Genomic DNA, 68,288 nt, shown 5'->3' on the forward strand with positions numbered 1-68,288 from the left:
ATACCCAACTTGAGTCAACAACCGACTCAGACCATTACAGATAGAATGCTATAAATAAAACTTAGCCAACCAAAAAGATGCCTCTGCGGTGATATAAACTTATACTAGAACAGGGAGTCGGTTATGCTAAAAGCAACGACTAAGTTAATAAGAACGAACCAAACTGCCAAACAAACACACAAGTATAGGGAAAACCCAATACAGAAACTGCATTCCAGGAGGATCGTCGCCAAAGGCAGCGCGTGGGGCACACGCGCCACCTCAAAAAGACCCCCAACAACGACCGTTCACCAAAAGCCTCTAATCTTCACCATACACGACAAAAACAACGGTTCATGGTTATCACGTGCAAAACAAAATAGAAACCACCCAAGCGCGTGATGACCACGCGCCGACCACAGGGACTAAGCACAACCGTAGAAAGCGGCTGCAGCACCAGAAAGTGACTGCAAACAAGCCTAGAGGGTGCTTGTCCAACAGAAAACGATAAAAAATCGCAGATCTGACCTCCAAAAAAACTAGCGTTTGAAAACTCGGCCAAGATCTATGCCGTCGGCATGCACGGGACGACCAATCCCCTTCGGCACCTTCTCCAATGAGTTTACCTGCCAAAACAAAACTTAAAAACAAGAAAAAAAAAAAAAAAAAAAAAAAAAGAAAAAAGAAAAAAGAAAAAAAGAAAAAAAAAGTAAAAAAACTAAACCTCCATAGTCCAAGAGGACTAGGAGGACCAAATCCACCAACGGATCTAGTCCGTGGGGATTGGAGAAAGTAAGGGGAGTGGGAGAAAGGAATCGGGAAAACAGAGGGAGAAAGGGAGGAGGAGGGGGAAAGGAATCGGGGAAGGGGGAGGGGGGCTAGGGTTCGGTGAGGGGTTTTCTACCTTCACACCAGCCCTGATGTAGGTTTTAAATTAATTTTGATATCACATGAAGTCATTTGTATTTTAAGCCAACCACAAAGGCAAATGATGCAATTTTTTATATATATAATATATAGTAATATTGGTTAACTTCCTTTGTGCGCGTCACGAATGCCGACCATTGCGGGCATCTATTTAATAGTCTTCTCGTATTCAATATTCAAAAAATAGTCTTCTCAAGCGCTGAACAGCGCGTGGGTGTTAAACTCCTCAACGTTCTTTTTTCTTTCTTTCTTTTTTTTCTTTTTTTTTTCTTTTTTTTTTTTTTTAAAAAAAAAAAGAATCTTTTGATGTATTCCTCTAAATCCACGAGAAGCATCGATGATCTCCGGACAAATGGTAGGTAAAGCCGAATGTCGAATCCAGCCGAGTTTAGGGTCATGCTGGAAATGTGTTTCGGCAAAGTCGTTATTCTGGAACGTGAGGAATACGTTAAGAGAGAGAGAGAGAGAGGGTTCAACCAACAACAACTAGGTTAGAGCTTTGAAACTCTTGACCTGCTTGTGTTAGGGAAAAAAAAAGTTCTCTTTTAGGCGTTAACAAGAACTGGGGCATTGATCATGCGGAAACCCAACATGGGAATCGTGGAAAGGTCTGTGTTTTGGGTGTTTCCATGTTGCCCTTGGCCAAGTGTTTTTGTTCTCTTCTTACAGGCGTGCACCTAGCCAATTGATTCCGTTTGATTCTTTCCCTATTTATCCATATACGCCTCAACCCATCCATGAGATTGAAATCCCTAAAGTCTGCCCTCTTCTCTGATTCTGAGGTACATCTTTTTTTTTTTTCTTTTTTTTTTTTTTGTATTTTTTTTTTTTAGGAATTATTTGATGTGGTTCTTAAATGGGTATGTTGAATTTCATACTTTTGGCTTGCTGCTTCTATTATTTCGATATTAAGAATCATGGTTGACCATGATGATGAACATTTCTTTATTTTTTGGTGAGGAGATGTTGCAGACTTGCAGTGTTTGGTGCTTTTCCATTTATAATTATGCCTACTCAACTCAACTAAGCCCTGCCTTAATCCCAATCGAATTTTTGTTAGTTGTGGATCCTCATCTATGGATTTTGCAAGTTCAAGTTTCATCAGTTTTATTGAGCGATGACTGTTCTTCTATTTTTTGGTCGTAGACTCTAGACTGGGCTGGATGTTGGATCTTTTGAATTGTCAAGTGGCCCCTGTTTTAAGTTTTCATAGTATTGGCAAAGCAATCTGTACTGTAAAATAGTGCTGAAGAAACATCAATTTTGAGGTTAAATGAATAGTTGAGAAAAGTCATCTGCTAGGTTGCTTTGAGTAATCACTCTAGATTTTTGCGTCAAAATTTAATGTTTCTTGCTTTTTACTCTCATTTACTGGCTGCCACTCGGGCTTTGATAGGGACTGCAGCAATCAGCCTTAGACTCAAAAGATTAGGATCCCCTACAATTTTTTGGAAATTGTAGATTCTCGAATGATGGTATTTAGGCCGTTTCTTTACATCGACATGCTTGAAAGATGCCATCTATTAAAATTGTGGCATGTTATCAAGGCAGCCAGAAAGAAATTTCTCCCAAAAATGCTTATTTTTCCCTTTTGCAAAGACGCTTCTTTTTCAAAAATACAGTTTTTTGCTCAAAACTATTTTAATTTTTTTTAAGTGTTTTGATGAAATCCAGGCTGAAATTGATGTTATCAGGCTTTACTAATTGCACATCTGGTCATTTATTTGAAACTGCCTAACATCTAGGAGACCCCTCTTTTAAGTTTTGTGAAAAAAGTACTTGTTGATCTCTGGTGGTCCTTTTCCAGTCATATAGTTGGTAGCATTAAGTATGGACTGACAACTTATTTTTGAAGCCAATTAATCATATTATTGAGTCTATCTGTTTTGTACTTGCTATATTTCTTTCACTAAATGAACCCATGAGTTTGTTGAAGCAGATGGAGCAAGAGGAAGCACCCATGTTGAGAACAAGTCCCCAGCTGGAGATTGAGATTCCAGTAGTCCCTGAAAAAATTGATGTTCATCCCATGCCATCGAAGTTATCTTGCAAATCTCTTTGTGCTTTCTCCAAACAAGAAAACAGTACTTTGGAGTCAGAACAACGATCAAAGTCGGCAATAAAACTGTGGGGACTAATAATTTTCTATGCACTAGTCATGGTAGTAGAGATTGTTGGTGGTATTAAAGCGAACAGCCTTGCAGTTATCACAGATGCAGCCCACTTACTCTCTGATGTTGCGGGGTTCTCTATCTCTCTTTTCACAGTATGGGCTTCTGGTTGGGAGGCAACATCTCACCAGTCTTTTGGATACAACCGTCTCGAGGTTTTGGGCGCCCTTCTATCCGTGCAGCTCATATGGCTAATCTCTGGATTCTTAATTTACGAAGCCATCGACAGAATTCTTCACGAACACGCAAAGGTGAATGGGAAACTCATGTTTGCGGTTGCAGCATTCGGATTTATTATTAACTGCCTGATGGTTGCATGGCTTGGTCACGACCACCACCACCACCGCCACCACAAGCATCATGCCTGTGGACATGTGGATCATGATCATGAAAGAGAGGAGGTATGTGCAACAACTGAAGAGAAGAGTAATTTGGTGTCATATTCTCCAGAAAAGGCGAAAAAATTGAACATAAATGTTCGAGGGGCTTACTTGCATGTGATGACTGATTTGATTCAGTCTGTAGGGGTGATGATCGCCGGAGCCATCATATGGGCAAAACCAGATTGGTTAGTGGTTGATCTGATTTGCACTCTTATATTTGCTGTTCTTGCTTTAAGCACTACTCTGCCCATGCTTAGAGATATATATGGCATACTGATGGAGAGGACTCCAAGTGAGATTGATATTGATGAACTGGAAAACAGCCTCAAGTTCATAAAAGGAGTTCAGGATATTCATGACCTTCATGTTTGGGCCATAACAGTAGGGAAAATTGTATTATCTTGCCATGTTACAGCTGAACCTCTAGTTTGCTCTCGTGATTTAATTTCCAAGATCAGAGATTTTTGTGAAAAAACATACGGAATACATCATGTAACTATACAAATTGAGTAGTATATTACCATTTTATCTTTCTTTTTGTCCATTTTTCTTTTAGGGGAGTTGATAAAGGAGTGGAATCAAAAGAAAATGATGAATTAAAAAGTAGTGGATACTGGATGGAGATACTTATCTTTACTTTGTTTGAATGTTAAGCATAAAGAGAAAATTGTAAGGAAAAACTGATGATTTGATTATTGAAAGGAAAGTGGAATTATTGTTCTTTAGTCTAATTCCCACTTGATTCTACCCAATTTGGGTGGAGCGCAGAAAAAGGAATTCCACGCTTTCCTTTCGTTTAAAAACAACTTTCAAACAAGATAATGATGAGTCCTCACCATTCCTTTTATTTACATTCCTCCCTAGATGCCTCCATCCAAATGCCCTGGCCCCTCACCCCACCAGAAGTATAAAGAGAAAAAGAAAAACTTTAGCAAGATTTTTTTTTTTTTTTAATTTATTTATTTTTTATTTTCCAAGTAGTCGACATGTGATTAAAAGCGTACCAGATACACATGAAAGTATATAAAATAAAATGAGTAATGTTACATGAAACTCCATGTCTTCTTTGTGTCCTCCTAAAACTAATGTGGTTTTTATAATTATTATTGGATTTTAAAATTACTCAATAAAATACCTAATTATAAGGAAAAAAAAAAATCATGACAACTAATCACGAAAAGATGAACAAAAGTGGATGTTCAAAGATATATATTATTGAAAAATAAAAACTGATTAATCTCTTTGGCTTAGGAAAAAAAAAAGACTTATTAATTGTTTTCCTTCATAGATGCCACAAAAGACACGAAGACATAAATCTAATCTGCACCGTGAAATGGCTCGGGAATTCCACATTAATTGCTAGGTATTTGGACCCAAGCGTGCATTGTGCAATGCTGCCACCAAACAGATTTTAAGAAATGGGCATGCAGCAGGAAAGGTTAAAAAGAAAATGCAAGAGCGATGGCGTAGATAAGCATTTGAAGGGTATGTCAAAAAATTAACAAGCTTTTATTACAAGTTCGGAAGTAACTCAACACGCAAACTCCAAAGGAAAGACTAAACTTACAAAGCCTGTTCTACCCCTCTATTTCTCCCACTCAAGATGCCAAGAGAGATCAGATCAACCCAACATCCCGATTTTCAGCGAGTTTCAATTTTTAAGGCGTCGTTAAAGAATAGAGCAAAGGAAAGGAAATCAGACCCTCCAAAAGAACTAACGGTTCTGTTGCTTTCAACGTTCACAATTCTTATCACAATTCAATGAAGTAAAAATATACTCTACATATCTCTCTCTCACCCAAAAAGAAGAAAAAAGGGAAATTTATAGGAAATGAAACTGGTCTGTCTGACTGCAAATCTTTTCCTGCCATAAAAATGTCACCTCAAGTAGAACAGCAACCTTTCTTCACATTCCCTGATGCGTCAGAAACATTAATAGTGGTTCCTTGACCAGGAACAGTTGTACTGGCGGCTGCTTCCTGAGCTGCTAATGCTTTTTTGCTTATGATTTGGTAGATCTCTGTCAAAATGGTCTGGAATGCCTTTTCAATGTTTGTTGCTTCTAAAGCTGATGTCTCAAGAAATGAGAGGCCTTCCCTCTCAGCCAAGGCCTGACCATCTTCCTCTGAAACAGCTCTAAGATGGTTCAAATCAGACTTATTTCCCACCATCATGATGACAATATTAGAATCTGCATGGTCTCTCAATTCCCGGAGCCACCTCTGGACATTGTCAAAAGTTTGCCTCTTGGTTATGTCAAAGACGAGCAGCGCCCCAACAGCTCCTCTATAGTAAGCACTAGTGATAGCACGGTAGCGCTCCTGACCTGCCGTATCCCAGATCTGTGCCTTGACCGTCTTTCCCTCCACCTATATCTCAAAATATTGACCATCAGTATAAGTGTTAAGTTGAAAACCAACTGTTCATAAAAGTGCCTCATGGCGTCAAACAAAAATATTGATATAACTACGTGATATACAAGAAAGAACAAATTTAAAAGTATATTTGAAACCCGTGGAATTTCTCCACCAGATGTATACACCATTTATTTTATATCACAAAAACCATAAAGCAACATGTCAATTATACCCAGACTACCAGAGTTTTCAACTGAGAGGATGATGTTATATGGCATTCAAATTAAAATAAGAATTTTGTATTCAATTTTTGAAGTTGCCACCAAGGGTGGACATAAGATTTGGATACACAACCAGAAATCAACCAATGTTAGTCGGTTTCAACATTCCGGGGGTCAGTGACATTCCATAAGTTGAAAAACCAGTAGCACCAGTCAGCCGTCAATATTCAGGATCAATGGTGGCACAACTGCACCAAATCCATCTACACGCAAATCCACCACACAACTGCAACCAACGCCAACGCCATCGCCCTCTAAACCTCCATCTCCAACGCCAGGAACCAACACAAACACCAACCCCTCCATCAACAATCGAAAACACTAATCTCAATCACCAATTGGCTGAAATTGGAGAAGTGAGAAAGATTTCGGAATACATAAAAGGTTTTTCAATCATGAGCCACATCCCTAACCAACCAATAGTCTCTATATCAGAATACATGAAAAGTGGAGAACAGATTGTTAACATAACTTAAAGCACTCAGTAGGCACTTTTCTCAAAGGAAAAATCTTTTGAATACAAAAATCAATATCAACATAGAAAAGTCCTTTTTTATTCAGCACAGTATGACAAAAAGAAAACTAAGACTTTATAAGTCAATTCTTTTTTATAAAAGCATGAATGAAATAAAATTGCAGTCTTTGGTATATTTCAACATGTACACGGTTTTCATACCATGTTGGTGCTAAGTAGTGAAATTTTCTAACTCATTATACAAAAAACTAAAACACAGATATGTATATTTGGTGGTCTTTACAAATACTTCAACAATATAAACAAGTACGTGATTCAAAACAGAAGCTCAAAATGTCAAACAGAGCTTAGTGCTTATAACCAACATGATCTCATATATTTCACAAACAATAGATACATCTCTCAATTCACCAAACCCCTCTTTCTGGAATTCCACAAGCCACTATCTAATTATGAGATCGAGATCTCTCCTTCCTCATGGATTATGCATATTTTTCCATAGAAGATCCCATCCACAGCAACTGCCATCAAAACGTACTCGTAGAAACAATGTTTCCAATGAACAGACTCACACCCCTCGAATTGCTAATCAAATTCCTATCTCTTGAAAAATCAATTTCTGAATCTTCCTATGAACAATTACTACTAAAATCCAATTTCCTATTATAAAACAACAATCATATCTGCATCATGAGAGAAAATATGACATAAAACACATTTGAACGCTAGAAACACAGATCGAACCGAGCAATAGCACAAATATTGACCGAGAATAAAAAAGCTCGACGATGAAGCAAAAGAGGCGCTTGCCTGGAGAGTTCTGGTGGCGAACTCGACGCCGATGGTGGACTTGGACTCCAAGCAGAACTCGTTGCGCGTGAACCTGGAAAGAATGTTGGACTTGCCGACACCTGAGTCTCCGATCAGCACGATCTTGAAGAGATAGTCGTACTCGTGGTCCACTCTATGCGCCATCTCCTCCTCCCCTATCTCTCAGACCCTATTTCACATCCACATACATCCATACACATACATACATGCATACACACATAGATAACGTACATACACAGGCTCAATTGCACAGAGATCTGGCGAGTCTTACCCGAAGATAGATAGATCCGAGAAGAGATTGAGAATTGAGATCCAAGAGTTTGCGCCACTCTCCGATTGAGCTTCTGAATTAGGAAACGAACGTTTTTCTTTTTCTTTTTTAAAAATTTCGGTAATGATGGTAAAAGGAACCGGAGTAACCGATACTCGAGAGCTTCCGAAACGCCCATTTATTCGTGTATATATAGATTTAGATTTTTTCTTTTTTCTTTTTTTTAAAACTATTTTTTGTAGATACAATTCTTTTTCTTAATTCAACTCTATTCTTAAGCACTCATGTGGGGCTTAACAAATTTGCTTTCATTTTAACTAAACAAATTACAATTTTTTATTTTTTTTTTTATATTGAGTTCTCTATTTTTGCTATTAATTTTTTCAATTCTATTTAAATATTTATTGTCTATAATTTTTTTTTATTCTTTACTAAAAATAGAGAAAATGTTAGAACTTGAAAAATGCTTTTATTATTATTACATTTGGTGAGTGAACAAAACGACCCTTTAGCACCGTAGCAACTCACTAAATATTTATTCAAAATACTGAGTTGGATATTACACGTTTTGCTCCCATTTTGGCATCCTGACTAGCCGGATGAGAAATTGAGAATGCTTTTAGAAGCAATTCCATTATTTATTTTTAATGGGGTACGTGTGGACCGACGAGACTACTCGAATTTTATAAAAATTGACAAACTAAAAGGAGACCGTGAGGTTTACCTGTTCTTGACAACCTAAAATAAAAGACTTACTTGTTCGAGATAGGCCCTAAGCCACAACACTTCCGCTCAAGCTGAACGGATTTTTATAAAATTCGAACAATTTAAAAATAGAAATCCCACAACCCTTTACCTGTTTTGGACAACCTAAGATGAAAGACCTACTTGCTCGATATAGGCCCTAAGTCGCAACCCTTTCTCTCAAGTTGAATAAATTTTTATAAAATTCGAACAGCTTAATAATAGAAATTTTAATCCATAAAGAAGGTGTGGCAGGGGGAAACGGCGTCGTATGTGTTTGGGGGGGGGGGACTGTCGAATCTGTGAGATGGCGTTGGCATTGACAGTGGCAGGCTGACGGGGTATGCAGTGGACGTTGTGTTGGGTCGTGTTATTTTATTTTGTGATGTTAGTGTTCCCACGAATCCACGCTCTTATTATATTCTGCTTTTTTGCTTTGTTTGTATGCTTTTGGCAGTTGGATCTCCCCTCAAAGTCAAACACGCCCACCATTATGTTCTTCCTTTGAATTTAATCCTTTGTTTTTACACTAAAGTATCGGTAGAAATGTGCATCATCTTTGTGGATAATTTCTCTTTTTTAATTATGAGGAATTGGCCAACCTTTTTATTCTTAGGTTTTTTGTCTCTTGTTTCCGGTTGTTGCACATGATTGGATGATGATATAGGATTATAGGTTCATGTATGTAATCAAGCCCATGTGAAGTATACATATTATTTTCAATAATATTAGTAACAATATAATGATTACTTATAATAATAATAATAATAATAATAATAAAAACAATATAATGATTGAAAATCTTGAATATCTTTTTATAAGTTTAATAGGACGGGTGGGGACTCAACAAATCCCTCAGTACAATCATAAGTTCATAACTTGCAAGAAATAAAACACTCGAATAGTCTAATATAATAGACAACTTTCGCCACGTGTAAGGTGATTCATTTTTTTGTCAAAGTTAACGAACAATGCTTACAAATGGGGCAAATTAAAAATGTCAAGTAATTTTGGAGGATTTGTTTTCATTTTTTTTTTAGAGTTTGGAGTGACTGCAAATCGTGTGTTAGTTCGAGTGAATAAATATTATTTCTTCTTATATTCAATTTCAAGTTATGAATTGTATTTACTTAAAAAGAATAAAAAAGGGTTATGAATTGCGTAAAATTTACTTAAGTGTCAATATAATTAAGGGTGAAAATGCGGTTACAGTTAGTGATTATTGTCACTACGTAATCATAACCGATTCATGCGGTTATTCTATTTTTATGACTGTAATTGCTCTGTCTTAGGCAGTTAGTAATTATTTAAAATTATAATCGTACCGCATAACCGCTTTAAATTTGAGCCTATTTTTTGGTGTTAGACCTTCATTACATCTCTTTTTGAGCCTTTTTTTTTTTTTTTTTTTTTAAAAGCAAATGTATTGTATCTTTTAGTCGTTTATATATATATATATAGGAGAAATGATCCCTACACTCATTTCTTACAACATCCCCACAATAAGCTGACGTGGCTGGTAATATTTTATTATTTTTTTTGTTTTGTTTTCATTTTTTTTTGTAAAAAATTAATAAAATATTACCAACTACGTCAGCTTGTTGTGGGGCTGTTGTGAGAAATGAGTGTAGGGATCATTTCTCATATATATAGAGAGAGAGAAATGATCCCTACACTTATTTCTCACTCATTTCTCACAACAGCCTCACAACAAGCTGGACTGGTAATATTTTATTATTTTTTTACAAAAAGAAAAGAAAATAAAACAAAAAAAATAATAAAATATTATCAGCCACGTTAACTTGTTGTTGAGCTGTTGTGAGAAATGAGTGTAGGGATCATTTTTCATATATATATAGTAGGTAGTTAGCGGTTAGTAACCGCCTCTGCCTATTTCTAAAATTTTTAACCGCTCTGTTCAAAGCGGTTAACATTTTCTCTAACCATTTACAAAAGTTGTTAAGTGGTTAACAGTGAATAGGCAGTTATTAAGCGCCCACTTTTTCAACCCTAAATACAACAATGCATAGCATAATCCAACAGCTCAAAATGTAATTGATCCTCCACCTTCAACATCCCTCCCTCCAAGTTCCCCAAGATTGATAATGGATAGATCCGTCCCGGAATAGAACGCCCCGTTTACCAAACAGACGATTTGGAGCGTGAACACGCGCGAGGCGAAGGAAGTACAAGTCCGCATTGTTTGTTCGCTGCCCATACGGCAATCTCCTCAGATCACATCATAAACACGTTATTTAAAAGCGAAGAAAGAAAAAAGGCAACGGAATTTGCTTTGCCTTTTGTCATTCGCATCAGTTCAACGCGCACAGAGCACGCACGCAGAGAGAGAGAGAGAGGCTGAAGTGCTTGGCTTTCTCGCATCGGCGAAAGGATGAAGAAGGAGGACATGGTGAAGCTGATCAGCTCCGAGGGCTTCGAGTTTGTGATCGACAAAGAAGCCGCCATGGTTTCCCAGACCATCTACAACATGCTCACCTCCCCAGGTCTCTCACCGCATACAATTAGGGTTTCTTTCCAGTCCGTTTCGCTTAAGTATAACAATTCATTGTCATGCATTACATGCTAAAGTAAAGTTTAATTTTTTTTAAAAAAAAATCCGTATTTTCCTGACGAAATTTTTGTGATTGATGGAGGGGATTTGTTCAAATTAGTTTAATTGATTAATTTGTGATAGGGAGCTTTGCGGAAACGCAGCATGGAGAGGTGACTTTCCCTGAGATCAGCACAACCATTTTAGAGAAGATCTGCAAGTATTTCTATTGGCATCTTCAATTTGCCAGGTTCTGATTTTTCCTGATTTTATTTATTTATTTCTCTGCCTCTTCCGACAATTAGTTTTGTGTTTATTTTGTGGCATTTTTTGGTGAACATATTTTTGTGCTCATGGATTTCTGTATCATCAATAGGCGTGGATGCTATTCTCATATGTATCTACACATTGGCCATACACATTGTCTTCTTTGTATTAATTGCTCCAAGAAAATGTGGTGTTTTATTCGGATGTCATTGAGGTTTGAAATTCACTAAATCCTTAATATTGGAAGGGTTGGCGAAAACAATATATCCTTCTGATATTGTATATGTTTTCCAATATTTTCCGTGGCAACTGTTGTTGAATTATTTTGTTAGTCTGATATTTTCTGTTAATTTTCTCATATTTTCAAAGATACTGGCTGATATAACCAATATTTTGTCCATGTATTTATTTATTTTTTCATATTCATTTTATTCCTTATACTGTTTTACTTGTCCCATATATTCTGGACGATACTTTAAGACATCGATTTTACTTCTAACTATCAATACTGGGATATAACAAGATCTAGTGATACATCGGTGATGTTTCAAAGTATGAATGTCTTTGTGGTATAACCCAAGTATTAGAAAGCGGGTTTTGTATGTCGATAGTTGCAGTGTCGGGTCTGTGTGTACCTTTTTAAATCTCATGGAAAATTGTACTTTTATGGAGCTGTTTTTTTATGCTTGTGTCATATGAAAAGAGGCAGAAAGAACTTTGATCACTTATGCCTACATTTTCAAGTTGAAATTATCTATATGATTTGACCCTTATAGCAAGGCAAGCATCAGCTGCAGACTTGAGTAACATTACATATTTGTTCTGTTCTTCAATTCATAGCTTTTGGGGAATACTGATGCAACCTGTTGAGGTAGAGCTCTGTCATTATCCTATAAGGTTCAGTTATCACGTAAGGGTTAGGATAAATTTTGAGGAAGATTGAAATCCCTTGACATCCCCTCCCACCCTTTTCTTGAAATATTTGGGTTCACTCTGTCCAACACTCCATTTGTGTTTATCTACAATTTTTTTTAATTATCTACAGTTTGGAGACATAGCTTCGTTTTGCTTTTTACTGTGTTTAACTGTTTGACCTACACAATTCCCTCTTTAGGCTCTTCGTTTGTTGTTTTTCTCTTTAAAATAAATAACTAATACTGACCACTACTATGGGATTTGCCTAACTGTCTGAACATGGGAGAAACTTTCTTGGCTTGGAAGGAACTGAATGAAGAGGGTTCTATTAGGTTGATTTAGAAGTTTTATCAAAAAAAGAAAAAGAAAAATTAGTTTGTGGAACTCCTCATTCTTTTGAATGGAAGTGGTATGTTACCTCTTAACGACATTTGCTGTTATCTGTTTTGGGTGCCAAAACTCACGCTATTGGGTTGACCTTTTACCAAATTGATTTTTGCTTTCTGTCTTTAGAAATTTGTTTGGGAGACAACGGTTTCTCATAGTAGCCCATATTGTGTATCGAATATCCACCCTAACCATGGTGTATCCATTATTTATATTGGAGTATCCAAGATATTTCAGATATGCTTTGAAAGTCATAATTTTCATGTTTTAGATTGTTGGTTCTATTATGAATATATATCAGATACGTATTCAATACAGATATAATGTAGGACAGGTTATGTATGAGTTGAGCATATGGCTGCTTCTCCTAGTAATGCTTCCGACATTTGCATGCAGGTTTAGGCAAACCAGTGTCAGGTTTAGGCAAACATATGGCTGGCATTGTCAAACTATATCACAAAGAATTTAACTGCACCAATATCTATAAATTTCTGTTTCACATATTCATGAAAGCTAGAATTGGCTCTATATTGTTTGTTGGAATTGATCCAGAGCCTTGATCCGAAATCCTTTTGCCCCCACCTGTATCACATTATATTGATGTGAAAATGTTGCCCCCTTTCAGTGGAAAGGAGACTGAGTTCCACATTGAACCTGAATTGACTCTGGAGCTGATGATGGCTGCCAATTATCTTCATACTTGAATTATCACTTCTTTGCCTTTTTTGTGGCAAGTCCTGCTCAACATCGTAAGTGTTTTTTATTCCATTTTTTAGTAAAATGAATTTGTATTTTGATTTTCTTTTCTAGCGGTTATATTAAGTCTGCTACAAATTTGTTGTAACCTAACCAACTTTTGTTTGGAACCTTCATCCAGTGATGATGTAATAAGGAAGCTCAAGGACGACATTGTTGCCCAAGAAGGTTTAAAAACTATATGAATTTCGTGTATGTAGCTGAACTCACTCTGCAGTCTGCACTGCAATGTAGTATATTATAAGATTCAAGTTACATTTGATTGTTACACTTAGAAACAGTTGTAGAAAAATTCAGTCAAGTGCTAATTGGATGATGTAAAGTTGCTCACGTAGACTAACTAATTAGAATGGCATGTCTTAATAAGCAAGACATGATTTAATGATATGGTTTTTGTTAAGTAGTTCTTGATAGCTGGTCTATTTTTGATAATTGTCTAGGATACTGTTGGTCTTCAAGGTTGAATACTACAAAATTGACTATTTGAGTCATCAATTTGAACTATATCTATGCCACAAATATAAATATAAGATACTTTCTTATAATTTTGTGATTTTACGCATATTAATATTCAATGTTATGAGTAATTTATGGTTAAAAGAGGTATATGGACAAGTACGTCTCCACGGATTAAAAAGGTGTGAATTAACTTCTCCGTATTTAGGGTTGGCTCAAGGATTGTGTTAAATCGCTTATTTTGAAAGTTTAAGTCGATAAGAAATGGCAAAATTTAATTATTTAATTAATAGTTATTCGAAAAGTTTTAAGATATTTGAATAATACTTTGAGAGGAAATTGTTGAATGGCAAGTTTTTGAGAGCAGGCAGTGATACATTTAGCTATTTTGTCAACTTATATAGAAGGAGCAACAACTTATTTAAGTTGATACTTTCTTGTTGCATATAATTGAATAAGTTGAGCGGGGTACATTTTCTTTCTGGACTGTTTAGGATGGTTGCCGTTTGGCCACATTTTCGGGGCAATATATTTTCTTTCAGTAGGAAAAAATGTAAAATAGCACTTCTTATATTAGAGCATCTCTAACAATAATAATGTTTAAAGTTGGCTATTGAAAAAGTATAACTCTCTACTTTAGTTACTTACATTTAATTTTATTTTTTTTTTTAATTATATTTTTGCCAACACTTAATCAAAGAGAAAATATTAAATTTTTACACATTCTTTGAGCTACACCGTAAGAGTGTTGTACTAGTTCAATATTCTAGCTAGCAAAATTACACAGATTATGAAAGCAAAAAAACAAAAAACAAAGCAATTGAACATTTTTATTCTTTTTATTCTTTTTTTAAAAAGAAGCAACAAAAAAACAATGCAAAAAGAAAAACAAAGCAACTAAAAACAGCAGTATATTATATAGTTACACGACCCATTGCAATGAAAAGTGAGATTAGAGTGGGATACGGGTGAACCGGGTTTTTATTTAAAAACTCATACCCGGATTCAAGTTGAATAAAACCCATGGGTTACTTGAATAAAGTTTGAATAGTTTGAATAAACTCATCATATATTTTTTTTAATTATTTTTTACCATACCAATCATTATACACAACTTTTCATACAATCCAATCATTTCTAATTATTTTATACTATTATAAAACACTTTTTTAAAACCCATCATATATTTTTTTTTATTATTTTTTACCATACTAATCATTATACACAACTTTTCATACAATCCAATCATTTCCAATCAATCTTCCAAATTCAATACCCAAACACATATTCCAAAGAATCTAAATTATATTCAACATTCAAACACATTTTCATTACCTTGAAATCGGTGATCAGATTCTGAATATTATTCATATTCGAAATATTCGATACCCAAACGCACCATTATTGTTTTAGTTAATGTTCTTCTCAGTATTTTAGTAGTTATGGAATGAGCAGTATTCACTAAACACTGTTCATTCTATAACGAAATAGCCAATTTGCTTTATCTGCGGGATTGAAACAAAATCTTGATAATAGTAAAATTTGACTATTTTAAAACATTTGATTAACCTGCCAACCGAAGATGCTCTAAAACATGCTTCTCGTGGATGCTTTAATTAAAGTCGTTCTCAAGTGTATGCAGACTTCCTTGTTATAGCAGGGGCTGTTCATCTGCTTCCTCTAATGACATGCAGGCTAATTGGAATGATCTTGCACGCTGTGTATTGTAGCAAAAGGCCATCTCTGGACCCCTAATCCATATAGTTATCTTTGTAACACGTCATTATTAATTGGACAGTAAGTTGACGAAGGGAGTCGAGATTTGTTTGAAACCATATGCAAACCTAAGTAGTTAATTGTTGAAAATGAAAGGGTTAAATACCCTTCTGCCATGCAAATCCGTGATATTTTCCTTTTTGACCTTTTTGTTCGCTTAAAGATCCACAAATCCTCTCTCTCGACCCTCTCCAGAGAACACCCCCAGGAAGGCTTGCTTGCCGGGGGAGGGAGGCTACCTTCCTCCCCCCGGCCCCTTTTGTGCCCCTTAGTCATCTTGGACTAAGGTGTCTTTTGTTCCCTCCCTGAGTTTTTTCTCAGTGGAAGTTGATTTCTCCCAGCCTCTATGCTGTGGAGCTTTGTTCCCCCCGGCTAGTCCGGTGGTGGCTGCTTTCCCCTAGCCTCTAGAGGCTATGGTGGCTTGTTGTTTGTGTTGGTTTTTTCTTCCTTTCTTTTGTCTGGCAGTAAAGCTAAAAGCATGGTGCCCAGCGCGGGGATATGGTGGCGTTTCGTGTCTCCTAGCGGTGGTTTTGGCCTGTTTCTTCAAGGGTTACTTCGATTTTTTGGAGCCAGATCTACTCCACCCCGCTGTTTTTCTCAAGACACGCGCCGCTCAGCCTTGTCCTCCGTCGCCGTCCGTTCCTGCTGCCGGAAGCACGTGTCACGTCGTTCGTCGGTGACCGGCGCGTGGCCTGTACACTCCAAAGAGGCCTTTGCTCTTTAGTGCGCGTGAAGGCCACGTTCCACCATTTTCTGGCCGTGCTCGTTGGGGATGGGGGCTACGGTGGCGGATCTATGGCTGGGTGCAGCTGGTGATGGCGCGTGTTTCCCACGCGCCGCCGTCTCCGGCGGATTCCGTCTCTGTCTCCTCTGCCGGTTGCTGTGTTTGTTGGTCTTTTCTGCACTGTGTTGTTGTGTATCCTCTTGTTGCTATGTACAATCTGGCTGTGTATTACTCAGAGTTTATTAGAATTTTTGATGGCTAGATGCTAGATCGGCCCTCTTTTATATGAGTGTGAGCGTTAATGTAAGGGAGGCTTAAATGTAATTCTAGTAGGGTTTGATGATTCTGCATAGGCAGCTGTTTTTTAAGTCAGATCCTTCTGACTTAGAGTGTAAAGGGGTCTTGTCCCTTTATTTCTCATGATGTATGTTCTTTGCCCTTGGGGCGTTTCAGCAATATATGATAGCAAATGCTATCTTGTTCAAAAAAAAAAAAAATACCCTTTTGCCCCATGTGGTTTAAATCTTTTATTTTTTGCCTCATTAGTTTTGTTTTTTTTCATAAGTGGCATATGTTGTAACGATCCACCCCCAATGACACAATATTGTCTACTTTTGACTCTCCAAACCAGACTTCTCAGGAGGTCACCCATCCTGGGATTGCTCTCGCAGAAGCACGCTTAACTACGAAGTTCTGATAGGTTCATGATCATCACGACTTTAAAACGCATTGTGTCATAAATGGTGCATTTATACATATAAACACATCTCCATTCCCAGGCGATATGGGACGTCACAATCACCCCCTCTTTGGACCCAGCGTCCTCGCTAGCGTTCCTCATTGGGCTTGTGCACGCTCCCACCATCTTAGGCTGGGCAATGGCTCTGATACCATTTGTAACGACCCACCCCCAATGACACAATATTGTCCGCTTTTGGCTCCCAAAACCAGACTTCCCAGGAGGTCACCCATCCTGGGATTGTTCTCGCAGAAGCACGCTTAATTGTGGAGTTCTGATAGGTTCATGACAATCACGGCTTTAAAACGCGTTGCGTCATAAATTGTGTATTTATACATATAAACACATCTTCATTCCCAGGCGATGTGGGACGTCACATATGTGCTATGGGAAAATGCGGAGATAGTACTTCCGTTCATTTTTTTGGTCCAAAACTTATAGATTTCTACGTCAACGACACGTGGTACCATTAAAATTGCGACATGTGACTGTCATATATTTTTTTTGAGAATTTTTTTTTTTTTAAAAAAAAAAAGAAAAGAAAAGAAAAGTAGGGGTGGCTCAGGGCGCCGGCTGAATCACCCCCAAGGGTCAAAGTGAAAAAATAATAGTAATAATAATAATAATAATAAAAGAAGACATTTTGAACCTTAAGGGGGCCGAATCACCCCAAAAACTGGCCTTAGAGGTGGCTAACCACTTTGGCCAAAATAGGAGTGGCTGACCACTCCCATGTGGCCCAAAGGCTCTACATTTTTTTTTTTTTTTTTTTTTTTTTTTTTTTTTTAATTTAAAAAAATGCCTCAAAATAAATAAATAAAATAGCAGCCACGTGTCGCAATTTTAATGGTGTTACGTGTTGCTGACGTGGAAATCCGTCAATTTTGGACGGAAAAATGGACGTAGATACTATCTCCGTCTTTTCCCATAGCACAGATACCACTTATGAAAAAAAGCAAAACTGAGGGAGCAAAAAATAAAGGTTGTAAACTGCAGGGTGTGTAAGGTATTTAACCCAAAATGAAAACTTAAATATTAAATTGAAATTGCATAACAACTTAGGGATTAAATATAATTTTTCCTTTTTAAAAAACATATTTCACTAAATACTTAACTACTTTTAACAATTGCATTTTCATGAACTACATTTTTAAGATCATTATTTATTTATTTATTTTTACTATAAGTTTTGAAACTGTCAAAACAAACTATACAGTGATACTAAGTTGTCATGCCATGCATCTTTTTGGTTTGTTAAAACTGTATTTTTTATACGTTATATTGTTTTGGTTTTGATCTATGTAAATTATATGTCGTTGTTTTGTAAGGTTTGTTTCGATTACAGTTTCAAAACGTGAAATTTAAAAAATAGTAATTTTTCAAATGTTCGATTCGTAAATACGATTTTCATAACATAACTAAATGTTTAGTAAAATCACGATTTAATATTTACAATTGCAATTTAACATTTAAAATTATACATTTTAAAAATGCATCTTTTACTTGCAATTTAAAAACAAAAAATTTTCTACAATTTCATACCACAAATTTTTAAAGATGCATTTCTAAACGATATACATTTCAATTTTATTTGAAATCACACTTTTCGGCGTTTGCTATAGAAATTGAAAATTTTGGTTGGTTGGTTGATTTTTTTTTTTTTTTTGGTAAAAAAAAAAATGATGTAAACTTTGCGTATTCGTTGGGTACATGACTCTGTATCTCACACTCCCATTCCTCTCATTGATCAACTCGGTCACAGTGGTAACTCCAATGGCAACCCGTGCATTTTCAAGACTAAGAAACCCAATTTTCGCTGCGACAGTGCTTCGGAACCTAACCAGAGCACCCATTAGAGAGCCCACATTTCCTGTAAACCCCAAAGTTCCAGCATTAGGAGCCGATTATTGCACTCCCTTTAGGCTATACCATGATGGGAGGCCCAGAGGACCCCTCTGGAGAGGCAAGAAGTTGATTGGGAAGGAAGCGCTTTTTGTGATACTGGGATTGAAGAGGTTCAAGGATGACGAAGAGAAGCTTGAGAAGTTCATCAAGTCCCACGTGCTGAGGCTTTTGAAGATGGAGATGATTGCTGTTCTCGGCGAGCTTGAGCGCCAGGAAGAGGTTTCTTTGGCTGTCAAGGTCTTGATTATTAGTTTGAATTGTGCTGTCTATTTCACATTATCATTTGGGTTGCTATTAAATTCTACTTTTGGGTTCTTGATGTCACCTTTTTTAACTCTCTCCCCCTCTCTACTGAAATGGTCATTTTGTTGCACTGATATGTTAAAGCGATCTTCTTGATGGGGAATTTACTTCATACAATGCGAAAAAGAGTAGTTTTGTAGAATAGCTCTTTAAGAAGAGCAGTAGAGTGAGTATGCCCTGCAAGTGTTCGATAAAATGCTTTTAAGGAAATGTCAGCTCTTGGAAACTTCTAATATGCTTTGATTTGATAATGTTTGAGGATTATTTGACTTTCCTGTTAAATGGAAGCTTCGTTGATAAAAGCAATCCACTAAAATTATCAACTTAGCTCAAGCGTGTGGTTGCAGGGCATCCTTATGCTCTTTTAGTTGGCATTTCTATCATTGAAATACTGTCCAATGCACCCCCATTTTTTTTTTCCTGTTTTTTAAAGAATCATATTTTTAGTTCCATTTTTCTATTCTTTTAATATGTAACTTTTGTTGGGTTACTGTTTAGTTTTTACTAGTTTCTGAATGAGGGTATTAAATAAATTATTATTAATTGAGAATCAGGTAGTTTGCGTTCACATTTTGGGTTTAGTATGCCTCTCACTCTCTCAGTGAGGCCTTCATGTGAAATGATATCTTTTATTGTTCCTTTGCTTAACTCTCACTTGCCTGCCATCCTCATTCCTCAATATGAAACCATATCTGCAATTCTAATATGGCTTTATTTTGTTCATAGTTATGTTTCTTCATAATCAAGAAAAAAATGTTTGCTTAGACTATTATCTTTGATTGTAATCTCTGTCATCTTATGCTTGATTCCATTTAATTGTAATCTCGTGATTAGATTTTTGTGTGGTTGTTTATATATTGTAACAACAACTATACACTTGGGCTCACTAGCAATTCAATACATTTTCAGATATTTAGGGTTATACAGAAGCAAGACTGGTACAAGCCCGATGTCTTTCTGTATAAGGACCTGATTATTGCATTAGCGAGATGTAAAAAGATGGATGATGCAATGCTGTTGTGGGAAGACATGAGAAAGGAGGATTTATTCCCTGATTCTCAAACATATGCTGAAGTTATCAGGGGCTTCTTGAGGCATGGATCTCCTGCAGATGCAATGAACATATTTGAAGACATGAAGAAGTCTCCAGATCCACCGGAGGAGTTGCCATTCAGGATTTTGTTGAAGGGACTTCTGCCACACCCCCTTTTAAGAAACAGAGTCAAGCAAGATTTTGAAGAGCTCTTTCCCGAGCGGCATGTGTATGATCCTCCAGAAGAGATATTTGGCATGCGCTGAGGTTACCATTCAGTGCTTTTGTTTTCTTAGTCCTTTTTATTTATATTTTGTTGTGATAACCCATTCCTTTACTTGTATTATTCTGACACTGACAATGTCTTTTGTGAGAATATAGATTAGCATATTGAGATAAAATGGTGTTAGAATCCTTTAGAAAAAACGTTTGTGTCAGGAAAGCACTATCCTGACTAGGTTATCGAAAGAATATATTAAAGATTTAAGACATATAAACAGTTTAATGATGTCAGGAAATGAGGAAATAATGTAAAGCCAAAGATAGGGTGAAAGTTGTATCCTCCATTTATGTTATTAGGAACAATTATATGACCAAATCTGTTACTATTTGAAGACAGTGCGTTATTACATGGTTGGATCTTGTTTCCCGATACAAAGTAGACCTATAATTAACATCATGAGAAATGAGATTAATTTGCTCCTTCAAATGATGAAATATTTGAAACTGCATGGAAGAAAATATGCCTGACTGCCAATAAGAATGAGCTCAACATCTTAGAGTAAGGCAGTGCCTTGTTTTGTTTATTTGTCTGTTTTTTCCTTTTTTGGGTTCAGGGTGTTTAAGTTGGAAGTCTAACTGCTTCAAACTTCTATCTCATGGTGTGCCAACGTTGGTTTAGACCTGATGCAACTTTTTGTTGGCCTTTGAATGCATCACACTTGTCAGCTTGATTTGGTAGATAGTAGCATCATTAAATGAAGCCAGAGCTTTCCTATTCCAGTTACTGTGTGTATGCTTCAGTGTTTTTGTATGTTCCATATTCTGTTGTTTCATTACTGAGAGCTGAGCTTCAGCAGTCTTGCATGTATGTTATTGACCAGAGCTTGGATTATCAGATTGAGTTGGCTTCATTTAGTTTGCTGTATTGATTTCTTTGTTTCTAAGGACATTACCAAAATAGATTTGAATATAATTTAGTTGCTTTCTTCTTCCTAAGGATTTCATTTGGTTTCGGGACGTAAAATTAACCCTCATATTATTGAAGAACATGGTCATATCTCAACCAGTTAATGGTGAGACTTTGGCAGGCCATAAGCACTATTTCTGAAGAAAAGAAGAAAAGGGAAGCAAGAGATGAGTTCTCTTTGGAGTTGAATTGTGAGCGATGAAACATTGCTATCTTTTAAAGTTCGGATATCTGGAAAAAAGAGAAATTGAAAAGCAAACATAAACTGTGATGTATTACAAGAGCTCTTTTGTTTCTATGATTAAAGAGCTAATTCACATCTCGCCAGGGTATTTTTTTATTTTATTTTTCGTTTAGTACATTCAACCTATACTACCTTCTTCTTCTTAATCTTATAGGCGTGAGTCATGGGGTAAATTTGTGTGTATACATTCCATAGATGTGCATGTCTGATGAACCCAACCCCACTCCTTTGGAGGCCTGCAAATAGGGGTGGCTACTCCTTGTTAGCAAGTAAATTTCATCATTAGTGAGTGTTTTTCTAATAAGAGTACAAAGAAGAACTAAGCAAGGAGTCATTTCCGCTGTCAAGCCAAATTGACAAGTACAAAGGCGGGAGGAGATGGAAACGGTTCCTACAAAGGATCGGAAGGGGCCCATTTTATCACATTGTGGACATGAAAGTTAGTACTTCTATAAACTTTTTGAACTCTCCATAACACGAGAAGATGAAGGTGAGGACGAAGAGATGAGAATGCATAAAGTTGTTATTGTAATATTAAAATGACGTCACAACACGTCTTCTAGCTCATTATTATTATTATTATTATTTTTTCTCTTTTTAGTAACACGTTTTGGACGTCCTTTTTTTTTTTGTTTTTTTTGGGAGGGGGAAGGGGTTAATTTACCGCAAAGGAGTTTGTTATAGTGACCTTTAAGGTTTCCAAATGAAAAATAAAATATACAAGTTATCTCACTTTACTTCAATTAATTATTCTGATGATCTTTCATTCTTTCTAGATTCCCAATAGAAAATAATATACGAAGAAAAGTTATCTAAAAATTTCTTATCCCAATAATTACGTCACACAACGTCTTAATCTTTTTGGACTCTTTTAGCCTAACTCTATGATTCTTTGCTACAAAATTGTGTACAATGGGTAGCCTAACTCTATGATTCTTACTCTTTAGTCTTTTGTAAACCTCTCATCTTTGGTATGAGCTAGATTATAATTCAAAAAAATTTATCATTAGGTTAATTACTAACATTCTTATCAAATTTTAAATTATTCCTCAAAATTTTTTTTTATCTGTATATGTTTATAGTATTGGTGTGTATATATATATATATATATATTTGTTTCATGATAACGTCACACGAAGTGGGCGTGCCGGAGTGGTTATCGGGCATGACTAGAAATCATGTGGGCTTTGCCCGCGCAGGTTCGAATCCTGCCGCCCACGTTTTATTCTTGTTAAAGCTTTTTGTCTATGACTTTGGCACGGGATTTCACACCTTTTTTTTGTCAAAAAAAAAAATTCCTTCTCCCTTCCTTAGTTCCTTTTCTATGCCACATTTTGTCAGATATGGGATTTCACACCTTTTTTTTTTTTTGATAATCCTTCTCCCTTCCTTAGTTTCTTTTCAATGCCACATTTTGTCAGATATGGGTTTCCAATAATTTGTTATTCAACTTATTCGGATGGTTAGTAATTTAAGAAACAAATGTGATAAAAATTTTATGGGTCCACCTGTCCAAATAGAAAAAATGAACTGCCAAAAACTTGTTCAGACAGATATATCCGATAGGAATTTTTTCACATTTATTACTCAAATTGCCAGCAATTTAAACATTAAAATTACTAAAAAAATCTTTCTTCTCCTCCAAACCCAAATAATATATTCTAAAACTGCCTTATTGGCTACAAGAAAAGTTGAACCGTACCAATGAATTATGCTTGCACATGGTGAAAGTGTGAAACTTCCTGTTTATGTTATAGGTTCCAAAGTGTGCCCTACTAGTATGACCCCCAAAAAGACAAAGGAAAAGAGTGCAAATTGAGCAATTCTAATTACCCCACAACCATATAATAGTATTGTGGTAGCTAGTAACCCCCAAGCAAGGCTGGAATTAGGACTTCTTATTTGCTCTTTCAGATTTTATGTGCTTTTTTTTAACTGAATTATCATGCCAAAAGTCATGGCTCTAGAGCTTTCTATTTCTTGTGCCAAGTGCAACTTAATTTTTTTTTATTATTATTTTTTTTTTAAAAAAAACTTGCATTTCTTATTCCTACACGATTCTTCCATATGATTAAGATGGTGATTAGATAGGCACAGATCCAAAATAACATGAAGTTTTAGAAGATACTGTAAAAGAAGATTAGCATTAATAATGGTTTCGCATATATCTCACACTCGTGGGTCAAGTGGCCAAGTTGTGAGTCCGATGATTAAACCCTGAACAAAGGAGATAGGGATCCACCATGTGAGGCAGACCGAAAATTTTTCTTCCTTATTTTTTTTTTGCGAGGCTAAGGGTGTGTTTGTGATTGTGATTTTGTAGATAAAAAAAGTGTGATTTTAAATCAAATCGTAGAAGATGAACCGTTTAAAAATTGTGATTTGAAAACGTAGAAAACTGTTTTTTCAAATCACAGGCAATGAATGTTTTTTTTGAAAAAGTAAAATTTTAAAGCCTAAACTACGTTTTAAAAAATATTTTTTTAAATCATATATTTTAAAATTACTATTTTAAAATTGTAATTTTTTAAATCGCAAACTCAATTAGACCTCAGAGTTGAAATTAAGAAAGTATTTTATTATGGGATTATATGTCTCACTAAAGAGGTGGAGTATATATTCTCAGAAAGTAATAATGATGACGTGATCCACACAAAATTAAAAAAAGAAAAAAAAAAGGAATTGCGAAGGATAAAAGACAAAGATACGAGGTACAAGTGACCAAGAACAGGTCGGAAATTCCATTCTACTGTTCTACATGACACTGCAACAGTTTCTCCAGGATAAATCCGCCAAATGTCGTATCACAAAAAAAAAAAAAAAAATGTTATTAAATACATCCCATTGATTTATTTTTTATTTTATTTTATTTTTTTAATTTTTTAAGGGACCATTGATGGCTTTCTTTTCTGATATAATGGGATGCTAAGAACACCAGCAGGCAGCAGTAGTAGTTTTTCTTTTAAATTTTGCTTAAGAAAATGATGAATTTTTTAGGAAGTTGCTTAGGAGTTGCTTTAGTAATTTGTTAATAATAAAAACCTAACAAAATGTTCTTTGAAAATTCATCGGTTAAATTGGGGTTTCTTTCGCTCTTTCGAAGAAACTTCCTTAATAGCAGCCTCCCCATCAACTTTAGTCCAGATTCTCATTTAATTGGCCACGTTTTGTGCTTTTTGATCGTTAAGTAGATAAAGTTTTACTCCCCAAAACAAATTTAAAGAAATTTAATTATTAAATTAATATTTATCTAAAATACATATAATTTTAATAGAATAAACTTAGTATTATATATATTTTAAAATGTTTATATGAATGACGTAGTCTAATAACATATATCAATTTAAAATCATAATCATACAGAAGTGACAATGCAAATGGACAGCGTGTGGGAATATGAATATATCTAGTCAACTGTACGATCGGCTACCCCAATCAACCTCTAAATTAATGATTAAAAACTTAATCAAAGCAATAATTGTACTAAGTGTACTCTTTTACTAAGATGGAATTTCACTCCAATCCAAGAATAGCCACCTCAGAGATTTAGATCCTCCAGAATATGTTACATAAATAAATGGGTACATGCATGACGAGTTGATCGATCTTATCCGGATTTCATAAATTGTACTTTTCTCGTTTTAAATCCGATGAATTAACATATACTAATTTCACTCATATGAATAAAGTTCATCGCAGATCATAATTGATTTAATAATTAATTAAAGTACAGTAAAAATTAAAGTACTTCGAATCATTTTTTTTTTTTTTTTCAAATTTGAAATATATGATTTGTCAACGTATAAGCAATATATATACATAAAATCTAACAGAGACAGAATCTGATCCTATTCATGCATGTCTGTCTTTCCTCTTGGTCGTAAATCACGTGGGTATCTCAGATTTCCTAGTACCAGAAGGCTGACATACAGAGTATGTGGTTCGTAGACTCGTAGTTATGGACTTCGTAGAATCTACTTTGATATTTGAGAATAGGGTCAACTATTTGGGACGGTAAAGACGATCATGATTGATGGCATATCCGAATGAGGTTGAGTGGAAAAGACAACCTTATCTTGTTATCTTCTGGTGGGATCAGAAACATTTGAGATTTCTTTCACTTTCTCGCCCTCTCGAAAGCATTGGAAGCCAATATCCGAGAAAATCACTCCGGGAAAGACCCATTGGCCAGGAGAAGAAAATGGGGTCGGAGAATATGGACATGAAGTTCTGTGATTCCTAGAGATCGAGCATAGAGAGAGGTTGCATCCTTCCAAAAAAAAAAAAAAAGAAAACAAAAAAGAAGAGATAGGTTGCAATTATCCGCTGGGGACACATGGCGATAAATTCGAAGCCCACTTGGGACCGTCTATGGACCCCGCGTGGCACTTATCCGTTATTTTTCGAGGAAAATAAGATGATGATATGATATTATATTGTATAGAGGAGAAAGTGGGAATGGGAGTGGTAGAGTGTTTAGGGAAATAGTAAATACAATGGAAATTTCCTAACTTTGGTGGAATGAGTCCGAAAATCTTGTAAAATACTGTTAGAGGAAGCCGCCTTTTTCTTTTTGGCGATGATGGCACATGGGTGGCACAGTTCAGTGCCGTCTTCTGTAGGGCTGTCACTATAAATATGATGGTTTGTGAAGCAATTTTGGTTCACCTCACCTCACCTACTGCAGATCTTCTCTACTGGGGCTTTCTTTTTCTGCTAGTCTTGTCCTTGTCTTTCAACTGGGTCTTTCTTTGTTTCGATTTCTTGTTTTTGGAGTCGGTTTTGTTTGTTGGGTTGAAAAAGAAGGAAAGATATATATAATGGAGGGTAAGAAGAAGGGGTGTTCACCTTCCTCATTCACTGCTGATCTTTTTGGTGCCAAGGAGTCGTCACCATCATCGTCGGTGGGATCTTTTGCGTCCATTTTTCCGCCTCCATCAGCGGTATAATCCTACTGTTTTCAATTTCATGTATTTGGTTTCTTTTTTCCTTTTGTTTATTATGATAGATTTTGCTTATTGCGAATTATTCGTACTTTGTTTTAATATTGAAAGTTCTATCTATGTTGCTGTAATTGTTAAACTTATGTTTTAATTTAAGCGCAGTATTGGAGAAAGCCAGGGAAGATTTTAATTTTTGTCTGATTTGGAAATTCTTTTCAGAATTCAAGTGAGGAGTTGTTGTTATTATTGCTTTGATTACTTTTGTGGGCTTTTATTACATGGTTACAAATCTTGAATTAATTTGTTTGTTTGTGCTTCTGAACTTGTGGAGTAGATCCCATTTCCTGCCCAAACATCCCCTGCTTGTTCATGTTTTGAATGTTTGGTTGAGGAACTTTCGACAAAACCAAAAGACTTGAGAAAAATTACTTAAGATTTGGCTTAAAAAATATGAGGATTTTTTCTCTCATGCATGTATGCAGTTCATGCATTTTATTCTTTTTATTCTTTGGCTCTTTACTATACTTATTGTTTGTTTTTAAATTCAAGAGACTCAAGTTAAGTGTGTAAATGGCAAAAATAGGATTTCTGCAGTCTCAGATGGAGTAGAGGAGTTGAGTGTACAATTCCAGAGCTTTCTTCGTGGGAAGATATCAGCTCTTCCAGGGGATTTATGTGCGCCATTAATGATGCCTAAACTCTTCTTTTTGTGATTTCAGGTGGTTGGGAAGAACTCCCCGAGCACTGAGGTAACAGGATCTTGGCAAAAACAAAATCCAGAAATTCAAACATGGAACATGAAACAAGGGACTCCAGGTTCATGATCAAGGCTCTTTTAGTTCCTTTTGCTGTTCCTCCATGCTTCTTTCGCCACATCAAGAATAAGGCTTATTTATTTCCTTTTGCTGTTCCTCCATGCTTCTTTCGCCACATCAAGAATATGGCTCATTTAGCTCCTTTTGCTGTTCCTCCATACTTCTTTCGCCACATCGAGAACATATATATTGGACCTTATTTCAGAGGAAAAAAATTTCTTCCACAATACCTATTTTGCTTAAGTGCATGCCATTTATGCCCAATTCATATTCAGAAGAGCTAAAATTATTTGAACCTTCATTTACTAAGTGACATTAAGGATGCATTTTCACATTCTGTGAACTTCTAGTTATAGGTTATGCTTCCCTGAAATCTCCAGAATTATCGTCTGCTTGTAACAAAGTTATGAGTAGTACCTTTAATGCAAAAACTTTGTTTGGAGAATATTGCCTCAAAACTTTGCATTTTTCTCAAACTATATAGCTGTCAGTAGCGGGGGTGCGTGCAGTAGCATTCCCAACAAGGACAGGAGTTCAATTTTCCAAGAAGATAGAGTGGAACCATGTCATCTAAGTTCATCTCTTTATTATGGTGGGCAAGACATCTATTCCCAGTCCCCAAGTACCCAAACCTCTGGATACCCTCTAGTGAGTCTTGATCAGTTGATAATTGATATACTATTATTGTCCGTCTGATTAGTTGATGATCATATGATATGTGAGACTGATTGTGAGTCATGTCTTTGTGATGAGCTAGTTCAAGGAACATGGGGCAGAAGATGAAAATGGAAACAGTGCGTCTCGAGGAAATTGGTGGCAAGGTAATGATGCTGTGGATAAAGAGTTTGGTTGCAAATTAAAGAAGATTCTATGCAAATATATGCTAACTGATTGTCATTTCTGTAGGTTCACTTTATTACTAGGGCCTTGCCTTCCCGGGCATAAGAATTCTCCATCTGTTTTCAAGGTACGGCAAAATTTGTATAGAGTAGGAGGTAAATTGATCCTTCTTACTGTATCAAACATCTCCATAAATTTAGAAAGAGTGGAAAGTGTTTTTTGGTTCTGTTTGTTAATGCGTTTTGGGAAATGTTTTTTGTTTTTAGTTTAAAAATGTGTTTTGATGTGACATATAGGTAAAAACTGTTCGTGTTTTTGTGAGTGTTTTTTGTTTCAGCTGTTCGTTAATATTTTTGTTTTGAAAAGAGAAAACTAAAGACAAAAATCTAGTACTTGTGGGGAGTGGGTTAGAAAAGATGGATGCCCGTTTTATATATGCTTGCTTTATGTGGCTTCTTTTGAAGGAAAGCGGAAAAAATATGAGAAAAGTGGCTTGGAAAATAGTGGGGGAGGCAACTTTACTCTTTTTTTTTTTTGTTTAAGAAAAAAATACCAGTCACGTTAAATTCTCATTTTCTACTAGCTTAAGTTTTTGAGATAATATATGTTTTAACATGGTATCAAAATAAAGATACTGAATTTGAACCTTGTATATTTAATTTATCTCTTATTTTAATTATATATTTCATGTGTCTTCTTACTTATCGACTTGTATTTCCTGCAGGAGTTTGTGGAGCCTGGTGATATGCAGGCAGATATGCAGTATAATTAAGTAGCGAATGTAGTTAAAAAAGAAAAAAAAAAAAAAAAAAAAAGAGTGGTCAATGTAGTTGAACAATGTTTATGTGCTCTTTTTAAGCTGTAATTACGATAAAAGATGGAGAAAAGGGCCTTGAGTTGTTTCCACATGTGCCAATATAAATGCTTGAAGTTTCACCCATGGATTTTTATGCAATTATGCCTAATATCCAGTGGCTGATATCTTTCAATTTGCGTTCTATAGAGGCATATTTTAACCTGTAATTTCCAAATAAAGTGATGAAAATTTGAAATGACACAGAAAATAAACAAAAATAACCAAGCTTACCTCCACAATAACGATCCATGGTGTACCTAACAAGGTTGAATGTTTAGGGATGGCCACAGCTTCCTTCCTCTTTCATCTTCCTCTACCATAGTAGCCTCCTATCCGCTAGGAAACTAATGGCAGAAGAGGCTTAGACGGACTTACTAAGATGGGAGATCCGTTGGCGCTCCCTCAAGCCGGGGATCCAAGACTCGATCTTTTGACTACCCGGCCTCCTAAGCTTTTACCACTAGACCACCACCATTTGTGGTGTGTTGTGTTCCCTTTTTAATTGAGTGGAGAGTGGTATTGACAATAATTGTTACTTTTGTTCCCACCATTAGATATGCAGAGGAATAGCCTCTCATATGCAGCAGCCATCTTGGTGGCAGTGAACAACTCCAAACCTCTCTGGAAAGCAACCTGACCTTTGTTCTCCAGAACTCCTCTGCCATCAAGCCAAGCTCTGTAAAGAGCCTCTTTTAATGAAGATACTGTTGGTGAAAAAGTGTAGCCTATTTCTGTGCCAACCAGCACAGACCCTGTAATGCTGGCAAGCTTTGTAGCCATTACAGGCTTACCAGAAAGCATGGCTTCCAACAGAGTATGATCCAACCCCTGAGCTCGAAGAGTTGGGTTTACGAAAATATCAATAGCATTATAAAACCTTGCCAGTTGAGCTTGTTCCAGCGGCCCCAGAACCAGAACATTTACCCCAAGATCTCTGTATCTAACGGCCCAAGGACCGTCGCCGGCGACCAGAACAGCGCTGGTTTCCCGAAATGTTTCATTTTCCTTAAACATTTCCCTCAGAGCTTCAAACATTAGCGGATGTCCTTTGTCCTTTACCAACCTCCCTGCCGTTCCCAGAACCAGTAACTTAGAAGCCGGAATGCCAAACTTCTGCTTAAATTCATTTCCCTTTGTAACATCTGGCTTGAAAATCTCCTCATCTACACCATTAAGAATAATATGAACTCTTTCTTCTGGGATCATGTAGATTCTTTTCAAGACGTCTCCAGCATGATCACTTGTAGCAACATGGTGGGCATACCTGAAGAAATTCATAATGTAATAAAAAATTAAATATTAAAGAGGATTAAAGAGAGAAATTAGAAATTCATAAGGTATTGTCTAACAATACCTTTTTATTACTATTCTCACAATACCTTGGGAAGAAATTCACCTCTTCCACAACCTTCATAGCTCTTTCAGCCAATGCGTGTGCCTGTTGTTCTTTAGGAGGTCGCAGAATTTCTTGAATGATGTCAGAATGAATGGTTTCATATGCAATCCCATGCCAAGAAACAGCCAAGTTTGTCAGATACCGCGATCGTGTATGCCGGAGCGCAACACTCTCAGTGTGGATAACATCAAAAGGCCTTCTGGACGAATTTTGAGTCTGAAATTGCTTCCATACAGAAGCTTGGTCCAGATATCCCGCAGCTGTTGGTTTTGAGAGGTGAAAATATAAATTCCCCATTGGGTATATCGGGAAGGAGGAGTTTGAGGAAAATGTGGTGAAAATGTGAAGCTCGTGGCCTCTTTTAGCCAGGGCAAGGTGTAGAGTCAAGGCATGCCGTTCAAGCCCTCCTGCATGAGATCTGTCAGGCCATTTCTTGACAAAGAGTGCAATCTTAAGCAGTTTTGGAGGCGGTTCAGAGGAAAAGGAAAGACGATTCCATGCAGAAGGGAATGTAAGAAGGTTAATAGGTTGATTCGGTTTCTGCTTTTGCTCAGTTACTTGGTAACGGGAATAGCATGGCACTGAGTCTGAGCAGTGACACCAATATAGGAATGAGATGATTGAGAAGGCAGAGAGGATGAAGATGATGAAGCAGAGAAAACGGAAACTCAAAATAGTGTTATGATTATTTGCCATGGAAGGCAACTCTACCAATTTCTTCCTTGAAGAACCCAGTTAAAGAAATGGAAGAGAAATTCAGTTTCAGATATCAAAAATAGATCTTGGACAAAATTGCAATAGTTTATGTAAGATGAAGTTGCACTAACTTTTTATATTGTGTTTTTTTTCCTCTGTTTCTGGTCCGAAAGGCATTTGCACGTGGTTTCTGCTAGTATAGGCTAAGCCCATCCTGGAATGAAGGCCTCTACCAGTTGACTTAACTTCTTCATAGAAGATGATGAACTTTGGTTGAAAAGCAACATCGTTGACCCGATTGACTAATTCTGCCTGCCCCAGTTATCTCCCTCCTTCAGAATATAGTAAGAAAACAAATCTTGTTGTTTGTGTGTATAATTGTTTGGTCTTATTTATCGTAATCATGGTCTTTTGCACAACAACTACATTTTGATTGTATTAGCTTGCCTGATAATAGGGTGAAAATGTTCCTTACAGGTCATGAGTACATTATCAGATTTTTGTATCATCTGATAAAGAAATGATAAGTGCAAAAAGAAATCCTATAAACTTTAAAGTAATTCTAAATATTAGCCTCCCATTTTACTCTCATTTTATTGGACTGATGTAACAGTGTCTATAAGTTCTTAAATTTTTTCCTTTTTAAATAAAGGCTGATCCGAGATCTAATGAACATTGTCACATCGGTCTAATAAGATTGGAGTGAGATGAGAGTTAAGTACATAGCATTACTTTGAATTCTAATACAATTGCAAGCAATTGAAACTTTTCTCATGTCCATTGGCCGGCCTCTTGGAGATTTTGCACAATATGGTGATGGCGTGTTTAAGGGATGATCACACACCAAAACAAGTGTGGTTATCTCTATACTTATTAGATAACTTCCATGAAAGTTAAAAGGAGAAAGGGTGCTACTCTTCATGAAGATCGAGTTGCTTGTGGTCTATAATAGACGGGGTTAGAAGCAGGGCCGGTTCGACATATTTTGGGGCCTTAAGCGAGAAGTTTAAGTTGCATTTTATTTAAAATTAAATGTAAATTAAATATTATTTAATTTAAAATTACATTTTTATTTAAAATTCATTCTTCTCGCTTTTTGGGATGCAAAATTACTTATTAAGTTTTTATATTCAAGTTTTTTTAACATTTCATTTTCAATTGATAATAAGGCTAATCCATTTAATCTTTCTTGTGACATTGTTGATCTTAGGTAGGATTTTATTAATTTTAATTTTGAAAAACTTCTTTCTGCAGAAGCAACTGCAATTGGTATTGTTAATAAAATTCAATAAGCGATACTTGCATTAAGAAAATAATCAAGTCTTTTTATATAATTTAATATGTCAATTGGAACACTTTCTTCTATTTGTAAATTTCTATTAAAACTTTTAGTTTTGAAAATAAATTTAAGCCATCAATATCATAATAGATATCATGTTTTAGAAAACCTTCGAGATTAAGACTTTTTTTTTTTTGTTGCAAAAACTATCATGGTCTAGTGATTTTAATTTCTTAAAATTAAATAAAAAACCAAAAATATTTTCATATATCTAACATTGTTCAAACCTACTCTGAATTGAAGAAATAGCTTGATCTATTATATAAGAAATAATTAATTCTAAAAGATTTTTCAGCAGATTGTGTTGTTTTGTCATTGACAATTTAGGGTTGGCAATTTTTGACACGACCTACAAACCCAACATAAACACGACATGAAAATACAGGGTTTAGGTTTGGGTAATCGGGTCAACCCGATTATGACCCATTTATAATCGCGTCTAGAGGGTCAACCGGCGAGTAACCTGCCAGACACGGTTATATATATATATATATATATAAAAGAAAAAGAAACTTCAAGAAACTGTAGAAACCTAGCTGAGCCTTTTCTGGTTATATTTCTTTGTGTATAACCAGAAACTTCGACAATTTGAAAATATAACCAGAAACTTCACGCAGCAACGACCGTTGAAGTTCAGCTCTTGAAGTCGAAGGTGAGCTCCACCACGCAACCCTCCAAAATGGCATCGTCCCCAACGGCTTGTTCACCGTTCACGCCATCTGAGGTTCAGCGCTGTCTTTTCGAGTTTTCAGTTTGCGAACTTGGGAGCCCTAGATTTGGTGCTTGACTGCTTGTTGGCTGTGAACACGATTTTCCGTGCAATCTGGATTTGGAAACCATAGGGATCACCGGATTGGATTGCTTCTCTCGTTGGATTGTGTTGTTTGCTTGTTTGGTTTTCTCCTGTGACTACAATGCGAATTGGGGTTTTGCCGTTCTGGGGTGGGTACGGAGATTAGGGTTCAGACAAAGAGTCAAAGACGATCCTTCATCCTTCATCCTTCTTCTTCTTTGGACGATTGTCATGATTCGGGAGTCTTGGACGAAGCTTCTTGGCTTTTGCCTTCTTCAGTTCTTCTTCTTCACAACGGGTTACTCAGGTTGTGTTCGGGTAACTCGGTTGATATACGGGTCGTGTTCGGGTTTAAGAATTCGACTTGATTAATAATTGGGTCGGGTTCGTGTTGGACCCGATTATGTAATCAGGTTGACACAAACCCGACCCATGAACCCGAATTGCCAAGCCTATGACAATCTCATCAAATTGTTTCTTTCAACGAATTATACGTTTTTCATGAAATACATGTTATATTTCCATTTTAGTTGCAATCTCTTTAGATGAAATCATAGCAGATGTAAATCTATTTTCTCTGTAATTTTTAAAATAAGAAATAAGACTTCTTAATTGATCTATAGCAACATCAATATGCATGTCTTTTGATTGTAAATTTTTACTAACAGTATTAACGGCAAATAATATATTATACCAAATAGTCATGCTTAATAAGAATTCAAGAATTTGGATAGTAAGTTATATATCATACCAAATATTCAAGGACTTTTGGTAACTAACATTTTTTTTTTAATCACTGATCAGATATGGAATGATTTTAAGGACTTAAATGGTAAGTTATAGGGAAAGAATGAAAATGGAAAAGAAGAGAGAAATTCAAATTTGAATAACATCGACTTGGATAGAAAAATTGCTATAAAAAAAAAATGAAAACTTATAGGGTAGGATTTGAAATATTGAAAACTTAATTAGAGACTTTCCATCTTCTTGCCTTTTAGCATTTATTTATTTATATATTTTATATTGATTCTTCATCCTTGAACGTTGGAGCCGGTTGGACTTAAGGAACGTTGGACACTTGGACTTAATAATTAAGTCTTATTTTTTGAACCAGACTTTCCATCTTCTTACTTCTTAGCATTTTTTTTTTTTTTTTTTTTTTCATTCTATATTTTTCTTTCGAACTTGATTATTATTATTAATTTTTTTTTTTTAATGAGACTTTCCATCTTCTTACTTCTTAGTATTTATTTTATTCGATATTGATTCTTGAACGTTGGACTTAAGGTGTAATTAATTTTTTGAATGTTAGCCGGACTTACAGTTGATCTTAATTAAGTCTTATTTTTTTAACGTTGGTAATTAATTAAGGCCTTCAATTTATTTATTTTTTGTTTTGAAAATAAATCTTCATTGATATTTCGTAATTGGGGGCCTTCTTAAATCGGGGCCCCTGCATTATAATAATGCCTTTATTAATTTTATTTTTACCATATTTTGGAGTCTTATTAAAGTGTATTGATAATAATTAAGGCCTTCTTTTTCTTAATTTTTATTAATATTTTTCTTATTGGGGGCCTTAAGAGGCCGCCAAATCCACCTAAGACTCTGGCCGGCCCCGGTACTTTGAGGACAAGATTTAGGGTCCGTTTGGGTTTGCGATTTCAAAAAGTGCGATTTAAAATAACGATTTTAAAATGTACGATTTGAAAAAAGTGATTTTTAAAAACGCAGTTAAGCGTTTGGCAAAATCGCAGTTTAGCCTTTAAAATCGCGAATTTACCTTTAAAATCCTCCGTTTTCAAAAAAGCACCATCTTATTTGCGATTTGAAAAAGCTGATTTTCTACGTTTTCAAATCGCAAGTTTTAAAAACGCAGTTCCCAAACGATCTATGTTCTGCGATTTGGTTTAAAATCGTACTTATTGTCTACGAAATCGCAATTCCAAACGCACCCTTACTTTTATCTTCTGATCAACCATTTTCTCTTTGTTTTTCTATTGGATTTCTACCCTAACGGGAACAAAACCTTCCATAATCTTGCATTGATTTTTCTTCAAAAAGTTCCAACACATTCAAGGTAGAAAGAGAGAGAGATTGCTTGGTAAGGAGGTAGCTAGGTGGCACAACCCCAAGCTGAGTTAAGACCAAGATCGCAAGAAACTTCAAAATCAAATCCCATCTATAGATTTAATTTCCTACTTATTCTTTTTGCTGTCCTTTGTAAATAAGCTTTTGCTTCAGTTCGCCTACTTGAGAGAGAAAGAGCAACAGTAGTTGAGGTTTCTTAACTATTCGTCTATTATCTGTACTCATGAAACTAGCTAAAACTGCAGCATGCATCCGCTTTTAAAACGACTGCTGGATAGAAACATCTTTGTTTTGCGTACGTTCTTATTAAGAACAAACAGTTGAGAAAGCTACCTGCAGCCAACAATATCGCTTCAGGCTTCAATCTTCATGGACTTTTCATTTCAAAGTACGAAAATATGAAATACCTCATACTAGTATAGGATGTCGGAATAAGCTTTCTATTTGTTCCTGTTTAATTTTCAATTAATTCACTAATAAAAGGCTTACTAATTATGAATAAAAATTTAGCTGTTAAAGTCGCTGCATGTTAAATTACCAATCTTCGTACAATCTTAATTAGGGGAGTCGAGATTATAAATTCAAACTTTAACTCTACACTTTATTTTTCATTTTCAATTAAAATACTTAATGTATTATTTGGTTTTACACGTGACGATCAGTGTTAAAGTATTAGTTAGGATAAGTTATTGCTAATCATGGAAGCAGGTAAAAATCACTTCTGCTTCATTTTAAGAACCATATTTTGTAGGAAGGAAAATGTTTTGACTTGAACAGAACGTATGTCAGAGGAAATTGATTGTCTTTGAAACCACTCTAAAGTTTTTTTTTCTAACAACTGGCCCTTCTAAAATACCCATATTTAATAACATCTTCTGTCTAAACTTGCCGAGTTAATGATCTCCATCACCTACTCGCACCTATATAAGTAGCAAAGCTTTTAAAGATCACAAACAGACACAATAGTACACTGCAAAAAAAAAAAAAAAAAAAATTTACAACAGAGTGAACAGAAGGGCAGGTTAATTAGTCTTTCCAGTCTCACTGGAAAACCCAGTTCATATTATACTCCCAAGTCCCAAACACATCGATCTCAAGCTCCTTCAGGCCTATAGAACCCCAAGCAAACCCTTCACCTACTCTCAAACTCCAAGTCTCACAAAAACAGCTTCGAGGAATGCACAGGTGACACTCCAGTACTGTAACTTGCTCAGCACGTACAAGAACACACTCAAGGAGATATAAAAGTGAGAGAGAGAGAGAGAGACGAAAATGGGTGTTTTTCTTCTTTCATCGCCAGCATTTCCGGGAGTCTTTCTATTCTTATTCATTACATTGTGTCTCATCCCTGAGCTTGCACTTGCAGGCATAACCAGGCACTACAAGTTTGATGTATGTTTTGCATGCCTCTCGCCTCTCGCCTCTCGATCAGCACCTAAATTTCATTTTAGATTTTCTTTCTACTACGCTTTTCTTCGATCTTCTCTCTTTTATTTATTTATTTATTTTAATTTTTTATAGAAACTTCACTTACACCTCCGAAGATTAAACTGTTTTGCACTGTATATTTAAAAATTAAAAATTTACAATATTGGTATCCCATGTTCCGGTCCCTAACCTTTTAATTTCACCCATGGCCACACTGTGGATCTGGACTGACAACGGACGGCCATGCTGTGGGGTTGGAGTGGGCCCCTAGAATTTTCAGATTTTTTTTTTTTTTTTTCAAAAAAATAAAGCATTTTGACAAAGAAAAAAAGAGAGTGAAATTAAAAAAGGTTAATACATGAGACACCGACATTATAAATTTTTAAACTTAAAAGATAATGATTGAAAACCGCTTATACTTCGAGGTAAGTGAAGGTTTCTTTTTCTTCTTTTTTTTTTTTCTTCTTTTTTATGTTGACAGTTTAGAATTATTTTCTGTAGATCGTATTGCAAAATGTAACACGACTGTGCCACAGAAAGAGCATTGTGACAGTAAATGGCCAGTTTCCTGGGCCTCGCATTGTAGCTAGGGAGGGTGACCGCCTTCTTATCAAGGTGGTCAACCATGTCCACAACAATATCTCCATCCACTGGTAACATACTTTCTTGCTTTATATATATATATATAATTAATATTTCTAACAATTTTTGTTGGAACTTGAGATCTAAAAGCAATAATGAAAATTTCTTTAAAACAGGCATGGCATTCGACAGGTTCAAACTGGGTGGGCTGATGGGCCAGCATATGTAACACAATGTCCCATACAAACTAGCCAGAGCTATGTGTACAACTTCACCACTGCAGGCCAAAGAGGCACTCTTTTCTGGCATGCCCACATATCCTGGCTAAGATCAACTGTCTATGGTGTTAGAAATAATAGACATATTATTCTTTAGGCTAACATGCGCAGCGGAAAAAAACAAAATAGGTTTAGGCTTACCTCTAGTCATATTTGCTCAAGCGTCTCCACGATCCATCTGAAGAACAAGAAAATGTTATTTGAGGGATCTTCTAACCTATGCCTATGACTGTATTGCCGTACTGATGGTGTACACAGGCTGTTTATTTATAGGCTAGGTCAGGGACCCTCAAATATGGTAAGTACCGTATTGTTCCTCCCATCAAGGAAACAATATTATTAATTGATTTTAAATCAATTAATCGATTCCATTACGGTAATTTAATTAATTAAATTACCTAACCGTAATACCGTATATACTATTTATTTATTAAATTATTAATAAATACTTCCTTATGTGGCATATAGGCCATATATGGAGATAAAATCTTACATATGGTCCTCTTATCATTCTTCCCAAGCGTGGCGTTCCTTACCCATTTCCCAAACCCTACAAGGAAGTTCCCATCATCTTCGGTACTCTCAACTACATATATTATCATTAGCTACACGTAGTTTAGTCTTATATATATGTATATATTTTCCCTCTGATTATCCATAATAATACAAATTTCAATGCAAAAAACATTTCAGGAGAGTGGTGGAATGTAGATACTGAGGTAGTAATCAACCAAGCCCTGCAAACAGGAGGCGGCCCAAATGTCTCTGATGCCTATACAATCAATGGACTTCCAGGTCCACTCTATAACTGTTCTGCTAAAGGTAAAAAACTTTGAAATGAGTAATAGTTTAATATAGTATCAGAACAAAATCTCGGAATTCACCTCTTATTTTGGCAGACACGTTCAAGCTGAAAGTGAAGCCTGGGAAGACTTATCTTCTCCGACTAATCAATGCAGCACTCAATGACGAGCTTTTCTTCAGCATTGCAAACCACAGCCTCACTGTTGTTGAAGCCGATGCTGTTTATGTCAAACCCTTTGAGACCAACACAGTTCTCATAGCCCCAGGACAGACCACGAATGTTGTTCTAAACACCAAAGCCGAATTCCCAAACGCAACATTCTTCATGACCGCTAGACCATATGTGACTGGCCTGGGCACTTTCGACAACTCCACTGTCGCAGGTATTCTAGAATATCATGAATTTCCACGCAAAACTACCCTTTATTCAGCTGCCTCCATTGGAAACCTTCCACTCTTCAAACCCGTTCTTCCTCCTCTAAACGACACTTCATTTGCGACAAATTTCACGAATAAACTCCGTAGCTTAGCAAGTGCTCAATTCCCAGCAAATGTCCCTCAAAAAGTCGACAGGCGCTTCTTCTTCACAATAGGTCTTGGAACAATCCCCTGCCCACGTAACCAAACATGCCTAGGGCCTAATGGAACAATGTTTGCAGCTTCTGTCAATAACATATCTTTTGCACTCCCATCCAGAGCCCTCCTCCAAGCCCACTTCTTTGGGCAATCCAAAGGGGTTTATTCTCCTGACTTTCCAAGCAGTCCCATCTTTCCCTTTAACTACACGGGCACCCCACCAAACAACACAATGGCGAGCAATGGGACAAAGCTAGTAGTGTTGCCTTTTAACACTAGCGTGGAGCTTGTCATGCTGGACACAAGCATTCTTGGCGCTGAGAGCCACCCTCTCCATCTTCATGGCTTTAATTTCTTTGTCGTCGGGCAAGGTTTTGGGAACTTTGATCCGAATGAGGACCCTGCGAAGTTCAATCTTGTTGACCCTGTTGAAAGAAACACTCTGGGTATTCCTTCAGGGGGTTGGGTGGCTATCCGGTTTCTAGCAGATAACCCAGGTGAGTAAGGAAGAGCAGCATAATATCATTATAATTCATACAGTTAAATTAAGTTAATTATAACAAGTTCATTCCTTTTTTATATTCAACAAATATTGCCATCAAATGTTTTCTATCATTTCATAGGAAAGATTTCATTCTGGGAATTTTGAATTCTTTACGTCATATATGATGATAATGTGATGCCAATTATGTGGCAACAGGGGTTTGGTTCATGCATTGCCACCTGGAGATCCACACCAGCTGGGGTTTGAGGATGGCTTGGGTGGTCCTAGATGGAAAGCTTCCAAATCAGAAGCTGCATCCTCCACCGGCAGATCTTCCCAAGCGTTGATCTTTTGTCTGATCGATCACTAGCTACTTGTTTCACTCCGACCAGAAACAGTGCCAAAAATTTTTATGACCCATTCTAAATTGTGGTTGGCCCTTCTTCTGCATTTGACATGGGCTGACTGTATTCAATAATTACTTTGTTTATCCATGTGGAGCTAGGGAAAGATAAAAGAGTGGCCGGACAATTTTTGTAACATCGAGATTTCTAATGTCCATCCGGAAGACCTTAATAATATTTTCAAGAGTACCTTAATAATAATGCCAGACTATTTTTCTCAATGGATTTTTGAGTGCTCTTAGATTGGGTATTTGCAAGTATTATTCTAGATATTCAAGTGGTATATATAGTCCGGCCAATACCGGCCGGGACGAAAGACGAATCAATGGAGAAACCACAAATTTCAGACAAACGTTGGGTTCAACATGAAACATATACAAACTTGGATTGAAAGGCCTAGCGAGTAAAGGCGTAGAGCACAAGAAAGACATAAATGAAGAGCGCCAAAGGAACCAAAATCACCAGAGGACCAATTGCAGCCAAAGTATCCCAACTCCGACAACCCAATACCCCCATCTTGATCTGAACCAAGTCCACCAGCGCCATCATCAAGAACCCACACCCGAAAACCGACCCGAATGCCGAAACCAGTATCCCGACCCGCAGCGTCGCCGTGTTAAGATGCCCCATGGTGACACTCAACACCTCGCCGCCACCACCGATATTCCTAACTTCACTGCCACGTTTGCTAATCTTGATGGCCTGTTTGAGAGCCAAGGCGATGAGGCTGGAGAAGAGGAAGGAGCTGAAGGAGTAGACGTGGAAGGTCACCAGGTCTTCGGCAATGGCGGAGCCGGCCACGCACGTGCCGCCGACGAGCGTGGAGGAGGGGTCGATGGTGGGGTTCCACGAGAGGCCGAGGAAGAGCGCGAGAGTGAAAAGCGAGTTGACGTTGAAGATGCCGTCCAAGGCCATGATGTGGATGGCCGTTGACGTTAGTTTGTGGCGTGAGAGTGACACGTCGGACATCTGTGGCCGTGGGGTGGTGGCGGACATGGAAGCCAAGGAAGAAACATTTTTTTTGTCTTTCATGAAACCGAATTTGTGTGGTGGTTTGGCTTTGTCCCGAAACAGTTGAGAAGTGGCGTTAAAGTTAGAAACTCTGGAATCCGAACGTGGCGTGTCTTCTCCGGCAAGGCAAGAGTCGCAGAGGAAACATAAAATGTGAGAGTTTAACAAAAACACGAGAAAAAAACGCCGTTGCCGGGGATCGAACCCGGGTCACCCGCGTGACAGGCGGGAATACTTACCACTATACTACAACGACTTATTGATGGCCTATTGTCTCAAATATTTATTTATATCAAAATATTATTGTTTGATAAAACTTTTTTATTTTAATTAGATCCTTGTCCATTTAGTTCCATTGTGCTTAACTAATTGATATTTATGTGACTTATTGACAATAATTTTCTACGGTTTATAGAAAATTTCTTACAACCCACATATAAGATTGACAAATGCCCATTGGCATGTGAGAAGCACATGTTATTTAAGTAGCATATGATTCTTACATGCTTTTTTAATAGCATTAAAAAAAATACATGTGATTCTCACATGTTTAAAGGACACATCCTTTTAATATGTGGGTTGTAGAAAATTTATGTCCTTACTTTTATCATCCATAGCTTGATATGATTTTGAAAGAATAGTCTATTCATATGTTTGGGATCTAATTAAGATGATGGCTGTTAAACCCAGAAGATTTTAGACTAAATATTCCTACAAATCATTTTAAAAATAAGGGTTAAATGCATTCTTGCCTCATGTGGTTTGCAAACTTTATTTTTTGCCCCTTCAGTTTTACTTTTTATCATAGGTGGTACCTGTGCTATGGGAAAAGATGCAAATGATACCTCCGTCTATTTTTCCATCCAAAACTAACAAAAATACATGTCAGCGCCAGTTGGTACCACTCAAAATAACGAGAAGCCAAAAAATTTGAAGGTTTTGCCTTGGGGGTGGCCGAACCACCCCCAGGCCAAATGGGGTGGCTCTACAATTTTTTTTTAAAAAAAAAGCATCAAAATTAAAAAAAGAAAAAAAAGAAAGAGTGTGGCCACGTGTCGCATTTTGAATGGTGACACGTGGCGCTGACGTGGATTTCTGTTAGTTTTGAATGAAAAAATAGACGGATGTATCATTTGCATATTTTCTCATAGCACAGGTACTACCTGTGATAAAAAGTAAAACTGAATGAGCAAAAAATAAAATTTGCAAACCACATGGGGCAAGAATGCATTTAACCCTAAAAATAATTCAAAGTGGGTTAGCCTTGACAAAGTTTTATTTCAAATTGAGTTTGATGAATTTTCCTAAATTCAATGTATTAAATTGACATGAGTCCAAAATTTTGATCTATTAAACTGACATGTCCAATACATCAGTTTAATAGACTTAATTAAAAAAAAAAAAAAAAAAAAAAAAAAAAAAAAAAAAAAAAAAAGAGAGAGAAAAAAAAGAAGAGAGAATCTTCCACTTTATTTTGGACACTTATCAATTTATTTAATAAATAAATTAAACTCAGGTCTCAAAGAAATACAAGTAAATGGTGTCAGCAATTACGTCACTGACCATTAGACAATTAATTATAAAGTCCAAAATATCAAAGATAATTTTAGACCGTTTGACTATGATTAGAAAGAGACAGGCTTGGCCGTGAAGGAACCTCTCTAAACAATATCTATAAGAGACTAGGAGGCACCAAGCTAAACGGGATAAAGACATATATATATATATATATACACTAATATACAGGTTCTGAGCATCAATTGATCAAGTTTCAGAAACCACCATGGTTGAGGAAGTGAAGCTTTTCGGCATGTGGGCAAGCCCTTACAGTCGCAGAATTGAGCTTGCTTTGAAACTAAAAGGAATACAGTATGAATACATGGAAGAAGACGTAAAAAACAAGAGCCCTTTGCTTCTAAACTACAACCCAGTTCACAAAAAAGTCCCTGTGCTTGTACACAAAGGAAAACCAGTTGCAGAGTCGCTTGTCATTCTTGAATACATCGATGAGACCTGGAAAGACCATCCCATCTTGCCTCAAGATCCTTACGACAGAGCCTCCGCACGGTTTTGGGCAAGGTTTATAGACGAAAAGGTAAAGATTACTGCTATTTAATTTAGTAAATTGTTATACAACTAGAATAGGGTGATAATGAAAATCAACTTTTGTATTTTATTTTTTAAGAGCCCTTGTTGATCCAAATGCTATTTTTACTACCATATGGGAAGGTAAGTTGAACGTCACTGTTGAAAATGCATTAAAACCTGTGGAGTTCACTGTAATTCAATAATATCTGTGCAGCTCTCGGCAGCAGCAGGGAAGGTTTTCATGGGCGAAGAAAGGGAAAAGGCCATAGAAGAATATTTGCAGCTGCTGAAAATGCTGGAGAATGAGCTCAAGGAGGACTTCTTTGGAGGTGAAACTCTGGGATACGTTGACATTGCAGCAATGACAATTCCCTTTTGGTTTACACTTGTGCAAGAAGTTGGGGGAGTAGAGCCGCTTACTGAAGAGAAATTTCCCATCTTATACAAATGGATTTGTAAGCTCCATGATATGGATGTTGTCAATGAATGCCGCCCTCCAAAAGAGAAACTTCTTGCCCATATTAGATCTCAGATGGAAGCCTTAAAAACTGCTCCCAAGTAGAGAGTTTGTGTTTCACTCGATCGGATTATCGACCTTTTATGTTTTGTGGATATGTATCTTCTATGATAAGATAATCTAATAAAGAAGAGAAGTTGGGGGAGAAGAGTAAAGTGTGTTTCTCATTCTCTGATCTGTGCTAACTGTACAGTGAAGGTTCTGGCCTTTTGTTCTTACAGAAGCACATGTCCTGTAGTATACAACAACTATAAACAAGCAACTCCTACATGGTCTAGGTTTTGTCTACAAATTAATGTTTATTTTACGTAATTTCTAAAAGATCTATCATCATATATCTATACAAAGCTTAATTAATATTTTCTTCACTTGCTGAATATACTATTGTGAGAAAAAGAAAGATCTCATGAATCATGACTAATCACTGGCTATAAGATTTTCCTATGCTAATCCTTTAAGTGATGGAGAATTCTTTTTTGGGGAAGTGCATATCAAGAGATGTCATTAACCACATTGTTGATAGTTATGCATCATCTGATCCTGCCTCAAAAATCCCTATGACAGAGCCATGGCCCACTTTTAGGTAAGTTCATAGATGAAAAGGTAAAATGACTAACATAAAAGATCTTCATCATATTACAGTAAGTTAGCTAACAGGGAGCAAAATTGCCTTGATTCTTGTTTGCAGCTTCTGTGAGCAGCCTGTTTTTATTTTTATTTTATCTAGCAAGTAGAAGGGACGAGAGAAGTCCACTGAAGAAGTTTCTATGCATCTGAAAGCGCTTGAAAGCGAGATGAAGGACAAGAATGTATTCGGAGTTGATATCAGTACATATTTAGGCATTGATCAGAAGTTGATGTGAATTAGAGCTTGGAGTTATTTCAGTGTCAAGCTGCTCAATGAAGAGGATATTCCCTTCTTATGTGTGCAATTGATGCTCTATGCTGCTTTTGCTCACCAAGTTTACAGCAGCATTCAAAGAAAAGCCTCTTCTTGTCTAGATGAGAATCATTAACTAACATGAAACTAGTTTTTAGGTAGATTTGCTAGCAAGTGGTAACATGGCACTTCTTAAATACCCATTAGTTGCACTCAGCTACCTGAAATCTTCCACCATTCTCAACTATATGACATATCTAAAACCCTTTTTTCTAATAAAACACAAGAAGTAGCACAACACATGCACTAGTTCTCTCTTTAGCATTTCTCACATTTATGGTTTACAAATAGTACTGAAACTGGCCACAATACAAGCAAAAGTCAGAGACATGATTCATTGTAAGCCAGACAAACATGTTCAAACAGATGTATACAGGTCCTAAAGTAGGCATAAAAACAATGAACACCCTGAAATTTTTGAAATTGCTGAGACACACCTTAAAATTCAACAACCCTTAATTAAGACGAGCTTGTCTAAGTATCATCACTTTGTGCAAACAAAGGCATACATACAGAGGCAGAGCACCATTATTTCAAACAACACAGCCCCTTGCAAATTTCACATTTAGCAAATCAAAAGCCATGAGCAGCAATTGAATCCTTGATGACGGTCACAGGGCACGCCGCATTCGATACAACATAGCTGGTCACACTACCCAGGAGTACCCTGTATTCAAACAAATGAAATATTAAAGCTAGAGTATTATGAATCAGATGTTCAAATCATTCACCTTTTAATTTCTGGGTGTTCAAATCATTCACCTGTCAAACAAGTTTTAGCTCTACCGGATTTTAGTTTGATAGAAATTATTTGGTTCTTCTTTGGCTGTTCTCTTAACTTGGACAAGAAGAAAACAAAAAGATTTGAATTAATACCTCTGGATGTTACCAAGGCCTCTGCTACCCATGACCAAACAGTCAAGCTTCAAATCCCCAACAGCCCCACAGAGTTTGTCTCTTGCATCGCCCCAGTAAATCTTTGCCACCACTGTCACCTGAACAATACAGCACAGAATGAACTAAACCTTCCAATAAATCATAACACAAGAAAATACACAGTCACTCGAATCAAAAGGGGAGAAGGGTACCTGTTTTTGCCTAGAAACAGTGTCAAGCAAGTCCAAAACTTCAGGATCAAGGTCAACCTCGTACTTTCGCACCACCTCCTGTTCACGGAACTCTACCAATGGAATCAGAGCTGCATATCCAAGATCCACGAAACCCATATCAATAAATCAGAATCATCATTCAAGAGATCAGAAAAAAGAAATCAAATTACAAATTTTGAATAATAAAAGTAGAGAGCTTTACGTGAACCGGAGGCAGACCAGAGGGTATTGCGAGACTCGTCGCCTTGAGAGTGCTTGACGTGGATCACATAGAGAGTGTCACCCTTATCAAGCAGATTGTCAACGGCCCATTTGAGAGAAAGCTTGCTACCCTTTGAGAAGTCCAAGGCCACCCCTATATTCCTATCTTTGGTCATCTTCTCCTCCTTAATTTCTTCAGAGTTCAATCAAAGAGAAGTTATCAAAACAAGAATACAATCGCAATGATGAGCGTCTGAAGCTTGAGCGAGTGGCACAAATAGGAAGGAGATGAAACTGCGAGAAGGTTTGTTCGATCCGTTGAATCTTAGTTAGCCATTCCTCGGGTCCGTGATTGCTTTTGCTGTAAGCATGTATTATTAAATAAATCAAGCCTTTCATGACCGGAGAGGAGCCGGTGAGCCGGTCTCTATACAGAAGAGTATTTTTATCATAACTCTCTTCAAATTTTAAAGAAGGTAAAAATTATAATAAAGCATGTAACTTGGTAACGATGAGACTTGATTTGAATTTTTGCTGATACATCACTGTTTGTTATAATTTTTTTTTTTTTTTTTTTTTTTTTTTTTTTTTATATATGTTTTTATCTTTTCAAAATAAAAATATTAACAAACGACTTAAAACATAAAATACTTAAACTGTTATCGTATTTATATCTCATCGAAACATTTTCTCAAAAAAAATAAAAAAATACGCTTTACAAAACATTAACAAATTAATCCAAAATTTACTTACAATCAACTATATATTTAAGGAGAGCTCATGAAAGCTCACGAGAAAGAGTTCTTAAAGTAATCCTTATCTTCAATGGTTCTGATTCTTCTGAAGTATAAATCAACTATATATTTAAGGAGAGCTCATGAAAGCTCACGAGAAAGAGTTCTTAAAGTAATCCTTATCTTCAATGGTTCTGATTCTTCTGAAGTAGTCCTTTCCTTGTAATCCTTATCTTCTACAAAATGATGGAGCCACACTCCTCTGTAATGTGCTTCACCCTACACTTTCATGAGACTCTGCTAAGTTCCAGCAACCGGTCAATTTAAATACTCCACTATTTAAAACTTAGCAAATGACCTATATATATATATATAAAATAAAATAAACTTAGCAAATGATCGTGTCCACCGAGGATTTTTTTTTGTAATAAAAATAAAATAAAATACAATTATATATTTTAACCCTTAATAATTGAAGAACGAAAAAATAAATTCTCTGGATCGCCTTTAAGTCATTGTGAATCTATATTACTCACCAAAATGTTAAATTCATTTATTTCAAAAGTTTAAGATAATAAAAAATAATGAATTTGATAATTTAATTAATAATTTAATTCTTCTTTTCACGTGTAGCCATGAATAAATGAACCAAATACATGAAATTTTTAATTGAAAATCAAAAAGTTCATTTTTCTTAAGATTTTACATTTGGAAGGTTTTTTTTTTTTTTTTTTTTAATGAATAGTAACTTTCATTAAAAGTTAACTGAACACTTTACAAATAAAAGCTATAGCAAAACACTAAAGCTTCATAACCCCTCTACAAACAAAACTATAAACCAACAAATAACAACTTTATGCAAATTTAAAATAAAATCCTATCTATACCCCAAGCATTACAAAGAATAACATTTCCACTTGTCTTCCTAAAATTACTTTTGATAGTAAACCGTATTTTAACTTCCCACTTAATCATTTTTAAGGGGTAGTTCAATCGGTTAGGGACCACGCTTCATGAAGCGAAGGTCATTAGTTCGAATTTCTCCTCCCTCTCTTGTATGGACATGTCAAAAAAAAAAAAAAAAAAAAAAAAAAAAAAAAAAACGTCCCACTTAATCTATCATAAAAGCTTCTCTTCAATTCAAGGATTATTTCCATCCAAATATTATAAAGAGAAAAGTACACATACCTCATCTTAAACTACCATCTCATTATTAATGTCTTCTCAAACTACTAGTTGTTTCAATCTCCTCCCTAAACTATTGAAAATAATTTTGGATGGTGCACAAAATTCTTGTTGAAATAAAATAATACCAATATGAAAATTAACAATTAAATAAATAATTGCTAAACAAATAATTGGTTGAAAATATTGTTGTTGATACTAGCTAGACCATATTAGTCTGAAATAATATAAATAAAATAAATACAGTACAAGAGATTAAAATTGAAACAAGGAAATATCTCACAATGCTATAGAATCACGCAAAAGCGTTGTCTTTAAAGGTTAATTCGTGCTTTCCGGAGTATATAACTCAGTGTGATCGGATCTCTTGACATATAACCTTTCAGAATCAGACTATAACGTTTATCTTCATTAAGAACACACTTCCAAGAACGAAGATCAAATAAAACAACCATTTAATCAAAGTGAATAGAGGACTTCAAAATATTTTCTCTTATAAAAAAGCTAATAATGTAACAAATAGCTTTATGACTTGAAAAATTAATGTTTTTTTTTTTTTTTTTTTTTTTTTTTTTTGTAGTGGAAGACGTACTTTCACCCACTTGTGATTGAAGAAGATTTTTTTTTTTTTTTTTTTTATAAAATAAAATAAGTGTTGACTTTCAAAGGATTATGAAGGTGAATCAATGACAAACGGTCATATATGTTAGAAATCAAGTGTAATAAAATTTGATAATGACCAAAACGTACGGTAAAACAACGTAAAGCTCATGACATGTGTTAAAGACAGAGTGAAGAAAACGTGTGAAACAAAATTGTCTTAAAGAAATGGTCATCAACCGAAAAAAAAATATCAAAGGGTTTAATGACCAACGGTCATAAGTGTTTGTAACTGATTTCTTTTTCAAAAAAAAAAACTCTTGATCAAATCAATATCAAATAATAAAAACTTTTAAAGCAATTCAAGTTTTTTTGTAACAATATAACATAAACTACTAAAATAATGTCAATTTTCCCCTAATGGCAAAAATATCGTTCATAAAATTTAAAAACAATTCTTAAAATTATAACAAAAAAACTAAAAGCTCTAAATATATATATATAATGACTAAAAAAATTAAAATTTTAAATTTAAAAAAAAAAAGCCATCATTTTTTTTTCCTTTTCTAATTTTCTAATTTTATTTTTTAGTTTTAGTTTTATTTTTTTATTATTAATTTTTTTTTACGAATTTATATGGATATTTTTGTGTTATTGAAAAAATTTCTAGGATTTTTTTTTTCTTTTGTCTTTTTCTTGACATTGGATGGACATTAACATTATTTTGATAGTTTAAGAGGACATTGACACAATTGGTAGTTTATGGGGCACATTGACAATAAAATGATAGTTTGAGTGAGGTATATGTACTTTTTCCTATTATAAATGGAAGAATAAACACTAACATGCAAATATAAGCTTTCATAATTTTACCCCTCCACTCTTTCAATCCCAAAGAAACCGCATCGTCCCAACATATAGGCGGATGTAAAACACTATGTTAGTTTTTTTAATGTTGGCAAATTCAGTATCAAAACTTTTTTAGTTTAATCAAGAAAGAAAAGTGCCAAGTGAGGAGATTATTGCAAAATATTACTCAAGAAAAGAAAAAGCACAAGTGAGGAGATTATTGCAAAATATTAATTAAGAATTGAAAGGGGCAAATTGGAATTTCATTAAGTGGAGTTAAAATCAGATTTGTCAATTCCAGATTGAGCATATCTCCGTATTTTAATCATAACTTTCGACTCAATTAACTGATTGTGGTAAAATTAGCGGCTTTGGAAAACTAACACAAAAGGAAACAAATATCTTTGAAATAGGTTTTCCCTAATTCGAATATTTACTATGCCAAAATTGCCTCGCAATATAAGACCGAAAATCTAGGCGAATTTTTCTAAAATTCTATTTCAACTTGAACTAGGTTTTCTTCAGAAGTCTATTTAAAGGGACTTCCAGACACGAATTTATTAAGAATTCCAATATATAATTCATTGTATTAAGAGAGAGTTTTAGACCTGAATAGAATTATGATGTATCACTCTTAGGGTTTTTAGTTCAACTTTCAACCTTGAACAACTGAAGCCAACTGGAGTTCCAGTTAAGGAAGATCAAGAAGAATAACTCTCCAAAGGTTCTGGGAGAGAAGCAGACAAGTAAGTCACTTGTTATAATTAAAGATTGTAATGCCTGCAGAGGTTTTGTGAGTATTAACATCTTGTAATTCGATGTTTATTCGTATTAATTGATTTCCTGGGTTTGGCTGTCTCGGAGTAGTTTTTCTCTTTGAATTCAAAGAGTTTCCATTTTGTAATCAAATATCTATGTCAACTACCTTACATATTTGGTGAATTGTTTGGTTGTTGTTGGTTTGGAGTCTATTTATTATTTTCACACTACATAGTTCCATAACATATTTCCAAATTCTACCGCAAAACCCAAAAGAAAAAAATAAGTAATCTATATCCTCAATCCCAAATCTGCGAAAAATACATTTCACATCCTCTTGAAGCCCCAACACAAAAGCTTCCTTCTAGCCGATAACGCCTCCCTCATTGCCTACCAAGTGACAAAAGCTTAATTGCTTGAAAATGGAAAAAGGAAACCATACCAAAGATGTTATGAAAGTAAAATTCTACAGCAAGTACAAGACGATGACATAACTTGCATTAGTTTATTTTAGAGTAATCGTAATTTAATTAAATAGAGATAATTATAGTTATTTATCTAACTATTTGGAGCAATATAGTGTAGAAGTCATTTAATAATAGGTTTCTCCAAGTTACAGTTTGAATTATCTCCAAATAGTTTATTTGTATTATAAGTTTATCTTCAAGTAGAGTTAGAAGTTCATCTCTTATTTTTTGCATTTGTAATTATCTTATTTATATGCATGAGTGATTAATAAAAGGAAAAGCAGAATTAATCGAAAAACTTTATGTTTGTAAAATTTAGGTTCCTCAAAATTTAAAATGTCTAGGTTCTCTTAGAATTTAAAGTTTAAGTTTCCTCGTAACCTAAAATCTATTATATTGCGTGTTTGTATCACGTAACAAAAGACCATCAATCTACAATTTGTTACTTAACACCAACGGCATCCCAAGTATATGAACAAGAGTAAATACCAGTTTTTGAAGCCGACCATTGCAGAATATCCTTCTCCCCAAGAGGAATCAAACTAAGCTTAAATATTGTTTTTTTGTTTTTTTTTAGTACACGCATTGCATATTTTTTTTTCTTGTTTCGCATGATTTTCTTTAGTAATTGGTTTGAAATTGTTGGATGATGGCTCCTTTTCTATATTTCGAACTTCTACTAGGATAATTGGTTCCATTTCATACCATTGGCATACGTTGTGTTTCATGGTGCATGGGAGAAGTTCGATAAAATGCTTCAATGAATTTTTTGACAAATTTCGTGCACTCTCTTGCATTCATTAGATTTCCTGATATTTCTTTATGCATTATGAAATAGTTTTTAGTCATTGCTTTCATATATGTACATCTTTCACATGAGTTTTCAGAATTGCATATAAAGGCCTTTATGTTCTTTTGACTTCAAGTGTGGCACTAGATTCATGCACTTTCGTACGTTTTTAGTCACCGTGTTCTACATTGCTTTGGTAAGTTGAACATGGCAATCCAAGTAGTGTCATTTAGGCTTTGTGACATGGCTGAGCATCAATTTTTATTTTTTTTTGTTCGTTAGATCAATTCATTTCATACATTCCTACTCATATATATGTAGTTGCCCACTTTGTTATACATGCATTGAGTTGGACATGGTATAATTGTTCACTGTCTGTCTAAGGGTTGGACGGGGTTGGTCATAGAAGCACTTAATGTAGTCGGCATGCATTTACCATGTCCATGTCATTGCATCTCTTAATTACGTGACTCACTTCATTCATGCATACTCATATGCATACCCATTGGATCATTGGACATTGATTTTGTGCATGGGTGATTAATATGGATTGGTTCGCTAGCTTGTGTTTCAGGTGAAATGGCTGAATCTTCAAAGTCAAAGACCTGTGCTCGTATCGGTGGCTGATTTGGGAGTACAGCTGCAGAAAAGGCATATCATGACCAGACGGTGCTAGCTGAGAGAGGGGTAAAGGTTTCTGATCTCACTGACCCTAAATTCTCTTTCATTCCTCAAATCTTTGAGTCAAGACGTGGGAAGTCTTTGGTTCCGAAATCTGTCAATCCTTATGTAGCATTAGCTAGTTCGTCAATTTTACGTAAACATCCTTAAGATTAAAACGGTTCCCGTTTCTTTTGATCCATATCTAAGGGAAGTCAAAATCTCTGTTACTTCTAAAGCTCATCTCAGAAGTGATCAAAGTTCTCATTGTGTCTGAGCCTGGTTTTCCATTTCCTGATCTTGAGATTCCTTCCAAATCCACTATGATGGCTCTATTTGGTCTTGAGGATGGCCGTGCTTGGCTTGAACAGAACAAGGTTGTCATGTTAGGTGACACGACTCTTGTCATGAGACTGTTAGCCAGGATAGTCCTTCAAAATCTTTGGCCAATCAATCATCACTCTGACATGAGTGTGGTCGTGTGGACAAGGCAAAATTCATGTATCTCACGTATGCAATGGTCACTAGTGTTCCCATTGACTTTTGCACTCATGCAATCTGTGTGGTGATTGATAACTTTCATGAGAAAGTTACCTCTCTTCCTTTTGGTGCCCTGATTACCCGTATTGCTACTCACCTCAGAAGTTTATATTCCTTCTTTCACACCCCAAAGGTTTTTTCAGTTGTTGTTCCACTTTTCAGAAGTCCATTGCCCAAATCTCTCTGAAACATACACGGATTATTAATCGGGCAGCTGCGGACATGTCTCGAGGAGATATTGCGAGTGGTGACTCTGCTGGTGCTTCGTCATCTGGACCCTCGGTTCCTATATCTGCATTGATGGATCAGTTTTCCACTGTTCTTCAGAGATTTGACCACCTTGGTCAGCAGATGACCGAGATGCGTCAGTATTTTGGACAGTAGATGACATCTATGTATTAATTCCTTTCGTATTCAGATATTATGTTACTTAATGATTAATTTTGATTCTAGTTTTCTAATTTTTAGTTCTCTCGGCGTTTAATAATATTTGTTTATGTTATACAGAACAGTTTTCAGAGTTTCAATTTAGCCTAATTTTGTGGTTTAATAGGTTTAGGTTGGGTTTTGATGTTTTTATTTTTGAAATTAAGTTTTGATTGTAATCGGTTGATATTGGTTTTGTCACCGAATGACCAAAAGGAGATCGAGTTCGATCTATAGGTTTTATGTTAGCAAATACAGTGACTAAAACAATTTGACGTAAATCAAATTTGATTAGCAAAAGTTGGTATTTAATTTAGAAATCAAAAGGTTGTTTATTTTTTGAAGAATTGAGAAGCTTGTTTAGTGCTAGTTCAAACGAGGTAATTTATTGAAATAGAAGCAGTGTTACTAGCTTGTTCGCAAGCTAGGCTGCAATGGGTCAGGAGGAGCATGTTTTATTGAAGATACAAAATAGCTTGTTCGGTGGCTCGTTCGTTGAAGGTCCAAACGAGATGAAGATTTTGCTGAGTTCTAGAATAGTTTGTTCGCTGGTGGTTCAGACGAACTGAAGATCGGAAAGAGGCAGTGTTGCTCGATCGCTAGCTAAGTCGGTGAAGGTCTAGCCTTTTCTTGCCTGGACGAGATCACATACACATCTAGAAGTTGAATTTGAAAATAACATTTTCAATGTCTTAATTGTATTGAAACACTGTGTTAATCTCCTGGGTCTATATAAGGACTTCAAAGACGAGTTCTCAGAGACCTAGAGGCTATTGTTTTGTCTGCTAAGAGGGAATTTTTTTATTTTGAGCCGTGATATGATACCCCTTTCAGAGGGTGTACAACGACGAGTAATGATAGGTAGGGGCAAAACAGCCAGCTTCTGCTCGCCCTTTTTCATTAAAAGGAAATTTTTTAATGAAAAAGCAACTTCTGATTTCACATCAGAAGTTACTTTTACATAAAAAAAAAAAAATTGTTTTTTTTTTTATTAAAAAAGCCTGTCGAGGGATGGTAAAACGTCCCCCAAATATCATTTCCCGTACAACGACATCTCAACAATTTATAAATGGTTAGTAGTTTTCATTGTGCTCTCGAGAAACCATAGCCTCTAGGATTTTCTCTTCGTTTTCTAATTTGAGGGGGGAGGGGGCCTGCCCCCAACCCCTGTTTGTTTCTTCGATTTGTTTATGCTTTTCTGCCTTTATTGTTTGGGCTTAACATTAAGCCGTGGGCTGCCGTTGTTTCTTCTCTATCAGTGTCGCTCTGTAAAGCCAAGAAGTGAAAGGTAATTTTCTCCAATCCTTTTAAGGATTTGGAAGGTGGTTTCAGTCTATTAGTGAGTTGATTTGGGTAAGGTGCCAGCGAACCCTAGTGGAAGGAAATTATTTTGACTCGATTTACAGGCCAATTGTTTTTGAAGCCACATCTATGATTCGTCGTCAATATCTGCATGTCACACGCCCCCTTCAGGGTGTTCATCGTCATCCCCCACCTTTATTGCACCCAGACGTGTTTTTCCTAGCCATCCGTACAACGGAGCGTGGTGTGCACGTGCAAGCAAGCGCTCCTCACTCGCTGACGCGTTTTGGCTCCCTCATCTCCTCCAATTCATGGTTGGCAGTTCCTGGGAGTTTTCGTGGTTGTTCTGATGGTGAGCTGTCTTCTGGTGCAGGCACATGGTATACACGCGCCGTAATCGGTGACTCCTTGTGCTCATTTTAGCTGGCCAGTGTTATTTTGTTATTGTTCTAGTTTTTTAAGTTTATGTTATGTTATTACCCTTGCAGCCTGTCATGGTAGATTTTAGATCTAAACTGGACTGAAATAGCTGTTTTTAGATCAGAATATGCATTCTCTTATCTCCTCTAATGGAACTCATGTGTAAAGAGAGGCTTGTATTGTTTGTCCATCTACGTAGGTAGCTGCTCCCCAAGTCAAGATTCAGTCCTGGACATTGTTTTAAGGAGTCTTTGTACCCCTACTTACTATCTCTTTTGCCATTTGAATCTCATATTATAACGAAGGTTTCTCTTTATTTCAAAAGAAAAAAAAAAAAACCTCTTTCAGAGTTTCGTTAAACCACACCTAAATTTTTTTTTTTTAAAAAAAGACTTCAGTTACTAGATTTTCATAGTTATAAGAGGAGACTCGATAAAAAAAATTGTCTATAAATCCTGGAGTGACTGCAGTAGGAAAACAAGAGGGTTGTTTGTCGGGATGCACATCAGGATTAATTATAAAGATTTTGTAAGTTCAACCTTGTGTAATTTAATTATTCTATAGTGAATGTATTTTTTGAATTTGACTGTCCCGTAATAATCTTACTTTTAAAATTTTTTTCATAAGATTTATACTTCATCACCAAATTGTTGTGTGTTATAGTTTTATTTTTATTTTTTTATATTTTGATTATTGCTATGTGGTTGTTATAATTTTTTAATTGGTTAAATATTTTGGAAAAACACCTATTTACCCCTCCCTAGGTGTTGTTTGGGTCTTGGGGTCTATTGGAAAATTGAAAAGTTAAACCGGGGCAAGCGTTTGGGTCAATTATGACATACACTTTCTTGTCAAAGACGGCTAGAATTGATTTTCCTTGATATGTACCATAATGATTGAAAGGATCCTTGAAGAAGCATAGGATGCTCTAAAAATCATTAACAAAGACTTTAACAAGATCTTTCACACATAAAACTGACATTGCCATTGTAGTAGATTCACAAAAATGGATTTTTAAATATTTAGGTAAACTAAATCACTAAAAAGTACCCAAAAAAAAAAAAAAAAATAACCTTCACTAATAGCCTCCTCAAAATATTGCTTTTTGTTTAAATGAATAAAAAATAATAAAATCTTCCTCTCTCCTTATTATTTTTTTTTTAATTTCTTTTATAACAGTTAGGATAAGAAAAATATTTCAAAAATATGACTGGGTAAGATAAATACTCAAAAAAAAAAAATGTTTGTTAGTAAAAGACAAACATTCAAAAATATAAATGTTAGAGAAATAATAAAAAAATATTTAAAAAGAAAAAAGTATTTAAATAGAATAGTGATCCAGGTAATTGCCCAAGTGAACCTATGAGCAAGCTCTGACGTACGGCTCACAAGAAAGTAAAAACAAAGGCATATAATTAACCTGAATATATAATTACGATCGATGAAAGTAGCTCTTAGTTACTATGAAAGAGTATTTGTTTAGATATTTATACATGTACGTAGATAATTAAGTTTACAGTCAATTTGTAGAGATATTTTACATTTACTTCATTCTAATAATTAATTTTTGTAAACCAACGTAAAGTTTATTTGCATGTGATCAAAATAACTCTACAAGCATTGAAAAGAGTGGAATGTTTAGGAAAAAGAAAAGTTTCTTTTTTTGTCGATCTCCCAACCAGAGAGAGGTGGATAGTTCTGAGGGGCGGCGAAGAGAGTCAAAAGAGAGATGATGAGATATTAGAGAGATGGAAAGGTTGAGAGGGAACAATAACTAGAAGAGAAACTAGAGAGAGAGAGAGAGAGAGAGATGTGCTAAAGGGGTTTCTATTTCAAATTAAGGATGGTTTAAGGAGTAGGAGAAAAAAAAAAAAAAAAAAAAAAAAAAAAGAGAAGAAGAGGATGCTTTAAGGTATAATGAGAGAAAGCAAGTGAAAAGAGAGGAAGAAGAGATAAAAATAAATAAATAAATAAAAAGGAGAAAAGAATATTTTGGCTTTAGGTTATTTTTTTTAACATATTTAGTTTTGGTAGAAAATGACGATAATAGAGAGTAGTTACATTCGTTTTTTTTGTAAATTCATCATTGAATTTAGGTGATTCACGTAAGCTCCCACCGATTTAATAGTAAATTTGTCAATCTCTTGTATGAAAATATACAAAAAATAAGTAAAAGATAAAAACCAAACATTTATCCCGAGGACATTAGGAAGCGAGTTCATTATACATTTTGTCATGTTTGTTTGCAATTTTTTTTGTCTTTATCTTTTTTGTCTTTTTTGTAATAAGACATTTACATTAATAGAAAATTTAAAATACAAAATATTCATAAAAACATAAAAATGATTGTAATTTTATATCACATTAAAACACTTTTTTTAATAATATATAAAATCTTTAAAACAATTTTTTTAAAATTATATCGTATAGTGTGATTAAAAAAGTAGGATTTGGTTTATGTGCCGTAAAAATAAAAATAAAAAATAAAAAATTACAGTATATATGTTATAATTTTTCAACAATTCAGATTTAACTTCACTCTCGCTTTATTATAAAAGAAAAATTAAAACTAAATATGGGTAGTTGAAAAAATTATAATACATATGTTGTAACAACAACATCTAACCACAATTTAAAAAGATAAATGCTAAACAAATTCTATCTTTTACACTTTCTAGTACTTGGCACCGGCAGAAAAAGGATAAACAGATAAGATATGATTAAAATGTATTATAGTAAAAAGTTGATGTGACAAATAAAACATTAAAAAATAAGCTCTTAAAATATTAAAAGAATGAGTTTGAATAGCATTAGTTATCTGTAAAAGTATTCATTTGCAGAGAAATGCTCGTATTGGAAAATAATTACTGTTTAAGATATTGTTTGGTAAGGAAATGTGAGTTAGAAATAAGAGTAAGAAGTAATAGGTCGATGTGATATAAAATAATATATATATATATATATATATATATATATAGATAAAAGTAAAAAAAAATTATATTGTAGTGAATTTTTTTATTTAGATAATAATAATAATTTTGTAATGTAAAATTAAAATGTTTTAAAATTAATTCTTTTTGAAAAAGTAAAGAGCAGAGAAAAATTTTTCTCCCTCCACTAAGTCCTAAATAATCCTCTCATATAGTCATATGTATCTTTTTGAATGATTGATTAGACATGTCTAGGTTTAGAATCTAAAAATAAATAAGTTAATAAATATATCGTTTTGTATGACTGACAAGACATATATTGACTTAAAATACAGATAAAACTTCGTAAATATTTTAATTTAATTAGCACATTTCACCGTCAAATGGTGCGTAAAAGATGAGAAAAAAAAAATTATATTTAGGGCATAGGTTTTTATTTATTTGAATTTTTAATTTTAAGAATATGACCTTTAGAATTTGTATAAATTTTAAATAATTTTTTTTATTACTTTTTTCATCAAAATGAATGATTTGTCATATGTCTTGTGTGCCTCAATTGGCACATTAACGTTTATATCAACATTTAATATCAATGTTATATCATTAAGTGTTAAATCATCTCTAAAATAAAAAATAAAAATAAAAAATTAAAGATCCCAACCTTAAAAATAAAAATCTTCTTTATCATTTTAATCTTTTAAATTTGGAGCGTTAGAGGAAAAATCATTAATTTTGACATTAAGATATATAGACCCTGACATGCATGTCAAATGAGGCACACATGACAAATAGAAAATCATTAACTTTGAAGGTAAAGTGGTAGATTGATTAATTTAAAACTTGGATAAAACTTAATGACCTTATTCTTAGAATGAAAACCCAATGACTAAATTCAAATCATATGAAAATTTAGAAATTAAATATGAATTTTCCCTCAAAGATGGAATCTCAACAAAACGGCACCGATGTAAACATTTACAGATTACTATTATTATTATTATTTATTTCATTGAACTCATACAAATAAAGCATGTTATTCTAACAAAGCAATATCACAAATATAATTATAAATTTCTTCAAATCAAATTTGGTTCATAACTTATTTAACAACTACTTTTGATTAATTCATGCTCAGTAGAACTTATCTCTCTTTTAATACGCCGATCTACCAGCTATTATACATACAATTAAAGCCTATAGTATGTCATCAATAATTCATACAATTAAAGCCTATAGTATGTCATCAATAATTTGTTCGTACCTATGCAAGTAAGATTTTAAACTATGGACCAATTTGCATGGTTATCTACACAAATTTAAAGTTTAAATGTGGTTAGATTCTATCAAAACGGTAGGCCAAAGTGAGGGACAACATTATTTCATATATTTTATTTGTTTGTTGGGTTTTAAGTCAAACCTCAACAGTTTACTCAGCCGGTCAGTCTACTTCCAGTTCCCACAAGTCACTAGTTTTTGGTTCCTGTCTACTCTACATGTGTAGGTTTTGCCGTTTTCTCAACCCCAGCATAATATTTTTGGGTCCGGACGTAAAATATTGATCAATAAAAATTAATTTTTTTTTTTTTCACAACATAAAAAATTTTAACTTAAAAATTTGAGTTCCAACGATTTGAGAATAATGATTTAGGATTTAAAAAGAGGAATCATTTTATGGAAATTAAATAAGCTTTTTCAGTTGTTTATTATTTTTTGTCTCAAGAACAAAAACAAAAAAATATGAAGAAAAAAAATCAGAATTTATTTTACATTGAAACAAACTGTGCTTATGTTTTAAGTAAAATCAAGATGATTTATTTTATTATGAGAATACCTTCTATAAGGATGGTCTGTAAATCCCTCATTTCACATCAAACAATTATGAGTGAACAAGTCATCAAAAATTAAAAAATACAATAAACATGAAAACTCATCCTTTGAAACAAATTAAATAATGACGATTTTGAACTCCTCGTTTCAACAATCTTTAGATTGGCAGATTCCAGCGGCAACAATGAGTGTTTCTATTTGTATGTGATTTTGAAGGGTTAGATAGTGTTGGTGGAGACTTTATACCTTTGGAAAGATCGAAGAAACAGAGGCTAAGGAGATTGAGCGTTGTTGGTCGGACAAGCTCAAGCTACGAAGGCTAAGAAATGGGTTGTGATGCGTTTGACAGAGAAGATGAGCTTCGTGTACAAACTATGAGTAATGGCTCTAGCAAGAGATTTAAGATTTCCAAAAAGGTAAGACTGTTTTGATGAGTAGAAGTTCTAAATTATTGTTCATGCTCATTGATTGTCGTTTTTTAACCTTTTTTTTAAAAAAAAATAAAAAATAAATATATATATATATTTGTACAGTTTTTTGATGACAACAATGGTGATCATACATCTATTCTGAAAAAGCTACGATCAGGTGTATGGTTCATAAATCAAAACCCGAAAGATTTTGATTTGGTTTTATGTTTTAGTATAAAATTTGGTGTGTCAATATCTCATTAGAAGCTGCAAAAGTTAAGTTTTACAACCCTTTTTAAATAGTGAATATGCATGATATCATATACACAATTAAACACAACAAAAATAAAATTTCAACTAAAAATAAACCATCTTCATTTTACTTTAAATTTAAATGATTATATTCTAAACCTAATCTCACTGATTGAATGCAAAATCAACCGACTTTATTGACTAGCTAGCTACGCCACTAACAAAATGACTAGCTAGCTACCCACCATTTTTGTCTTCTTCAATTGTACCTGTTAAGTATTAATTGTATTCATATATTTGATTTGTTTTTTGGTTTATTTATTTATTTAATAGATATTGTTTTTTGGGTTTTCAATCCAACCAAAGTAACGCCACCCAAATTTCAGGTAATGTTTCATACTTTCATGCCCCGTTTCTTTTGAACTAAAATGTTTTTAGAGAAATTATTTTTTAATAAAATAATTTTTGCTGAAAATAATTTTTGGTATTTGACACGTATAAAAATTGTAAATATTTTTTATATTTTCATTCAATTATATTAACTTATAAAAATTAATTTTTATTCACAACATAAAAATATTAATAATTTTTTTAAAAAAAAAAAAAAATAACCTAAGAATTTGAGTTCTAGTGGTGGTCCGGCAGGAAGTTTCGTCGTTGGCATAATGATCTGAGAATGAAAAACTCAAAGTCAAAAAATGATTTGTGATTTTAAAATAAGAAAATTATTTTACAGAAATTAAATAAATTTTTTTCGGTTAACTATTATTTAACGTCGTGTTAACCGTCGAAAAATAAAATAAAATATTTTTCCTTAAAAATTATATTACGCGGAAATAAATTGAGCCTAACAAAACAAAAGAAAAAGTTGTGCTAGCGTTGTATCTACCACTGCCAAGGTCCGAGGTCTTCCTCAATTGTGCTTTTAGGTATTTGATATTTGATATTTGATATTTGATATTTGATATTTTTACCGGCAGAAAATACAAAAGAAAAATTAAAAGTTAAAAAGTACGACTAAAAATGTTTGACCTAACGCGGTTTATAGCTTTTATTTTTTGTTTTACGTTGTTATCATAAATAGTATTTCGTTTAAGATTAAAGTCAGAGGTAAGGTAATGCTTTCATTTAAAAATTGATAGAAGTTCACGTCAATACCGGCCTCTCAAAAGCAAACACGTGTCTTATGAATTAAAAAAAATTAAAAAAAATAATGAAAATAATAAAACTTTTAAAAAAAAGAAGCATTAATTGTTTTTATGAAAAAAAGAAAAAAGAAAAATAGAGGAGGGGTGGCTGAGCCATCCTATGACCTGTTTGGGGTGGCCGAAATCACCACCAAAAGCCAAACTTTAACCTTTTTTTTTTTTTTTTTTTTTTCTTTGGCCTTGTGAGGGTGGCGAAACCCACCCAGGCCAAATAGGGGTGGCCAAGGCTTTTGGGAGTGGTTTCGGCCACCCCAAATTGGCCCTCCTCTATTTTTATTTTTTAATGTTTTTAAGTTCTATCATTTTCATTTTTTTTAATGCATAGGACACGTGTCAGCTTGTAAGAGGTGTTGACATGAACTTTTGTCAATTTTTGAACAGAATCATAAATGAGGAACCATATTCGTCTTTTTAGAGCATTCCCAGCAGCTTCCCAACCATTTTCCCTAAATATAGAGAACAAAACTACTTTTTACTTCCCTATCAAAAACACCCCACAATAGCTTCCCTTCATTTTTCCCTATATCATTAAAATATTATTTTTTTTACTTTTACTCTAATTAAAAGTAAGAAAAAGAAGATAAAGTAGAAAAGAGATAATATATTTTTTACCTTTACTTTAATTAAAAGTAGGAAAGAGAAATAAAGTAAGAGATAGATAATATATTTTGTGAATAAACAATTGAATGAGAAGTGAATAGTGATTCCCAATGCATTGAAAACCACTATTCACTTCTCAAGGAAACAAAAATTTTAGGGAAGTTACTGCGGAGAGTTTTTGTAATTTTTTAAAACTTTTTCCTAAAACTTAGGGAACAGACCCCTTTTAGGGAAGCTGCTGTCAATGCTCGCCATAAACGAAGAACCATCTACGCGATACAAAAATGAACTACATGAAACAAAAAATAAAAGGGTTAAACCACATGGGACAAAAACATATTTAACCAAAAACAAAGTAAAACAAGTGCTTGTGTTTAGCCAAAACTTATATATTTACTGGACTCATTGAAGTCAACAACTCTTAACAGCAATTCAAATATTGTGATCAAGGATTACCCTTTTCCCCCCTTTGAATAGTAGGGGAAAAAAAAAAAGAGTGATTAAGGAGGATTTATAGGATAAAGCTTACTGTTATCATGTCGTTACTTTGTTTGTATTTTGAATACTTGTAATTATTTAATAAATGAGATAAGAATGGATACACAATAAATACAATAAATGCACCACGATTAAAGATATATACTTCGAAAATCTATTTAAATTTAAAAAACATGCTGCTTTTGGCTATCTTTACATAAATTTTTAGGTTTGCTACACTTCCTCTTCATATTTAATATTTAGGGTTAAATACCCCAGAGGTACCTGAGTTTTACGTGTTTTTAAATTTAGTACCTCAGTTTCATTTCGTATCACAGGTAGTACCTGAATTTGGAAGAAAAAAACCTTAAGTAGTACCTGTCAGATTTCTCGTCCAAATTTCAACTTCTCGCCACGTGTCAACCGCTGAGGTTGACACGTGGCACCACATAAAAAAAAATTAAAAATTACAAAATTAAAAAAATGATTAAAATTAAAAAAAATAAAAAAATAAAAAATAGAATAAAAAAAAAGAGGGGTGGCTGAGCCACCCCCCTTGGCCACCATGGGGGTGGCCGACCACCCCCATTTTGGCCAAGGAGGTGGCCCAGCCACCCCCTTGGTCGGTCTGGCCAGTCTGGGGTGGCCGAACCACGGCCACCCCCATTTTGGCCAAGGAGGTGGCCCAGCCACCCCCTTGGTCGGTCTGGGGTGGCTGAACCACCCCCTAGGGCCATGGGGGTGGTTCGGCCACCCCCAGACCGGTCGGACTGGGGGTGGCCGAACCACCCCCGTGGCCCTAGGGGGTGGTTCGGCCACCCCCTAGGGCCAAAACCCTTCAAATTTTTTTTTTTCAACTGTGGGGTGGCCGAACCACCCCTGTGCACCACCCCCTAGGGCCAAAACCCTTCAAATTTTTTTATTTTTTTTTCAACTGTGGGGTGGCCGAACCACCCCCTATGAGGTGGTTCGGCCACCCCAGACCGGCCAGACCGGCCAAGGGGGTGGCTCAGCCACCCCTCTTTTTTTTCTTTTTTTCTTTTTTTTTTTTTTTTTTTTTTTTCATTTTTTTAATTTTAATCATTTTTTTAATTTTTTAATTTTTTTTTTATGTGGTGCTATGTGTCAACCTCAGCGGTTGACACGTGCGCGAGAAGTTGAAATTTGGACGAAAAATCTGACAGGTACTACCTAGGGTTTTTTTCTTCCAAATTCAAGTACTACCTGTGATACGAAATGAAACTGAAGTACTAAATTTTAAAACACGTAAAACTCAGGTACCTCTGGGGTATTTAACCCTAATATTTAACATACCTTTACAATTGCTTCTCCAACTCTCTCTCTCCCATGCAACTGGTAACGGATCGAGGGGGCTAGTGGGCTATGGCCCCTTCCAAACCCCTACTTAATAATAATAATAATAAATTGTTTTAAAAAAGAATTAGCTTATAAATTTGTTTAAAGATTATTTCAGGTCTATTTTTTTTCATTAATGATGGCCCTTACACAAAATTTCAATGCAATCCATCCCATAAAGTAAATTTCCAAGTTAATCAATGTTTTGCAACAATGATATGCTCACTCTCACTATCTCTAGTAGTTTCTGCTCATTCACCACATTTAAATGTAAACATATATTTTTAGGAGATAAATGCTACACACACTCTCACGTACATAAATAATTTAAGGTAGAATATTTCAGTACCATCAAATGATTTGTGAACAGTAAAATCTCAACAAAACGGCGGGCCCGTAAACATCTACATATTATTTTATTATCCATGCAAGTAGGATTCGAAGTTATATAGGTACCAGTTTGCATAGTTGTATAGACGAATTTATATTTTAAATGTGGTTAATTAGATTCTTTCAAAATGGAAGAGCCAGCCAACGAAAGGTCACCCTTATTTCATAATATTTGATTTATTTTTGTTGGGTTTTCAGTCAAACATCAACAGTTTACTCACTCCTCTTCCACATCCCATAAGCCCCACTCTTCACAGTTTTGGTCACTGTCAACTCTCCAACCTAAGTTTCAAGTGTATCGGCTCATGCATGCACACTCACTCACCCATTGCAAGATCAATTGATTTTGTGATATTTACAAAGTTAGTATTATATGATTTCAAAAATTTAAGCTCATAGCAAAATGTTGATTAATAATCTAACATTCTTCTTCAACCACGTGTGAACTCAAACTTAATAAGTAAGGTCTAACACGTGACATAAAGACAATGTTCAAAGTTCAAACTCAAGACTTTTGTTTTCATACCATGTTAAATAATCAATTATTTCAAAAGTTTCAATTGATATGAAGATGTAAATTAATCATTTACTAATAAGTGAGATCAAACATTTGAAATATTTAATTGAAATGAGAGGTGAATGTTAGAGGCAATGTTAGAACTCATGACTTTTGTTTTGATACTATGTTAAATCACAACTTATCCCAAAAGCTTAAATTGAAAAGAATTGTGAATTTAATCATTTAGTTAATATTTGAAAAAACTTCACTTACTATCCTTGATCTTTCATAATTTTTGCAATCAAACCATTAAACTTTAAAAAGTGTCAAGTTAGGGCCGGGTAACCATCTTTCAATTTTTTGCAACCCTCCAATCCAAATTCAGCGTTAAGTCCTAATAGAGAAAGTAAAATCTTCAAAATACCCTACCTTTCTAAGAAAAAAAAGAAGGGAAATGTGACTCACAGTGGGTCAGACTTGAGTTTTTTTGTAACATCTTAGTATGTGTGAAAAGGCGGTTACGGTTTGCAGTTATTGTATCTAATCGTTAACCATAATCGTCTTAGCGGTTATTTTATTTTTATAACCGCAACCGCAACCGCAACCGTCACACCCCGCCACACCTAGGCGGTTAGCGGTTATAAAATATCCGTCGGTTAACAATTATTTAAAGCTATTACTGCAACGCATTACCACTTTTAAATTTGGGTAATTTGGGGTGTTGGGCATTCATTTTACATCTTTTTTTAAGGGGGGAGGGGGTGGGCTGCGTGCTTATTTTAGATGTTTTTTGGCCTTTTTTTTGCTAGATGTATGGTGTCATTTAAAATCTCATATAAAATATGAAATGACGTTGTTTTATATACACGGGTAGGCAGAGGCAATTTTATTCCTAAAACTGTTAACCGCCCTGCTCTAGGTGGTTAGCCTTTTTTTTTTCCCAACTACATACAAAAGTAGTTAGGCAGGTTACAGGGGTTAGTATGTAATTATTAACCGCTCGCCTTTTCACTCCTACATCATAGGTGTAGAAATGATATTTTAGTCATCAACCATTTGATTTAATGCTGAATTTGAACGAGAGAGATGACTTTGTAAAAAATTGAAAGATGGTGACCCAGAATTAAACTTTTTAAATTTGAGGGTATGATTGCAAGAGTGATAAAAGATCAAGAGTAATAAATAAAGTTTTTCATTAATATTTTAACTCATATCGAATTATTAGATTGTCTATACTAAGTGAATGAATTATAAAAATACTTATAAGCGCTAAGCTTTACATCAATTCCGATGAAATTAAGCGTTATACTTGATTTAATGGAGTTTCAATTGTATGGTTAATGCGTTGCTTAGATTGTTACTTTACAAACCATAATTAGTAAAAATTGGACAAACAAAGCTACGCACGTAGCTAGCAAAACATACAAATAGCCGTGCTAGTGTTGTAGCTACATTTTGATTTTGTCTTCCTCAATTTGTGCCTGTTAGGTGTTCGATATTTTCACTGACAGAAAAAAACAAAAGAATTTTTTTTTTTTTTTTCTTTTTTAAAAAAAGAGTTAAGAAGTAACACAAGGGGCTTGTGCTTGCCATCATGCCATGCTCATGCCAAATAATTAATCAAAGATATTTCTCCCATAAACTGTAATTTTTTAATTTTTGCTCTCTCTCTCTCTCTCTTTCAAAATTTGCTAATATCACCTTTGGGGAGTCCAAAAGGATATCTAAAAGGACGGAAATTAGTCAACATTAATTACGTAATAAACAAATCATAACCACCACGCCCCACCCACATTGTCAAATCTTAATTACATTGCTCTTTCTTTCTTTTTTTCTCTTTTTTTTTTTTTTTTTTTTTTTTTTTTTTTTTTTGGTTGGGGGGGGATCTATGGACATGCGCAGTGCACTCGTGACTTATTTACTTATAACAACTCGTGAATTACTACTTAAAATAAGTCCACTTTCTAACTAAAAAACAAATCGAAGAAAATCTAACAAATGGCAGGTGAGTTGCACAGCTGGCTAAATGTACGGTCCAACTACTAAGTGAGAGTGGGACCCAAGCCACAGCCACCCTCCATTCTCAGAATTTGGAATCATCCTTGCCCCACTCTCATGCCTGGCTAGGTTTTGGCTCTGTTTAATAATTTTCCTTCCATCCTCTTATTTCACATCTATCAAAAAAAGAAATATATTAATTTCAAGAATAACTTCACAAAATGGTATCGAACTATAGGCCGTTTCTACCCGTTTTGCCCTCAATCATCAGTTCTGTATACATTCTCTTGCTCATATGGGCAAAACAGGTAGAAACGGGCGAAAAAGTCACGTGCATGTCACATGATTGCAATTCCGTCTGGTTTTAACGTCTGAACCAGATGGAATACCCTAAAGTGAGGGTTTAGGATAATTGAATACCCGGGTTCGACAGTTTTTTAAGTTTAGTATCATTCCGTTAAAACGGCATATAGTTCGATATCCTTTTGTGAAGTTATCCCTTAATTTCAAAATATTCTTAACATTTTTTTTTTACCTTTTATATCATATCAATAATTTTTTTATTACTTTTTAAATAAAAAAACTCATTACAATATATATATATATATTTTTTTTAACTTTTTTCATATAAATTCTTTTTACTTTATATCACATCAATCACTTTTTACTTTCGCTCAACAAAAAAAATTCCTTCATAAGGGGAGAGGAGGGGAATTATTGAACGGGGCCTTTAAAGCGAAAACAATCAAAATTTGTACAACTTTTACATAATATGTGTTAGTTGTGGGATCCATGATATGGGTTTCACTATGTATGAGTCCCACCAATATATTTTGATTGTATAAAAATTGTGTACTTTTAGTTGTGCTACTATCCATATCTTTTAAAGCTCCCTTGAACTTTATTTGAGTGAACTCAATTTAAATTTAGATTCTAAATTTTAAAAATTTATGGAGTAATAGATATTTTGGGTGCTTGAAATTTGCACCTAAAATGTGAATTTTCTTTAGAAAATACAAGGTAAAATTTAAATTTTTTTCACATTACCTGGTCTTAAATTTGCATATGAATTTGTAGTAAAAACAAAAGCAAGAATAAATTTGCTTGTTAACAAGGCCTTAAAGTTTTCATGCTACCTAGCAAGTTAAAAGTATATTTTTAAATGAAATTGTGAAAAATGTTTTGTTTGAGCATATTTTAAAAAAATGGTGGCTTTTGGATGTGAAAAAATTCACGTTTTCAAATTGCGAGATAATAATTTTTTAAAATGCACAATTTTGAAGCTCAAACCATAATTTTAAAGCTTAAATCACAATCTTACCGAATAGTTATATTGGTTTTTTAAAAACACGTTTTGATTAAGTAGGTTTTGAAATTACTATTTTTGAAATTGCTATTTCTTTTAAACCACACCTTTTAAAACGGCTGAACCAAACACAACCTTAATAAATAATGCCCGGGAGAGCAAGTGTTCTTTGGTCTCTTTCAGTCAGTCTCAGCGCTTCCCCTCTCCCTCTCTCAAAGTACAGTTTTTTTCTTTTTTTTTTCCTGGGCTGACAAAGAGTAATTACTCCTATATATATTGATCCCAACCGGCAACAACCAGAAAAGCAAACATAATAATCGACGATTGAAAACCCCACCTGACTTTCTCTGATCACTGCGAGAAAAAGAAGGCGAATTTATGATGGCAGTTGACCTACACAGCACTGAGTTACTGCTTCCCTCTCACTTTCTCTATGACGAGGAAGAAG

At 34.9% G+C, this 68,288-nt stretch overlaps 11 protein-coding genes and 2 non-coding genes across 15 annotated transcripts in view; 8 read left to right on the forward strand and 5 right to left on the reverse strand.

Moving 5' to 3' along the window:
- Window positions 1-1,216: 1,216 nt before the first annotated feature.
- Window positions 1,217-3,993, forward strand: LOC133878311 (metal tolerance protein B). 2 transcript variants are annotated; one of them, XM_062316843.1, is made up of 2 exons: window positions 1,217-1,688; window positions 2,833-3,993. In XM_062316843.1, exon 2 carries the CDS (start codon window positions 2,846-2,848, stop codon window positions 3,971-3,973), a length of 1,128 nt encoding a protein of 375 aa, XP_062172827.1. In that variant the 5' UTR covers window positions 1,217-1,688; window positions 2,833-2,845; the 3' UTR covers window positions 3,974-3,993. The 2 variants fall into 2 exon arrangements, with proteins under 2 accessions (XP_062172827.1, XP_062172826.1); XM_062316842.1 differs by having other exon boundaries at window positions 1,219-1,688; window positions 2,846-3,993.
- A 955-nt stretch (window positions 3,994-4,948) lies between these two features.
- Window positions 4,949-7,844, reverse strand: LOC133877448 (ras-related protein Rab11C). The gene is made up of 3 exons (XM_062315753.1): window positions 7,676-7,844; window positions 7,384-7,573; window positions 4,949-5,829 (listed from the first exon to the last, which is right to left on the reverse strand). Exons 2-3 carry the CDS (start codon window positions 7,546-7,548, stop codon window positions 5,344-5,346), a joined length of 651 nt encoding a protein of 216 aa, XP_062171737.1. The 5' UTR covers window positions 7,549-7,573; window positions 7,676-7,844; the 3' UTR covers window positions 4,949-5,343.
- A 2,827-nt stretch (window positions 7,845-10,671) lies between these two features.
- On the forward strand, window positions 10,672-13,695 carry LOC133877143 (uncharacterized). Its single transcript, XM_062315390.1, has 4 exons — window positions 10,672-10,923; window positions 11,115-11,220; window positions 13,165-13,288; window positions 13,417-13,695. Exons 1-3 carry the CDS (start codon window positions 10,812-10,814, stop codon window positions 13,241-13,243), a joined length of 297 nt encoding a protein of 98 aa, XP_062171374.1. The 5' UTR covers window positions 10,672-10,811; the 3' UTR covers window positions 13,244-13,288; window positions 13,417-13,695.
- Window positions 13,696-18,669: 4,974 nt separating this feature from the next.
- On the forward strand, window positions 18,670-20,845 carry LOC133878176 (protein THYLAKOID ASSEMBLY 8-like, chloroplastic). 2 transcript variants are annotated; one of them, XM_062316689.1, is made up of 2 exons: window positions 18,670-19,132; window positions 20,108-20,845. In XM_062316689.1, the coding sequence occupies exons 1-2, from the start codon at window positions 18,701-18,703 to the stop codon at window positions 20,495-20,497; spliced, it is 822 nt and encodes a 273-aa protein (XP_062172673.1). In that variant the 5' UTR covers window positions 18,670-18,700; the 3' UTR covers window positions 20,498-20,845. The 2 variants fall into 2 exon arrangements, with proteins under 2 accessions (XP_062172673.1, XP_062172674.1); XM_062316690.1 differs by having other exon boundaries at window positions 18,670-19,114.
- Window positions 20,846-22,802: 1,957 nt separating this feature from the next.
- TRNAS-AGA (transfer RNA serine (anticodon AGA)) lies at window positions 22,803-22,884 on the forward strand. Its single transcript has one exon. It is a non-coding gene; the product is annotated as a tRNA-Ser (tRNA).
- A 3,262-nt stretch (window positions 22,885-26,146) lies between these two features.
- LOC133877388 (uncharacterized) lies at window positions 26,147-29,260 on the forward strand. Its single transcript, XM_062315666.1, has 6 exons — window positions 26,147-26,607; window positions 27,327-27,423; window positions 27,907-28,070; window positions 28,180-28,243; window positions 28,329-28,389; window positions 28,987-29,260. Exons 1-5 carry the CDS (start codon window positions 26,485-26,487, stop codon window positions 28,343-28,345), a joined length of 465 nt encoding a protein of 154 aa, XP_062171650.1. The 5' UTR covers window positions 26,147-26,484; the 3' UTR covers window positions 28,346-28,389; window positions 28,987-29,260.
- On the reverse strand, window positions 28,985-31,296 carry LOC133877384 (uncharacterized). The gene is made up of 2 exons (XM_062315661.1): window positions 30,498-31,296; window positions 28,985-30,382 (listed from the first exon to the last, which is right to left on the reverse strand). Exons 1-2 carry the CDS (start codon window positions 31,208-31,210, stop codon window positions 29,617-29,619), a joined length of 1,479 nt encoding a protein of 492 aa, XP_062171645.1. The 5' UTR covers window positions 31,211-31,296; the 3' UTR covers window positions 28,985-29,616.
- A 5,104-nt stretch (window positions 31,297-36,400) lies between these two features.
- Window positions 36,401-40,218, forward strand: LOC133877383 (laccase-17-like). The gene is made up of 7 exons (XM_062315660.1): window positions 36,401-36,825; window positions 37,363-37,514; window positions 37,620-37,781; window positions 38,215-38,297; window positions 38,415-38,543; window positions 38,621-39,598; window positions 39,802-40,218. The coding sequence occupies exons 1-7, from the start codon at window positions 36,706-36,708 to the stop codon at window positions 39,930-39,932; spliced, it is 1,755 nt and encodes a 584-aa protein (XP_062171644.1). The 5' UTR covers window positions 36,401-36,705; the 3' UTR covers window positions 39,933-40,218.
- On the reverse strand, window positions 40,201-41,224 carry LOC133877386 (uncharacterized). Its single transcript, XM_062315664.1, has one exon. It carries the CDS (start codon window positions 41,019-41,021, stop codon window positions 40,386-40,388), a length of 636 nt encoding a protein of 211 aa, XP_062171648.1. The 5' UTR covers window positions 41,022-41,224; the 3' UTR covers window positions 40,201-40,385.
- Window positions 41,185-41,256, reverse strand: TRNAD-GUC (transfer RNA aspartic acid (anticodon GUC)). The gene has a single exon. It is a non-coding gene; the product is annotated as a tRNA-Asp (tRNA).
- A 1,352-nt stretch (window positions 41,257-42,608) lies between these two features.
- LOC133877385 (glutathione S-transferase U7-like) lies at window positions 42,609-43,873 on the forward strand. The gene is made up of 2 exons (XM_062315663.1): window positions 42,609-43,095; window positions 43,303-43,873. The coding sequence occupies exons 1-2, from the start codon at window positions 42,784-42,786 to the stop codon at window positions 43,648-43,650; spliced, it is 660 nt and encodes a 219-aa protein (XP_062171647.1). The 5' UTR covers window positions 42,609-42,783; the 3' UTR covers window positions 43,651-43,873.
- A 902-nt stretch (window positions 43,874-44,775) lies between these two features.
- On the reverse strand, window positions 44,776-46,222 carry LOC133877387 (universal stress protein PHOS32-like). Its single transcript, XM_062315665.1, has 4 exons — window positions 45,857-46,222; window positions 45,634-45,743; window positions 45,422-45,540; window positions 44,776-45,212 (listed from the first exon to the last, which is right to left on the reverse strand). Exons 1-4 carry the CDS (start codon window positions 46,029-46,031, stop codon window positions 45,119-45,121), a joined length of 498 nt encoding a protein of 165 aa, XP_062171649.1. The 5' UTR covers window positions 46,032-46,222; the 3' UTR covers window positions 44,776-45,118.
- A 21,797-nt stretch (window positions 46,223-68,019) lies between these two features.
- LOC133878235 (uncharacterized) overlaps window positions 68,020-68,288 on the forward strand; it is a 2,905-nt gene continuing 2,636 nt past the window's right edge. The window contains exon 1 of the mRNA XM_062316766.1: window positions 68,020-68,288. This exon is cut by the window's right edge and continues 254 nt beyond it. Coding sequence (XP_062172750.1) covers window positions 68,219-68,288 — 70 coding nt within the window. The 5' untranslated portion in view covers window positions 68,020-68,218.

Source organism: Alnus glutinosa, chromosome 9 (genome assembly GCF_958979055.1).
Source record: "Alnus glutinosa chromosome 9, dhAlnGlut1.1, whole genome shotgun sequence".
In the NCBI taxonomy this organism is placed as follows: Eukaryota; Viridiplantae; Streptophyta; class Magnoliopsida; order Fagales; family Betulaceae; genus Alnus; species Alnus glutinosa.

Bases quoted from the DNA above. Each gene is read 5' to 3' on its own strand.
- LOC133877448 (XM_062315753.1), bottom strand. From the start codon at position 7,548: ATGGCGCATAGAGTGGACCACGAGTACGACTATCTCTTCAAGATCGTG. The intron at 5,830-7,383 runs GCAAGCGCCTCT...TTTGAGATATAG, and splicing joins TCGCCACCAGAACTCTCCAG to GTGGAGGGAAAGACGGTCAA.
- LOC133878311 (XM_062316842.1), top strand. From the start codon at position 1,644: ATGAGATTGAAATCCCTAAAGTCTGCCCTCTTCTCTGATTCTGAG. The intron at 1,689-2,845 runs GTACATCTTTTT...TTGTTGAAGCAG, and splicing joins CCCTCTTCTCTGATTCTGAG to ATGGAGCAAGAGGAAGCACC.
- LOC133877384 (XM_062315661.1), bottom strand. From the start codon at position 31,210: ATGGCAAATAATCATAACACTATTTTGAGTTTCCGTTTTCTCTGCTTC. The intron at 30,383-30,497 runs GTATTGTGAGAA...GAATTTCTTCAG, and splicing joins GAGGTGAATTTCTTCCCAAG to GTATGCCCACCATGTTGCTA.
- LOC133877387 (XM_062315665.1), bottom strand. From the start codon at position 46,031: ATGACCAAAGATAGGAATATAGGGGTGGCCTTGGACTTCTCAAAGGGT. The intron at 45,744-45,856 runs GTAAAGCTCTCT...TTGGATATGCAG, and splicing joins CTGGTCTGCCTCCGGTTCAC to CTCTGATTCCATTGGTAGAG. The intron at 45,541-45,633 runs GTACCCTTCTCC...TGTATTGTTCAG, and splicing joins CTGTTTCTAGGCAAAAACAG to GTGACAGTGGTGGCAAAGAT.
- LOC133877388 (XM_062315666.1), top strand. From the start codon at position 26,485: ATGGAGGGTAAGAAGAAGGGGTGTTCACCTTCCTCATTCACTGCTGAT. The intron at 26,608-27,326 runs GTATAATCCTAC...TTGTGATTTCAG, and splicing joins TTTTTCCGCCTCCATCAGCG to GTGGTTGGGAAGAACTCCCC. The intron at 28,071-28,179 runs GTGAGTCTTGAT...GTGATGAGCTAG, and splicing joins AAACCTCTGGATACCCTCTA to TTCAAGGAACATGGGGCAGA.
- LOC133877143 (XM_062315390.1), top strand. From the start codon at position 10,812: ATGAAGAAGGAGGACATGGTGAAGCTGATCAGCTCCGAGGGCTTCGAG. The intron at 10,924-11,114 runs GTCTCTCACCGC...AATTTGTGATAG, and splicing joins CAACATGCTCACCTCCCCAG to GGAGCTTTGCGGAAACGCAG. The intron at 11,221-13,164 runs GTTCTGATTTTT...GCCCCCTTTCAG, and splicing joins TGGCATCTTCAATTTGCCAG to TGGAAAGGAGACTGAGTTCC.
- LOC133878176 (XM_062316689.1), top strand. From the start codon at position 18,701: ATGACTCTGTATCTCACACTCCCATTCCTCTCATTGATCAACTCGGTC. The intron at 19,133-20,107 runs GTCTTGATTATT...ATACATTTTCAG, and splicing joins AGGTTTCTTTGGCTGTCAAG to ATATTTAGGGTTATACAGAA.
- LOC133877386 (XM_062315664.1), bottom strand. From the start codon at position 41,021: ATGAAAGACAAAAAAAATGTTTCTTCCTTGGCTTCCATGTCCGCCACC.
- LOC133877383 (XM_062315660.1), top strand. From the start codon at position 36,706: ATGGGTGTTTTTCTTCTTTCATCGCCAGCATTTCCGGGAGTCTTTCTA. The intron at 38,298-38,414 runs GTACTCTCAACT...AAAACATTTCAG, and splicing joins GGAAGTTCCCATCATCTTCG to GAGAGTGGTGGAATGTAGAT. The intron at 38,544-38,620 runs GTAAAAAACTTT...TTATTTTGGCAG, and splicing joins CTATAACTGTTCTGCTAAAG to ACACGTTCAAGCTGAAAGTG.
- LOC133877385 (XM_062315663.1), top strand. From the start codon at position 42,784: ATGGTTGAGGAAGTGAAGCTTTTCGGCATGTGGGCAAGCCCTTACAGT. The intron at 43,096-43,302 runs GTAAAGATTACT...ATATCTGTGCAG, and splicing joins CAAGGTTTATAGACGAAAAG to CTCTCGGCAGCAGCAGGGAA.